Source organism: Quercus suber, unplaced genomic scaffold (genome assembly GCF_002906115.3).
Source record: "Quercus suber isolate HL8 unplaced genomic scaffold, Cork oak 2.0 scaffold_570, whole genome shotgun sequence".
In the NCBI taxonomy this organism is placed as follows: Eukaryota; Viridiplantae; Streptophyta; class Magnoliopsida; order Fagales; family Fagaceae; genus Quercus; species Quercus suber.
Window position 1 is genome coordinate 2,736 of NW_027070015.1, and position 72,089 is coordinate 74,824.

Genomic DNA, 72,089 nt, shown 5'->3' on the forward strand with positions numbered 1-72,089 from the left:
TTTGATTTATTTATTTGAAAAGTGGAAAAAAAAATCCAATTGCTGGATCATATAGAATTAAACTGAATGAGTAAATTGAAAATAAATTAAAAATAAAAAACCGCAATAGAAGCTATATCCATATATATATATATATATATATTGTATGTACAATACCGCCAACATTGTACAGCGTTAGCAAATCACGTGTACAATGTTGAAAAATGAAATCGACTTTTACTTGCACATTCTTCCTTGATCGTTGTCTGCCAGCCCCAATCGAAGCGCTGTTAAGATTGAATAATGTTTTTTTCTGTTTGGTTAGATTACTATGATAATGACACGTGGTGCACTACAACTCATGCTGATGGAGCCTACTAAAGGGACACTTGGTCCACGCTCAGCATTGTAAGTAACACGTGTTTGTTGATGAACGTGTAATAGATGCTGTGATGAGTGAGTAATTGACATATCACATATTGTACATGTACGATCCAATTCTATCAAACCAGATCATCTAATGTATTCTCAGCCTTAAAACACGAGTTATCCTCTTGCGTCTCACACTTTTTTCATTATTATCTTGTACATAGATTGTGATTCTCAAAAAAAAATTAAAAAAAAAAAAAAAAATCTTATATATAGAATGCGATGAATTATTTATTATTTTTATATTGACTTACTATTTTACATCAAAGTTGTAGTAAAGTTGTGACACAAGGTTTGTAGTTTTAGCTGATAAAAAAATTAAAAAAAAAGTTTATGGTCTTAGATGTTTTTTGAAAATACAAAATATAATTTTTGGGGTAAAATGTCTTGATACTTCTTGAACTTTAAAGTAGTTACACTTACATCTGAAACTTTTATTTTAATCAATTTAGTACATAAATGTCAGTGTATTTTTCCATAATTTTTATGTCAAAATTTTGATATGATTGGCTATAAGTCACAAGAGAAAAAAAATGCATATGAAAGTGATAGAAAATCAAATCACTCACATTAAAATTATGGCAAAAGTTATAGTATAACAAAAAAAAAAAAAAAATGATAAAAAACAACTTATTGTTGTCTATTGTCACCTAAAAATAGGAGAAATATACCTTGTATCGGGTATATACTTTTCATCTTTCACAATTAGTGGGTCCCATTTAGAAGAATCTCGATTATGGGGGAAAAAAAACATATACAAATAGACACGATTGTAATTTTGTATCGAGAGATTTATTATTATTATTTGATAAAAGACCATAACTTTATTAAGAAAAAGATAAACATAATACATAATGAGGCAAAGCTGACTCAACCATATTAGGGTTTCCCTATATCCAAGTTTTGATAACTATCTAAATATTTGGCATATTGAGCAAAAAGATGGGAAATTTCCACACATCTAAAATCTTGCAATTTTGCTCTAATCCCGCCTATAATATTGTCAATAGCAACTGGAGCTTCACAAGTTCCAATTAATGCATCAACAACTATCTTGGAGTCATTCTCAAGCACCACATCTCATATCCCTACGTCCCAAGCAAAAAGAACCCATTCCTCCAATGCTTTTGCTTCAATCTTTATAGGACCCAATGGGATTGGTAAGTTCTTGGCTAGGGCTGCCTCTACTTGCCCTTTGTAGTCCCGAATAATAACCCCAACTCTTACAGATTGTGTGTTAACAAAAGTAGCCCCATTAGTATTAATCTTATACCAAGACTGGGTTGGGGGTATCCACTACACTATATCGCTGGTTTCATGGCAAGCCAGCTTGAAGTTAATCATTTAAAACTCCTCCAATAATTTCTTGGCCTTTCATAAAATTTCAACCGCTGACTGTGGTGTTTTACCTTGTCTCACTGCATTCTTATTAAACCACATACACCATGCCACCGTGATGACTAACCCCAACAGTTCATCATCCATACGCTGTCCAAATTTTTAATACCAAAGAAGGTCTCCAAACTCATGGAAAACACCACCTTGACACTCAAACGAGATACTGGATAAAGTCTAGATTTCATGGGCCTTAGGATAGCTCCATAAACAATATCCATTGCTCTCCGCCTCCTCATCGCAAGCTTCACAAGTTGGATTATCCAAAACTTTTCTTCTGCACAAATTGGACTTTGTAGGTAGTATGTTCTTGCTCGCCCACCAAGCAAAGATTTAATCTTATTAGGTACATTAAGCCCCCAGATTGTCTTACATAAATTTTTGCTATTCCGATTGCTTGATGCCTCTCCTAAACTAGTGGTGGCTAGTGATAGTGTGACCTTGTAAGTGCTCCGAATCGTGAAATTCCCTTTTGGTGTATATGTCCACACCAACCGGTCCCTAGGTAATCGGGAACTTAAAGGAATACTCATGATAGCAAGAGCATCATCAGGTGAGAAGAACTGATGTACCATGTCTGACCTCCAAGCTCGAGTATGTGGATTAATAAGCAATTGTACTCTTGCATCAGCGGGTACAGTAGCAAGCTTGGACGTGAGTTTGAAGGTAGAAGGTTGGTGTAAACACTTGTCGTTCTAGATGTCAATTGATTGCCCGTTCCCCACTTGCTATCGATGACCATGTTTAACCACATCTTGTGCATCCAAAATACTCCTCCATGCATAGGATGGATGATGCCCTATTGGGGAATATTTAGCCTTGAATATCTTGTGGACTAGGGAAGTTGTACACGTTTGCGGTCGCCATCTTTGCTTAGCTAATAAAGCTAAGTTAAAAGTTTTAAGATCAGGAAAACCCAAACTTTCCTTTTTCTTGGGTAGACATATTTTTTTCCCAACTTAGCCAGGCTATCTTATTCATCTCATTTGTTTGGCCCCACCAAAACTTGCTATTCATATTTATCATCTCATCGCAGAGGTTGTTAGGTAATTTAAAGACACTCATGATATACATTGAGACAGCCTAAGCAACTCTCTTGACGAGGATCTCTTTATTTTGGTATTGGATGTGTACAGTACAGTCCATGTCATTTTCTTTATTAGTTTAAATCAACCAAATAAGGTGCGATCATGATTGACTGAGCTGGACATCTATTTGCCTTAGGAAGGACAGATGTTTGAATGAAAGCAGATAAAGCGCTGCTTCAACAACCCTCTTTTTGTTTTGGGTTTTGGGCTAAGCCACTGCTCCAACAAACCTTTTTTTTTTTTTTGGGAGAGAGAAGATGCTCCAACAAACTAACTATTGGAACTTGGATGCACAATAAGTAACATTTATTGGAAAAAAAAGGCATTTTGACTTTCATACCTTGTATTTATAGGGTAAAATTAAAATATTATTTTAGTTTTTAAATTTCAAAAAATTTTTTTTTTTCTAAATTTAATTTTTGTAATTTTTTTCAATAATTTTTTAAAAAATAGGGATGGTAAAATAACTTTTTTTTAAAATTATTTAGTAATGAAAAATGAAATTTTGTAAAGTTTAAAGATGGAAAATAAAACATGTTTAATAGTTTAGGAGATTAAAATTTTTTTTTTTGAACTTTTCAATAGTTTAGAGACAATTTTTTTTTTTTAAAGTTTAAGAAAATATATATATTTTTTAATAAAGCTGAAGAATTAAAATAGTATTTTATCTAAAAATTTTATTTTTAATTTCTTATGTTCTATTGCTTGGTGTAAGGTTGGGATTTGTGGTCCAAGCCCAAAACAATTAATTTGTAGAGTATGGGTGAAAAAGCTAGGTTAAGTATGGGATTAACAACAACGAATCACAACTTTCAAGCACAAGCTAACATGAAACTACACGTAAAGAGTGAATATCCGAAGAGCTATATTATTGATTATCTGATGAACAAAGATCTTAGGGTTACAGTCCAGTTCTCTCTTCTTCTATTTTCTTTTTTTTTCCTTTTCGTTAGGAGCCTCTTTCCTTTATATAACCCCCCTTCTCTTCATCTCCATCGTCCACTTGTTCCTCATCCGTGAGTTTACTTGAGTACGTGTCACGTTAAGCATCTTCTTTGGCTCTGTGTGAGTGGCGGTAGGTTAAGATGCACTGTTCAGGGGTCTTCTCCACATAAATGCGGTTAGAAAAGTTGCTGTAGAGTATTAAATAAGGTGGTAGCAGTTTTCCCTTTAGATATTTCTCCATTCTTATCGTTTCTCAGCATACTCAGAGCTTATCTTGATCAGGTGGAGTCCTCGGAAGGTCATTTTGACCTTTTACACACTCAATTGATTTATAATATTCGCGTCAGAGGATTACAACCTCTTCGGACAGGAGATATCCTTTTCGGATAGTAATCATTCTTCCTTTTGAGGGTCCCACTTCCAGATGGGCCATGCCTTACCATCTCCTTCTTCTCGGTCGCACAATAGCTCTCATATGGACTCTCAGCCCACTATGTTGGACTGGACCCTTTTCCCCCCACACTTGGTATAAAGATAGGGACTTCAAATTGAATTGAGATTTGGTGCAATATATATTTATTATTTAGGATTTGGCTCCTCTAAAATTGTAAAGATGGCTTTTTCAATGTGAATTTTTTTGTACTATCTTATTAATAAAATTGCTATTAAATTCTAATTCAATTCATAATGACGTAATTTTAACATGTTAAAACTCAAGTAGTTTATAACATGCTTGAGAAAAATGATTATTAATTTTTTTTCGTTTTATTTTTACTTTCTGTGAAAGACAATTTATTCTTTCTATATTTTTATTTGCTCTTTTCTCCCCGACTACTTTCGTTGTTCCCTTCTCAATCATGGTATCATCATGCTCACATGGACAAAAAAGAAAAAAAAAAAAGAAAAAAAAAAGGAGTTTAAAAGGTGAAATTCTGTACAAAGGCTTTTATCACTTGGAGTTGGGACCTCACTTAGGCACAAGTTCACTCCAGGGAGTTCGATCCACCATTCAAACCAAGGTTGTTCCTTAGCTACTAGTGCGGCGGTCTACTATAGCACCTATATATATATTTTTTTGAAACACCTATTTAGATAAGCCAATAAAATGACAATCATATATGCACATAAGCTGATATATGTGTGATCCCACTTCTGTGGTAGAAAAATGAAGAATGATTAAAAGAAATAAAATTGTGTGTAAGAATTTTATTTGAGCAAGATACAAGTAATGAACAAGTAAGACTTTTTTTTTTCCCTTCTAAATCTTGCTTGGGCGAGAAACAAGCAAGGGATAAGCGCACTTTCTTACAGTCTTACTTGACCTTACTTGAGCTAGAAATAAGCGAAGTGTAGGAAGACTTCTAGACTGAGGGTTTCTGAAGAGTTCTGGAGTGAGATAGTTGTAGAATGTATGTTTATGTATAATCCTATAGAAAAATGAGAGAAAAATGTATGCTTGTGTTGTGTCCTACATGACAACGTTTTTTTAGTGATTGTTCCTACATAATTGACCATTCAAAGGTAATAAAGTTCTAAAGATGTTGGTTTGTTGGTTTCTAAGGTCTCATGATATTCATGAGGTCTTGGGTTTGAAACCTCTTACCAACATCTTGGAGTTATATTGAAAGCACGCAATACACAAAACCACAAATTCAATTTTGACATAGCATTTCAAATTCAAGAACAAAAACCACAAAAGTTCAAAATCTTCCAAGCGAATAACAGTGTATAGAAAAAAATTCAAGTCCATGCAAAAAAAAATTGACCAGAAATAAGTTTTTAAAACAACAAAATCAAGAGAAATAGAAAAAATACCTAATCGGAGGGAGAATAATAGAAAATTTGAGTTGAGAATTCTGTTTGGTTGCCTAGAAAATAATAGGAAAATTGACCACCAAGACCTATGAGAGAGAGAGTTTTGAACTCCTAAAGCACCTGCAATCACATTGAAAGCACGCAACACACAAAACCACAAATTCAATTTTGACATTGCATTTCAAATTCAAGAACAAAAACCACAAATGTTCAAAATCTTCTAAGGGAATAACAGACTATGGACAAAAAATACCTAATTGGAGGGAGAATTATAGAAAATCTGAGTCGAGAATTCTATTTGGTTGCCTAGAAAATAATAGAAAAATTGACCTCCAAGACCTATGAGAGAGAGAGAGAGAGAGAGAGAGAGAGCGGGATATAGAGCAATACTTATGTAAGTTTTGTAAAGTTGTTATTTACAACTATGTATTTTGTTGGCTTTTATTTTGTGCCAAATTTGATTGTAATTACTTTCAATTGTTCATACCCTGTATTTATTGTGGAATTTGTTGTAAGAGTTGTGTGATAGAGAGAGTGTGTGAAGATTCAAGCATTTGGAGGTTGAAGGATTCTTGCGGGTATGTCGCGACTTAGCTTCCCGTGAAGTGAAACATGTGCCTTGCACATGCTGGAATGCGAAGAGTCAGGCCAGGTGGAGACAGCTGTGTCTCGCGAGTATCTCGCGGGTAAGGCCTTCCCGCGAGACACTCGCGAGACATTCTGTTCTGCCAGCCTGTACTGACTGACTCACACTTTTTGCACCTATCCTATATATACCCTCATTACCCATAAATGTTGAGGAATGCTTCAGAGAGAAAACCCTAGCCAAACACATTGGGAATTAGAGATTGTCATCCCCACCTTTCTCTATACACTTGCTTATGGTATTTCCTCAACTCTTCCCTCTCCATTTTCATACCATTGAGAGGTTGATAGCCCAAACACGTATTTCACTCTTTGAGTGTGTTGAGTGACGTTTTGGTGCTGCTGGAAAGCATTGGAAGAAGCCTGAAATGGCAGATGCAACATGGAGCCTTGTTGGAGTAGGAGCTTGGAGGGCTTAGGTGCATCGAGTAGATTAGGCTTGGAGGGTCTCTTGTTAACCCATATATCCCAACTGATTGTCTAGTGGATTGATTTCCGCTTGGAGGGCGGCGGAGAGGTTTTTCGCCGAGTTCTTTGGTTTCCTCTTCGAAAACACGTCTTGGTGTTTTCTGTGTTTGCATCTTTCTTCCCTACTCTTTTATATTCCATTATACTACTGTGTTGCTTAGTTTATGGATTAGAATAGCTTATTTGCTTATCCGCTCGCATTTACACTATTCCGCACTTTGTATTAAGTTAGTGTAAAATCTATCGAGCCGTAACTTTAATTGGGGGTCTAAATTGCTCTTGTGTTTTCAACACTTTTTTGAGTTTACAAGTTTTGTGTTTTTATTTTCAACATTTTTCAACCGTTGAAAAAAAAATATTTAATTATTTTTTCAGCATTTATCCAACTGTTGATATAGAGTATCTCTATTTAATATTTTTTTACCACTTTTTTTTATGAATTTCTCATCAGTTATTTTAATAATTATGCTAACCGTGGAAACAAATATGTGAATTTTTCAACAATTGAGTGGAAATGTAGAAACTAAAGGCTTTTATCAACATTTTTAAATGACTGTGGATAAAAATATGTTGAAAAAGCTCAAGTTTGTTGTAGTGTGTGTGGAATGGGAGGACAACAAATACCCGAGAAAATAGTCAAATATTGTATAACTCAAGTGGTTCATGGTAATGAATTATGAAACTGAGGAAGAAGTTACTTTTGTTAACTTTCACATAGATAATGAGAATTGGTGATGCATGAAATTAGTGGTCACATATAGACTTGCAAAGATAAACTCACACATAGGGTTTGGAGTGACACTGGTGTGTTATCAACTAAAAAAGTAAAACTTCTCCCAGGGATTAACTTAGTAGTCACAATGGTGGTTTATGTGTTAAACATGGTGTTTCTAGAATTTTCTCATACCTTGGTATGTGTAATTTCAGGTGTTTATATAGGACTTAAATTGTGCATCCACCATTAATGTGATATGTTAATGGCACGCAAATATTGCTTACGTGCTTTAGTCGCCTCACCTTTCTAAATGGGGCTAGGTCGTCTAAGACTCCTTTTATCTTTTTTTTTTTTTTTTTTTGAGAAAAAGACTCCTTTTATCTTCATTGCGCTTCATCTTGCTAATAAAATTTAGATAGCATCTTAGACAAGTTTGGAGGCGCAGATGATGTTAAGAGTGAGTTTGGGTTTTTACATATTTTTGTTAGCTTATTTGCATAGTATTTATAAAAAAAATATGAATTGTGGTAACTTTTATACTAAATGTATTACAAAAAATTAAGAGCAATTTATTTCCAAAAAAATAAAAGTTAGATTCTTTGGAAAAAGAAGCCTACACAAAAAACAAAAAACAAATCCCAAACTCATACAAAGTGGAGGATTGTGACAGTCATTAAACCTAGATTGGAAACTTAGTGACTCAGCATCTAGACTGGTTCAATATTTTAATTGGATTGTTTCTGCACAAGACCTAGTCAAATTCGACAAGTTTGTAGGGACTTGTGTAACCCATCAGAGTTTGTGAAATTTGTAAAATTACATCTATAAATCCATTTTATTGACTTTTTTATTGTTTCATGTGTGATAATATGGTAACTTAAAAGAGGAGAAAACTTATATATTCGAAAAAAAAAAAAAAATACACTACTCTTTACGTCTGCCTACCTTCAAAACTAACATCTCATCAAAAGACTACTATATGTTGTTATCGTATTATTGTTTATCACTTTTCAATTTTCAATCTCTGTGGTTTCTCAAAAAAAAAAAAAAAAAAAAAATATATATATATATATATATATATTTTTTTTTTCAACCTCTGTGAATTTGCATCATTTTTTTATTATTACTGACCTGATGCCTTTTCGCTTTCACTCGAAGCCTGTAGGTATGTATTACCATATCAGTTTATATTTCACAACTCCCAAGTTTTTGTAGGCTTAAAGGGGGTTAGTTTTTTTTTTTTTTTTTTTTTTTTTTTTGGGTTGTTTAATGATTTTGTTGTGTAGTATTAGTGTGTGACCCTTGTTTCTTCTTTTGAATTTTGTTGCTCTATTTGTTTATTCCTTTAGCATATCTCGTTTGACTTTACTGCTTTCTATGTATAAGATAAAACTATAAGCATTCTTGTACATTTAGCATTTTTAGGTATAAAATTAATGATTGTAGTTGTTAATTATTGCAATTTACACGAATTGTTGATGGTGTATTGCTTTATTATTTCTCATGTGTTTGTTTTAATTAAGCTTATTAAAATTTTATAATTAGTGTAATTGTATCTTTATTTCATCATAAATTTTATTAAAACATATTTTTAAAGTTGTATAAAAATTTTAAAATATTTTTATTTGCCTTGCAGTTTGATTGATGACCTACTTATTGAACTGGTGACTTGACTTATAGATTGGGTTAATATTTGGACTAGGTTTTTTATTTTTTATTTTGGTAAACCATGATTAATGTATAAAATTAGAAATTAACAAGTTTGTTACAATACAAGCTAGCTTTATCAAAAGTCAGGATAACTTTCCACCACAAGAAGTGGGTTCAAAAACACAACAAAAGTTGACAGGGAGTTTGCCCTTAATGGCCCATGCATCAATACATTAATTGGCTTCACTATTTGGATTAAGTTTAATAACTATGGATTGTGATCCTATCACATGACATCCGAAAATTTTATCCCTATAAAAGGCTAAAATGGCAAAGGTAAATAAAAAATATAAATAAAGAAGAGAGGATACATGTGAAGTTAATAAAAAATAATAGAAAGTAATTTAAAAAAAAAAAAAAAAAAACTTCCGCGTGTTTTTTTTTTTTTGATGTCAAACCTCTATTAATTAACGCAAGTTTCGCAACTACTAGCAGTCGAATGTCAACACTGTTTTAAGTTTTATAGTTTGAACTTTGAAATACAGAGTAGTATTCTACCAAACCACATGGCATACGTCAACAGTCAACCCGCCAATTGTTAAAAAAAAAAAAAAAAAAAAAAAAACCAAGCCTTTAAAGGCAACAAATTTAGTTGTATTTTGGAGTTGGCAGTTGTTCTAGCAAATTCATTACTACAGAAAATCTGACTAATTGAATGCAATCTGTTTTAATTGTTGCTTTTGGTTTCCAAAGCTACCTAGTTTTTTAATTAATTTAATTTTTTGTGTAAGTAACAGCCCCATTCTTGATAATAATAAATTGGATTTTGCTAACCGTTAGGGCCTTGTTAAGGAAATATTTTTCAAAATTTTTGGTGCAAAAGAAGAAGAAGAAAAAAAAAAAACTAATTTTTTGACAACTTTTTCAATTTTCCATAAAGTGATATCAATTTAAAAAAAAAAAATTCATTAACAAATTCTCCAAGAGCACATGTTAATTGAACCTACCCTTTATTGGATTAAACCTAAACCAAACATAGCACACTGGTTGACCATAATTTTCAAACCCTAACTCTCTATCCACGCTCGTAATCAATTTGAGGCTTTCGATTTGTTTGAATTTCTCAAGCATTTTAGGGTACTGCTTTTGAAAAGGTAAGTTTCTAACCCCTAAATTCTGTTTTGGCTTCGCTCTCTCTCTCTCTTTCTCACCATAATCTCTTATCTCTTGAGTATACTCTCTCTCAAATTCTTATTCTTCTCCTTTTTCTACTTGAGTTCATCGATATGGGTAGCTAGTTTGCAGGCTGGGTGGGTTTCAAAGGGCAATGCATGGTAGTGGATCAAGCTTTGGCTGGCATGCATGGTGGCCTTGAATGGTTGCATTTCAAACAATGATGTGGGGTGGGATTTGGGATAAATGAATATTTTGAGTTTGCTCATGGGTTTCGGTGGATTTGCTATTGTAGAGACCCCATTTTATACCCCATACAACTTAAGCTTAGTCCTATGATAGTTTAAGGAGCCTAGTGTAAGGTTTGATCACTTAGAGCACGAAGACCATCCATTTTGTTTCTCCGAAAGTTCCTAATTATGCTTATGCATGGATCAATTCTTGCATACTCAAGTCCGAGGTTGAGTATGCAAAGTTGCTCCTCGTGTATGTAGTCTGGGATTGGTGGAGTTGTTTATGGAAATATTTTCTCGAAAATCTAGTGCAAAATTGATTGCATCAAGTTTTGCACCTTAAATTTCCACCTACCAAAGGCCTTATCAACCCTCTAAGTGGTTCATCAAAAAACTCTCACAAAGTCACTAAAAAAAAAAAGAAGAAAAAAGAAGAAGAAGAGGAGATTGAAGAGTAAAAGGAGTTGTAAATACCCCATTTTGTACGCCATACAGCTTATGCCCCCCGTTTACAAATGCTAACATTTAAGGGATCTAATACTGAGGTTTTGCATACTGAGTTGTTTATGGAAGTTTTCTCTTTGAAATTCGATGCAAAACTAGTCCCACACCATTGGGTCGAGGCGACAGGCCAAGATATGAATCCATGAGACAAGTCTTGTAATGACCCGCCCCAACTGTTTAGATATTGTCCGATTTGGGACCCATACCCCTCACGGTTTTGTTTTCCCTCAAAGCACATAGTAGTGGGGGAAAATGTCTCTTACACATTAAAGGGAGGTCATTCCTTATAAACACATTCTCATGTGCTTCCCTAGGCGATGTGGGATTCCATGGAATGCAAGACCTCCCCTTTTAGGTCACTTCAAGTCTACCGTTTGTTATTGTGATCTTGTAGCGACACTATGCCATGCCACTACCATTTTCGACCTATCTCACACTCTCTCTAACTCTCTAAGTGATGATGGTGAGTTGGGAGTGAATTGGTTTTGGAATTGCAATGAGTTTTTTGGACAGGGTTTGGTGGTAATTTTTTATTGGAGGAGAAATTCAGAATTGAAGGAAAAAAAAAGGAAACGAAAAAAAAAAAGAAAAAAGAAAAGAAAAAGGAAATGGAAAGACAAAAAAGAAAAAGAAAAAGAAAAAGAAAAGAAAAAAACTCAAATGGATTTGTGTGTTGTGTGGGGTGTTATGAGAAAGCGCTATTGGGAACAGTTTTACAAAACACCTAGAAAACAAAAACTGTTTTCACCTATCAAACATGACATGGGAATAAGTTGCTTTAGAGGCTGTGAGTTTGAAAATTGTTGTGAAATATAATAATAAATGAGAATAGGGAAATGTAATACTAATAGATAGTGATATATCTTGAATTTATTATTTATTATTTTTATTATCGTGCCGTCTGTTTGATTGAAATTTTCACTTATTAAAGGGTAATATGAATTGATAATCTAAGGTAAAAAAGTAACAACACAGTAGTTAAGCATTGATGGTTGTAAAAAGAACAACAGTGGTAAAGGAATTGACATTTGAAAATGATTGGGTTATTCAAATTCAAGATTGAGATGCCACAAATCACCACTGACACTGAGTATAATTTTCCACTAGAAGGGTGCTTGCAGGCTATTTTTGCGAATATCTTATAAGCCCACGTAAAGCAAAGCCCAAGTATTTTTGGGCCTGAAATCTCTATTTGTAGAATTTTGTATTTTTACATGGTCCAAACCCAAAATTTAATGGAGATGTGGTTTGGAGGGCTCGAGAGAGGATTTTGATTCACTTTTGAGTTGAAAGGAAGAAAAAGCATGTGGGCTTGAAAATTAAGAAACACTAGTGCGTAGACTACTTTAGAATTTCATTTAAATCATATTATATATATTAAGACCTACATATAATACTTATTTCCACAATATTGTTGAATACTTTGAAACTTGATTTTTTTTAATTCAAATTTTATTTAACAAAATTGTATAACACTATAAGACTATAACATCTTATAATATCTACTGTAAAAGTATATTTAATTTCCAAAATTAATTAAACGATTTTGAAATTTACAAATAAGAATTTAAAGCATCGAATACTTCTATGTCCTAAAATTACAAAAATTTAAGTAACCTTCCAAATATTTCTTCAACCACTTTATTTTCACAACCAAATATGAAAATCTTAATTGCAAACACCCAATTCATTATCTCAATAAAATTATGGAAATCATTTGTAAGTATTCACAAAAAGAGAATGTGATTAAACAAAAAGAAATTGGCTAAAAACACATCTATTTATCAAAATTTAATTATCTTTAATTGGGCTTCCGTATCCTTTTTTAAAAAAAGTGGAAATACTTTGAAATTATCACCGATTTTATTTTTATCACTATGGCTTATACCACACAAAATAGTTGTAAAAAACCTACAAAGAAACCTACGGATTATGAGTTCTAACATAAAATAATAAAAAATAGCTAATTTCACAAATAATTAATTATTATGTTTCTTTTTCTTTTCTCTAGTTCTAAAACAAAATACATTTATGACTTTCTCAAACCAAAATCTCAAATACCTAAAGACTCAAAGCGAATAATAACCTTTACAAAATCTACAATGTTTGACTTCAACATTAAAACTGTAAGCTATTGTCACTGAATAAAAAACACAAACCACCTTCTTTGGTCATAGCCTACTCATATAGGTTAAGATCAAATGGCACTACATTGTTGGAGTTATGGTTTAATTAAAAGGTTGGAGGTAAATGATATTGTTTTTGGTCATAGTGTATTTGAGATGGGATGACATAAAGGGTTATGAACATGTACATATAAAGGAGTAAAAGTGAAAATAGTGAATGGAAATACAAAGAGTTTTTTGTGTATGTGGGAGAGAAAAAGTCTTGAAATATTGAATCAAATGAAACAAATAGTAGTTTTAAAACATTGAGTAGTAAAAAATGTAACAAAAAGTAGTCTTGAAACATTGAACCAAAGGAAATAAAGAGTTCCTACATTTAAATTTGTTCTTATCTTTGACGTGGCTTAAAAGTATTTCAAATCTCTTTATAGAATGTGCCATATGGCAGAACTTCATTCTCTCTCGCATGAGATCTCTGCTATATATATATATATATATTGATATTGATTCTTTGTTGCAAATTCCTTATTTCATGATGCATGTTTATTGCTATAATCCTCTAAAATCAATAGTGACATTAGATAGAAAATCGTCAAAGAAAGTTAGCTATGACTGATGAGATTACCCAAAATCAACCCCAAGCCAAACCAACTTCACTTATCTTTGAAACCCACGACTCAAAATCATGGTTTTGAAACCTGGACCGGACCGTACGGTCCGACCGGAAAAACCGTGACCCTCTCAGTTTTGCGGTTTTTTTAGCTTCAAGAACCGCTCTATGGGAAAAAAACAGGGACCCGTGCGAACTGTGGTCGGACTGTACGGTTCTGAGAATCGTGACTGGTTTTTGAGGTTTGGACGGTTTCTTTTTGTTTAACCTTTTCCGGTGAATTTTGGCCAATACACTGGCATGAAATTATGATCAGATTTAGAAGAAATGAAAAAGAAATGAAAGAGCATGAAGAAGAACAAAGATCGGAAGGATTTCGGCCGGTAATTAGATACCAGACTAGAACAAAAACCAAGCTTTCTTTATCTAATATAAGAAAAATGAGGATTGTTTTGCAATTTTTCTCACCCTAAACTCAGATCTAACGCTTGCAGTAACCCATCGGCCTCAGATCTGTTCATCTCGGCCTCACTTTGGCGGGGATGACAACGGTGACTAGCAGTGAACAGCAGTACCAATTTTCATTGAGTCAGCGAAACAAAGCTGAATGCCTCACCTGAGAGAGAGCCTGAGAAATATCTAAAAATAAGTGGTTACTGATGGAAGAGAGAGAGATAGAACTGATGGGAAGAGAGCTGAAAATTTAAAAAATTTGAAGTAAGAAGTTAACTCAGGTAAGGTTAACGTGTGTGGTGTAAAATAACTGACAAAAACTACTTGGAACATGTGAAAATTTTAAAAAGACACGTTACCAGTTAATTTTGATTCCTTTGGTCTTATTACCAATAACTTTCACTACTTTTTAAATATTTTTCTACCAAATACTGAACAGTGAACACTTACCCCAATGTATTATCATTTAAGACTTCTATATATTATATATATATATTCCATTTTTTCTGCAATTTATGATCTTAACAATTAAATTATTTTTAAGTTTTTTTACCAAATATAATTATTTATAATTTAAATAATTATTAAATTAATTTTGACGTCATCACGGTTTGACCCCGGTTCAACCTCGGTTCGACCTCAAAAATTTTGAACCTCTCTTTTTTACGGTTCAATGAACGGTCCGGGTTTCAAGACCTTGCTCAAAATTACCAAAACTCAAAAGAATCATTAGCGAAGAGCAATACTTTGGGACTTTAGAGATAAGCCGAAGTGGGTGGGACATGAAAAAGAGAAGAAAGAAGAAAAAGTTTTACCAACCTTAAATTTCTTCATCTACTATTTATCCCACAAAAATACAACATTCTTGTATGAAATATAGTGGAGGCCATAATGGGATTCTTAGATCCTTGATCACACGTGTAGAATCCTTTCTCTCTCCCTCGCCACATCACTCTAAATTTTCCCTCTTATATCTCTATATATTAAGAGAATTCAAAAAATTAGTTTTGGCTTTAGAAAATGTCAAAAATACCCATAGTCTAATTATATAATCTTTATTCAAAAAAAATAAAAATAGGGTTAAATTGTAATTAAAAAAAATTAAAAAACAATAGATAAATTCAAATCCTAAATTTTAGTTTAATAATGTGGGGTTAGGATTTGTGGCAAGCCCAAAATAATAAATTTGTAGAGCGTGGGTGATAGAGTAGGTTGATTATGAAATTAACAACGGTTGATTACAACTCCAATGTAAACCAGATAAAGATATACGTGAAGACAAATGAATTGAATCGAAGAGGTATGATAAATTAATAGTGATTACAGTTCTTAGAGCTACATAAAGCCTTTCCTTTTTTCTCCTTCCTTTTTATTAGAGCCTTTTCTTTATATACATCCTTCCCATATCCCCATCGTCCACTTGTTCTTTATCTGTGTACCTACTTGAGTATATGTTATGTCATGTATCTTCTTTACTTTTTGTGAGTGGCGGTAGCTGAGATTACATGTTCAGGGTCTTCTCTCATAAATGGGCCAGAAAAGTTGCTGCAGTGCATTTAAATTGGTAGTAGCAGCTTTTCCTTTAGATATTTCTTTCTCTTATGTCTCCGAACATACCAGAGCTTATCTTTATATTGGGGTTGCTAGGAAATCATTCGGACCTTCACACGTTTGACTGGTCAAGATATTGTATCCGAAGAGTAAGACCTCTTCGGACAATGGTGGCCTCTTTGGATTGTACTCCTCCTTCTTTCCAGGTATCTTTCTTCCAGATGGACTCCATCTCAACGGTTCTTTCTCTTTGGACAACAGTAATCTTCAAATAAGGGCTAGGACTACGTAAGGTTGGGCTTTTTCCCCCCACAATAGCCCCTCAAAATTTTAGTTTTTCCCTCGCATCCGAGGAGAAAAAATAGGATTTTGACCTGTCACGCAGTAAAAAGCTTGAAAAAACACACAAATATCTAAACTTGCATGTGTGTAGGCATAGATGCAAGCGCTTCATCATTGCCGCTGCTGTTTTCGTATTCCCAAAGCGCTGTATTAATTACTCCAGGCGGTGTTTTGTCTTTTGTATCAAATGGTGGGCTATCGATTTAATGGATGTGGTTCTTCCTCGGGATTTGGGCAGGATGAATTATACCCTTTCACCTGTCCCCATATATAAACCCTCAGAGGAGGTTATTTCTTCTTTACCTTACAAATCCTCAGACTATCTAGCGAACTCAAGCACTCAAATCCTCCAATCTCCTCCAATCATCTGTCTTAGTACTTCCCAGAGTCCGCAAAAAGTCCTTCTGCGAATTCAGAGATCATCCTCCAGTTTAGTTTGTGTAAGTTTTGACATCTTTAAATTCATCACTCTCTTCTTGGCCAGTGTTCTTTGCCTTCAAACCCTTATCTCCCAGTTATTGCTTTGAGTCTTTCTTAAAAATGGGTATATTTCAATACCTCGTCGATAATCCTGCCTTGATAGAAGAATTTAAGCAGACCTATGATATACCGCAAGGGGTAAATCTGAGGTATTGTCCTCCGGAACGGATATTAACTGACCGAAGAGAGGGGGAAGTCATAATCTCCATGATAACCTTCATTGAAGGGGGAATGACTCTTCCAATGGGTTCTATCACCATGAGCTACTTTCGCAATCACAGACTTTCCTCCGAGCAGTGCGCGCCTAATACCTTTAGGATCCTAGGAGCCATTGATGCCCTGAACCTTCATTTAGGACTAGGACTGACCTGGCGTGACGTGGTACATATGTACGAGTGTCATAACTAGAAGGGAGCAGGATATTACCTTAAATCCCGATCCGACACCGTTAGACTCCTCTCCTGCCTTCCCAAGTCAAATAAAGGGATGAAAGACGACTATTTGATCGTCTCGGGCGCGTGGCATGATGGTCTTCATTGCCCAACCTAGCTAGGGGAGCCAGGTGTGACTTCCTAGACTTAAGATCTCTAATAGGAGAGCCAGGTGTGTCTTCTCTTTTACAACATTATTTTCCAGTTTTCTGACTTTTTTTTTTTTTTTTGGTGATGCTAACAGATAAGGATCACGTATCTCCTCAGCTTAGCCTCACCAACACAGCCACGCTTAATTATTCATTATGCTCGGAGATTTTTGTGAGCGAAGACGGACAGCTTCAGTCCGTTCCTCTCATCCTCAGTTACATGCCAAAATCAATCGATGTTCGCTGGTCGGCAATGCCATTACATAAGGTGACTATCGGCTCTACTGAATAGACGTCGCTCGGCGTGGTTTCTTAGCGCTGTACGACCTTGAACCTATACCACACCCGAATCCATAAGGTGTGCCATTGCTTGTTCAGCTAGTCCAGTAAGTTCCCCTTGAACCAGTGGTTGTAAGCGAAAGGGTTGGCTCCTCGTCCTCTTCACTAGAGGAAAAATAGACAAATTTAAACTTGAAGGAGAAGCTTCAGGAGGGGTTCAAGTGATAATAGCCTCGGACTCCGAGGAGGAAGTTGATAGGCAATCCAGTGTCCATCCTCCCATTTTGAAACCTGCTCTTCCGGAAGACTCTTCGGAAGAGGAAGACATGTCAAACTTGAAGGCTCTAATGAAGAACAGAGGCAAGAAGGCCGAGCCGAAAGGGACTGGTACTTCCCAACCCTTAGTGAGTCTGCCTCCACCCCACCTCAAGTTCCTGATCCTAGCTTAAAACCCTAGCCGGATCTGAAGAAGAAGATGCCCCTCCTTGAAACTGAAGAAAGGGAGGTGGTGCCACCAAAAGTAACCAAGCAACAGAAGGTGGTGAAAGACCACCGGAGCAAGAGGGCCTCATCTACTGAAAGCCGAGATGACCTTCATGTTGCTGATGTGCGCCGAGGGCCACGCACATGGTCTCCCAAGTTGGAATTGGATGGTGCTCCTATTCCTTGGGATACTTCCCTTAGAAATTATGATGGGGGGAGAGCAGGAGTCGTTGCTGATGCCTTGGAGCAACCACTGCTCCTCCCCCGAGATATGGATTAATATAGGCTTCAGCCAGTATGAATTCTTCTTATCCCTAAAAAGGGAATTGGCCATGGTAAGTGAGCTAATCCAGCTCTTTAGTTTGGGATGTTGATTTTTTTTTTTTTTTTTTTTTTTTTGTTGGCTCTTTCACTCTACTATGCAGATTACCCAGCAAGTCTTTGTGGCTGAAGAGTGGAACAAAAAGACATATATCGAAGCCCAAGCAAAGGCCCACTCTCGGTCTGAGGCAGAGAAGTCTTTGGGCAGTTTGAAGGAAGAGTATTTTCAACTGTCTAAGCAGCTCAAAGAGGTGACTAATCAACGAAATAGTCTTAATGCGGGCCTGCAGAATGCTGAGAAGCAAGCCGAAGACCAACGCAAGTTGCTGAATATGACTGAGATCAATTTGGCAACTGAGAAAGCACTTGTGGAGGAACTTCGAGTTGAACTTCAAAAAGCCAAGGAGACTGCCAAGCTGGCTCAGAAGAATGTTCAGCTGGCTAAGGAGGCAATCGAGGCTGAAAGAAAAGTAGCATATTAGCTGGGGGTGGAGGAGACCCAAAAAAGCCTCACTGAGCAGTTTGCCTTGGTCGGCCGAGACTACTGTGATATAACGTGAGGAAAGGCACTGGACATTGTTGGGGTCCCTACGGACTCAAACCTGAGACTGCCTGGGAGCATATATTACGACCTTGATATCAGAGAGCTCCCAGGGTCTGATCCCCCTCCTCTAACATAATTCCAGGAGGCTTCGGAGCAATCGTTGGTCAGCTAAGTTTCTCCAATCAACCTAGAGGCCTCCAAGGAGTTTGGTTTGCCTGGTGATTAGAGCAAGCCAGCTGAGGCACCCAAGGATAAGGGCGAGGGCTTGGGAAAAAATAAAACTCCTTCAGAACCTAAGGACCAAGCCCTAGAAGCTGCTGCAACTCAGTCTAGTCAGGCTGCTGACCCTTTGGTCCCTCAAACGAAGACTTAGATATTTAGGTGTTTTCTGTTTTGTACTTGTATTAGTTTTTCTTTTATGTAAGGGATTGTAAGCTATTTTCTTTTGATCAATGAAACAGTTTCCCTTTTATTTTTGGTGTCTTCGTTGAATATCTTATGACTAATTTTTGCTGCAAATAACTGTACTTTGTAATTATGGTAATGTAGGTAAACTTAACCACCATATCATGCTGACGATGTACATAACCAAAATTGGTACGGAAAAGAACAGTTTGTATAAGAATTACTAATAAGTAATGAATGCAACGAGTGATATGAAAGCTTCACAGGTCTTTTCAAACATGCATAGAGAATGTTATTACTCCTTGGTTTTGAATAAAAAATTACTAAGAAGGCCTATCATAAGTTAGAGTTAATTTAAATACATTTGAAAATTTCATGCATGACTAATTTCAGAGTTAAACTTCAATAACAATAACTATACGGAGGTGTTGACTAACCCATATTATCTGGCCCGAGTACTACAGGCATGCAAAGGAGTGTCAACTGACCCAAATCATTTGGTCCGAGGACTACATGCATGATTGGACTTAAGTTTAAACATTTAGAGAACCGTGAAGGAGTGTTAATTAACCCAAATCTTCTGATCCGAGGACTATAGGCATGATTGGATTTAAGTTTAAACACTTATAGAACCGTGAAGGAGTGTTAACTAACCCAAATCATCTGGTCCGAAGACTGCAGGCATGATTGGATTTAAGTTTAAACACTTATAGAACCGATTAGATGACGAATTGTCATGGTGATTGAAGAGAAGATTCGATTAATAATAGTACCTTTTGGGGTTGTTTACATTCCAAGGGCGTGGTATCATATGACTATCTAGGTCTTCCAGGAAATACGCCTCAATGCTAGCCCCTGAAGTAATACGATATGACCCTTCCCAATTGGGTCCTAACTTCCCCTAAGCTGAGTTTTTTGCAGTGCCTACAACTTTCCTGAGTACCAAATCACCAGGCTCTAGAGGCCTTAACTTTACGTTGGCATTACAGCCTTGCCTGAGCTTTTGTTGGTAATATGCTAATTGAACCATTGCATTTTCTCTCATTTCCTCAATCAAATCCAAACTCCTTTCTAGCAACTCATTGTTGCCAGTCGGACTAAACGAGTTGGTTTTCAGAGTTGGGAATCCAGTCTCCAGAGGGATGACAACTTTAACCCCATACGTCATCGAGAAGGGGGTCTCTCCAGTAGATTTGCGAGGCATAGTTCTGTAAGCCCAAAGTACGTGTGGCAATTCTTCCACCTACTTGCCCTTCGTATCATCTAGTCTCTTCTTTAATCTGTTAACTATGACTTTGTTAACTGCTTCTGCTTACCCATTCCTCTAGGGATAGGCGAGGGTGGAGTATCTGTTTGTGATCCCCAGTTCGCTACAATAATTTCGGAATGCTTTGCTGTCGAACTGTAGGCCATTGTCCGAGATAAGAGTATGAAGAACTCTGAAACGAGTGATAATATTCTTCCACACAAATTTCTACACATCTACGTCTCGGATGTTGGCTAGAGGTTCAGCTTCAACCCATTTGGTGAAATAGTCTGTGCCGACCAGAAGGTACTTCTTGTTTCCTGCAGCTTTTGGGAAGGGACCCACTATATCCAAACCCCATTGAGCAAATGGCCATGGACTGGATAGTGGGTTGAGGACTCCACTTGGTTGGTGTATGTTCGGCGCAAATCGTTGACATTGATCGCATTTTTTAACATATTCATGGGTTTCTTTTTGCATGTTCGGCCACCAATAACCTTGAGTAATGAATCGATGAGCTAAAGACCTACTTCCAGTGTGGCTCCCGTAGATTCCTTCATGCAATTCCTCTAGTAGCAACTCAGCCACTTCAGGATGCATGCATAATAGGTACAGTTCTGAATAGGAGCGTTTATATAGTTTCTGGTCCTCGGATGGCCAGAATCTGGTCGCCTTCCTCCGAATTTTGTCAGCTTCCCCCTTTTCTTCTGGTAGAATATCTTCTTTCAAGAATTTAACTATAGGATCCATCCAGCAGAGCCCGGTCCTGGTTTGGTGAACTTGGACTACATCTCTTCTTGCTTTGGTAGGCTCATGCAAGTCCTCGACGAGAATAACTCTAAGCAAATTTTGTGCCGAAGAGGTAGCGATTGTGGCCAGAGAGTCAGCATGTGCATTACCACTTATGGGGATGTGCAGCAAACTAAAAAATTTGAACTTCGATTGTAGACATTTAACTCGGCTCAAGTATTCCTGTATTCTCTCATCCTTCGCCTCAAACTCACCTTGTACTTGACCGACGACTAACCTTGAGTCCGAGAACAAATCCACTGCCTTTCCTCCCATTCTTTGGACCATAGCCATTCCCATCAGTAGGGCTTTGTACTCCGCCTCGTTATTTGTTGTCGAGAAATCCAGCCTTAACGACTTTTCAATGATGATTCTTTCGAGGGACATCAGCACTAGCCCCACTCCAGAACCTTTCTGGTTTGTTATGCCATCCACATACACTTCCCAATGGGAGGGGCCTTGTTGAGAAATCATGCCAACCGATTTTTCATCTATGTCCTTCTCTGCCGTTACTTCTTTTAAACTAGGTTCTGTGAATTCGGCCACCAGATCTGCAAGGATCTGGCCCTTGACTGAAGTGCGAGGCATGTATTTGATGTTGAAAGCCACCAGGATAGTGCCCCACTTGGCTATTCTTCCCATGTAGTCAGCACTACGAAGTATGGTTTTAAGCGGGAGTTGTGTAAGCACGACGACCGTATATGCTTAGAAGTAATGAGGCAACTTTCGTGTACCGAGTACTACTGCCAAGATGGCTTTCTCCAGCGGCAAGTACCTAATCTCGGCCTCATGTAACGACTTACTCACATAGTAAACTGGCCTTTGCACGCCTCAGTCCACTCGTATCAGTACTAAACTTACGGCATAGGGAACCACAACAATGTAGGCAAACAGGACCTCATCTGATTCAGGACTAGACATAATTGGTGGTCGAGCCAAGTAGTTTTTGAGTTGTTGAAAGACCGAAGCACATTCTTCAGTCCATTCAAACCCTTTCCACTTGTTGATCAGTGAGAAGAAAGGTTTACACCTATCTGCTGACCGAGAGATGAATCGGTTTAGGGCAGCTGTCATTCCTGTCAATTTTTGAACCTCTTTCGGATTTCGAGGAGACTGTAGATTTTGGATGGCCTTTATTTGATTGGGGTTAACCTCAATTCCCTTGTGTGTCACCATGTACCCTAATAACTTGCCTGACCCTACACCGAATGAGCATTTGGAAGCGTTCAGACATAGCTTGTGCCTTCTTAGGATTTCAAAAGTGTTGTCAAGGTCCTTCACATGCTCGGAAACGACTTTGCTTTTCACCACCATGTCATCTATATAAACTTCAATACTTTTGCCCAGCTGTGACTCAAACATCCTTGTCATCATTTGTTGGTTAATAGAGCCTGCATTTTTCAGACCAAATGGCATCACTTTAGAATGGTAGTTACCAATAGGGGTAACAAAAGTAGTCTTCTCTTGGTTATCCGGGGCTAACGGTATTTGGTGGTAGCCTTAGAAGGCATCCAAGAAATTCATCCGAGGATGGCCGACAGTGGCATCTACTAGTTAATCAATTTTTGGCATAGGGAATGGGTTCTTAGGACAAGCCTTATTTAAGTCGGTGAAATCTACACAGACTCGCCATTTCTCGCTCTTATTCTTCACCACCACAGTATTTGCTAACCACTCGGGGTAAAAAACTTCTTTAATAGTTCCAACTTGTTTGAGCTTCATTACCTCTTCTTTCACTGCATCTGTATGTTCCTTAGATGGGCGCTGAGGAGGCTGCTTCTTGGGGATAATCAATGGGTTGACTTTCAGATGGTGGCAAATGAATTTCGGATCCACTCCTGGGGCTTTGTAAGCATTCCAGGCAAATACGTCAAGATTTCTTTTTAGGAACTCTATTAGCTCTTCCTTTTTTGGTAGAGGCATCTGAGATCCGACTTTAAAGAACCTTTCGGGATTGTCTCCAATTAGAACTTTTATTAAATCCTCACATTTAACGCCTTCATCTAGATCTTCGCCGAGGGATACCCAACTTTTTAATTGCTATAAATCTCTCTCGACCCTGGCCGAGGACTCAATTTCGGGCTTGTGCTGGATGGCAGCCACCAAGCATTGTTTGGCTGAGGATTGATCTCTTCGGATTTCACAAACTTGCCATTCGGATGGATATTTAACTTTTTGATGCAAAGTAGAGGAAACCGCTCCAAGCGTATGTAGCCAAGGTCTGGCTATAATTACCGTATAAGGGGAATACACATCTACAACAATGAAGTCTACCTCCACTACTTCCGAGCCAGTTTGTACAGGCAACCGTATTTGACCCTTCGGGGTGACGATTCTTCCCTCGAAGCTAACTAGGGGAGAACTGTATGGTGTTAAGTCATCAGGTTTTAGGTTCAGCCCCTTGTAGAGGTCAGGGTACATTATCTCCACCACGCTACCCTGGTCCACCATTACCCTCTTCACATCATGTCCTCACATTCTGAGGGTGACTACCAGAGTGTCATCATGAGGTTGGATGGTTCTAATCTTGTCTTCGTCCGAAAAGCCTAATACCGGTTGGATATCCGGTCTAGCTCTCTTCGGATCTTGGCCAAAGTCCCCTGTCGGTAACCGAGCTACTGACATAACCTTAGATGACCAGGATCCTGTTCTTCCAGGTACGGCGAAGATGACGTTGATAGTTCCCAATGGAGGCTTCGAAGAATGATTCCTCTGGGGCTCAGAATTCATTTGACCCCCTCGGCCGCTGGAGTGATGCAAGAGGTGTCTCAACTTACCTTCACGAACTAACTAGTCCAAGTGATCCTGCAAGCTTCTGCAATCCTTAGTGGTATGCCCATGGTCTTGGTGGTATTGGCAATAGAGATTGTGATTACGCCTCTCAGGGTTCCCCACCATCTTACTCGGCCACTTAAAGAATGGTTCATTCTTGATCTTTTCCAAAACTTGGTGGATTGACTCCTTGAATACAGTATTGACTGCTTGAGAATTTGCTGATCTTGGTTGCCTAGAAAAATCCCTTCGCGGCTTATTATTATTATAACGGTCCGACCTGAAATCCCTCCTTTCCTGGGAGATAACCTTATCCTTACCCTTCTCTTGCTGTTGATCTTCTTCAACTCTTTTATATTTTTCAACACAGTCCATGAGCTGACGCATGTTAGTAATGAGTTTACCAGACAAAGACGTCCTTAAACCGTGATTAGTAGGGAGGCCGAGCTTGAACGTGTCGAGGGCCATTGCATCAAAGTTGCCTTCCATATCATTAAACATCTCCCAGCACCTATTCGAATATGCCTTCAGGGTCTCACCCTCCTATATGCTCAAGGATAGCAGAGAAGACAAGGGCCTGACCACTCTTCGGCATGTGACAAAACGTGAACCAAATGCTTTAGTGAGCTCTTTGTAGGAATTGATGGAGTCTGCTTTCAGGCTGTCGAACCACCTCATTGCAACCGGTCCAAGACTAGAGGGGAAGACCTTACACATCAGAGCTTCATCTCTAGAGTAGACAGCCATCTTTTGATTAAAGTGGCTCACATGCTCTACAGGGTCTGTTTTACCATTATAAATGGTAAAAGTTGGCTGGTTAAAACGCCGAGGAAGTCTCGCTCCTTTGATCCTGTGCGTGAAGGGTGACCTAGAGATTTGATTTAAGGCTTTGCTCATAGCATCGTTTCCTACACCTCCATGTGATGGGCTTCGAGGTTGCCTCTTGCGATGGTGCTCCTCTTCATAGGAAAAGGATTCACTGATTGGTGTCCGAGATCTCTACTTGTAAGTGACATCTTGCTCGTCACCCCAATCCTCATCAGAATGCGAAGAAATCCGTTTTCTCTTTGCCTGGCGCAACTCGCTCTTTAGCCTTTCAATCTCCAGTTATATGTTGTTGTTCTTCTCTGCATGAGACACGCGACTTCCTCCACGCAGTTGACTTCGCTCAGGGTGCGTAGTATGCACATTGCCTTCACGATCTTGTCTCTGCTCTAAATTGAGAAAATGGTCTATGTGTTGGGACGCCCCAAATTCTGCTGGTTATTGCCTTGGTTTAGCCATTATCAACTGTTGCTTCCACTTTTGCTTAAGCTCTTCCCACAGACTGTGCCAATTGTGGGGTTAGGATTTGTGGCCCAAGCCTAAAATAATAAATTTGTAGAGCGTGGGTGATAGAGCTAGGTTGATTATGAAATTAACAACGGTTGATTACAACCTCCAAATGTAAACCAGTATTAAGATATACGTGAAGACGAAATGAATTGAATTTCGAAGAGGTTTATGATAAATTGAATAGTGATTACAGTTCTTAGAGCTACAGTAAAGCCTTTCTTTTTCTCTCTCGTTTTTTTTCTCCCTTCTTTTTATCACGAGCCCTTTTTCTTTATATACCATCCTTCTCCATTATCCCCATCGTCTACTTGTTCTTCATCTGTGTACCTACTTGAGTATATGTCATGTCATGTATCTTCTTTAACTTTTTGTGAGTGGCGGTAGCTAAGGTTACACTGTTCAGGGGTCTTCTCTGCATAAATGCGGCCAGAAAAGTTGCTGCAGTGCATTTAATATGGTAGTAGCAGCTTTTCCTTTAGATATTTCTTCTTTCTTATTGTCTCCGAACATACCCAGAGCTTATCTTTATTATTGGGGTAGCTAGGAAAATCATTCGGACCTTCCACACGTTTGACTGATCAAGATTATTTGTATCCGAGGAGTAAGACCTCTTCGGACCAATGATGACCTCTTCGGATTGTACTCCTCTTTCATTTCCAGGTATCTTTCTTCCAGATGGACTCTATCTCAAACGGTTCTTTCTCTTCGGACATACAGTAATCTTCAAATAAGGCCCTAGGTATACTATGTAAGGTTGGACTTTTTCCCCCCACAAATAAACTCACTAATGATAGATAAATTCAAATTGAAAAATTATATTAAACTCAAAATGAAAAAAAGAGTCTCATTGCATGTGCAGAACGCGTGTAATGAGGCTAGTTATGTTTTAAGGCTCATCCTCTTTGCCTGCTTGTTATTTTATTCAAACTCTTATTTGCAAGTAAATGCTTATGTGTGCATCTTTTGTGTCAACACCGCTAGCCTTAATCACAATATGTGTTGACGAGAGTAGCAGACTCAACCCCTATCTCGAACCTGGGTCCAAAAGCGAAGCCAATGCAAGCGTGAAGCGTGGCAAGGCAAAGAAGAAGACCCCAACAAAGGGCAAGAGAGAATAAAATGTTCAGCATTGTAGGTACTTATTTCAACTAATGTTATCAGCACAAGGAACCAAAATTATCCTTAACTTGCTGTGGTTTTCATAGATTCTATTCTCTATTTTCTAGCTGATACTTACTCTTCCAAGAATCTAAACTTGAGAATTTTGTTGATATATATAGAATAAGTTATGCTTAATTTGGTTTCCATTATAAACTTGATACAAGGATTTCAGTACCATATTCCATAACTAAGCATGGACACAGGAATTTATCCGACAGCTTGTGCTCCTTTTTACCTTTTTGGTGCAAGCAACTTACACTCCACAAGTGCGATTTTCCCCACTCTCATACAGCAATAATGATAGTGTTTCTCCCACAACAAAAACTCCTTTCAAAGATGATTTTCCCCAAAAAAAAAAAAAAAAAAAAAAAACTAGTAACAACTTCTAACATATTCTAATCATGACATGTCATGATTGTATTCAAAATCTACATTGTTAGATCTATTAAGCATATACTTGCAAGTCAAGTATCCTAGTCTAAGTTAGATTAGAGTTACGCTAGCTACTCCTATAAACACCCAACGATGTACATTTTTTTTTTTTTTTTGGTTGTGAATAGATTCGGTCAGCTCTTTCCTTTCATACTATCAAAGTTGTATGTCTGTAACCCTTGTAAGTTGTAAAGTAAACAATCATTGTGTTAGCTTTTTAACTGGTTTCCTATAGCTAAAGACAGGTTTTAAATAGAAAATTTCTAAGACCACAAAAAATGGCACAATTTATACATAATTGTCCATGTGACAGACTGTGAATGATAAAGAAAAACTACTTCTTCAAATATGTCTTCAATTCTTCATTGGTCTTGGTCTTGTCTATCTCCTCAATCAAAGACTTAGAGTCGTCCCGCCTGTTGTTCTCTGTCAAGTCACAAGCCAAGGTTTTGTGCTCACAAACTACCATGCCTTTTGTTCTCACTTCTCAGTTAATCGCTACAAAAATCTCACAAACTTTCATGCACATTATTCCCTGTTAACCACTAGTACAAATTTGTAATCACAAAACTACCAATCTCTAGCCATCTTTTCTTGGAATTTTCCAACAAGAGGACTACACGACCTCCTGGACAACATACCCCCTTTTTCGGTATTTTCTCACCACCCCAAGCGCTCCCACACGCCACCGAAAGAAACTCACCTGCCTCCTTGTGCTTGTGTCTTCTCATACCAACAATAGATTTGAATCGTGTGCCCACACACTATTGTTACCCTGATCTGCCTATGTCATTAGTGATGTCATCCTTGCCACATCAACAACCACATCACAATTGATGTTAATAGTGATATCATCTCTATCACGTCAATCATCACATCATCACTAATGTCTGCAATTACTCCATCCTTGCCACATAATCGCTAACATTTTCAATGGTGTCATTAAATTTGACCTTATGTTGACTAGCTCTCTAATTCCTAATTTTTATGAAATCAAACCTCTTTCCCCCTTGATTTTTCAAATTAAATTCGGTTTGCGGTTCGTTTTTACATTGGAGTACTCTAAACCCCTTAATTGTTTTATTGCTTCACTATACATTGATTGATATGGTAATTGAGATTAGATTGCTACGTGTGCTTGAATTACATCTGAATTTGTTGAATTTTCATTAGTAAATTGGTATTGGGGTCAAAATGGAAATTTCAAATTCTTCCTTTTTGCTGAAATAAATTTGTGTCTTTTTTCTCCCAAAGGGGGGGAAAAAAAAAACCAAAACTTTCTGAAAGCATTTCAAGTTTTTAATATTGAAACTCTATTTATAAAGAAAAACCTTCTTCCCTAGAGTAAACAATATAAATTCTTTAAATTTTACCTTTTTTAAATTTCTCCTACCTTTACACTAAATTGACCTTAAATGCACTTAAATGATTAGGTTTTATTTTCAATTTTGCTAGGTCAGGCTTGTCCATGTACTTCTATGCTTTGGTGTTGACAATAAGGAAGAGTAATGCTACATATACGGGAATGCTTGATGCCTCAAATTCGGACTCAACTGAAAAACCAAATGACATGCCATGTGATATGTCAAATCTCAAAAAAATCAATCACATGATCTAGTATGACATGTCTCAACAATTTCATGAAATTATTTGGTGCACCTAGGTGGACCACCCTATTTTCACATTAAGGTGGACCCCGCATGTGAATCCCACACATAAGACCAACATTTATGTGAGAGAAGGGTGTAGTCCACCAGGTGTATTGAATAATTTTTCATTTCCAATATCTTAGTAGAGACAGTACTTTAGTAGTACAACGAACTCTTTCCTCTAACATAAATGGTGGATCTTGAATTTAATTAGTAGGATTTACTATTACTTGAGATGAGAGAGTAGCATGTTGCCCTACTCCTAAATAACGACTCTTTTTTTTTGGTAAGTAAATTTCAGTATTGGATTAGGACAACTTCGATATTTTCAGGGAAGTTTTTCTGGGGTTTTGAAAAAACTTTCGGTGGAATGAAGCTATATTTTGGGAAATATTTCCCAGTGAGTCTGACCATGATGAAGTTCTAAAACAATGGCATCACTGCCAGGTTATCCTGTTTTAGTTAGTTGCTCCCTGGGTGAGGTTCTAATAATCAAATTTCTCTTTTATTGGAAAATGGCCTTAATGGTAGGAAAATGCTTCTGCTATTATATATAGTATTAGATTTTGTTGAATACCATGTTTTCATATGTATCATTTTATATTGAGGTTAAACTCAGTTGAATATACAAACACACAATGTAGTCATGCCGATGAGATTTTCTATGTTAAACTGGGGCTATTTCTCAGTGACCAGCACATATTATTGAATAGATATAATCTTCTGCAGTGATGAATTCTTCAGCTAAGTATTCATCTTTACAATGATGTGATACAGCAAACAACAGCAGTAAATCTTCTCTTCACCAGCACATGTTATTGCATACACATTATATCATCTCAAAAATCAAAGCTGGTTATCTAGAGAGCAAAAGTGGTAGACAGGGAATTCCAAGGTGGATTCCCTGGAATAGTTTGTGAAAGGTTTTTGTTTGCAAAAATGTTCTCATTCACGGAAGATTTTTAATTTATTATTATTATTTTTATCTTTTCTATAATCTACTGATTTCAATGTAAAATAGTCTTATATGTCTTCCTGAGCTAAAGCTCTGGAAAACTTTCCTGTATCTACATGAAATAAGCTGGCAATGCAATCAGGTTTCAACAGTATAACTAGCCCCTTGGCTAATTCAAATCTCAGATATATCCATTTCCCGCACCAGTAGGGTCTAGTCACTGCAAAGAAACAAGTTATATGTTTTGTTCCATTATCGACTTATATTGTCTGGAAAAAAAAAAGGTAAAACATATGATATGCCCAATCCCACAGGATGAAGTAGTTAGTGCCTTCCATTTGCCAAATGCCCGAAATGAGTCCAGCGTTTCGAATATGGTTTTTTACGGCAAAGCCTTTGTTTAGGAAGTTCATGCAAATCCACAAATTTTGTTTTCCGTTGCATTTTCACTGGAGCAGAGCAAAGAAAAAGAAAAATTCAAAGCCCATGTAAGAGTGAAAAGCTATAGTTCACAAACTGAAAAAACCAAAAGACAGTGGTACTATACAAACCATTCTCAGCTTGTTGGTAACAAGCTTGAAGTTTCCTCTTTGTAGCTTTCAGTTTTGCTTGGACTGCAGCCTCATCTAAAAGCCTAGATTTCTGGAAGAACATCATGGATGAGATGTAGATGGAGGCTTGAAGTTGAAAACTGCAAAAAGTTCATAGTGATGATACTTACATCTTGTTCACTGGTTGATGGGCTATTATGGATTTTCTTCTTGTTCTGGAACTTTATTTTGTTATTGACCTTCTGTTCCAAATTCAAATTATGAGTTCTTCCTTTCTTAGATATAGTATTTGATGTTTCAGTATTACTGGTTAATTTAATGACAGATTGTTGCTGTGTCAGCTGGTGCTTCTTGTCACGGATAGGTGTAGTGGCCTCCATGGGAAGCTGTGAGTTATGCTTGGTACTATTTTGGTTTCCTGACAGGGGTTTTGTTCCACTTTCAAGATTCTTGTCATACTCCATGCTGAGTTCAAAATCTGCAAAAAACATAACATACCTAAAATTTAAGTTCCAAACAAGAAGCTATACTGAATAAAACTAAGGTTTTATAACTCACTTCCATCGTCATCGATGCCATCAAAGAACTTTGCATCAGGCCGGTTAAAAAGCACAAAGAATCAGCTTTCAATCAGTAAATCACCATAAAATCCAAAACTATAATCGAACCTCAAAAGCTAACAAAAAACTGTGACACAGCCTCAAAAGCTAACAGAGCCTATACCTGTGAGAGCTTTATTGGAGTTTTTGATGCAAAGAGAGCCCCTTCATCCAATGGAGGAGAAGGGAGCCCTTCCTCATCAAAAACAGTGGAAGGGTTAGAGTCTACAGGACCTTCTGCACAGGAAACCTTAAGAAAATAGTTATAAAAGTGTAAATTAAAGGATGTATAATTAAAGAGGAAGACATTCTATATATAAACTCTTAGTTTCATTACCGGCAATAATTGCTGCAGCATCAAGCCACTCATTTGTCATTATCTTCCAACCACTGGAATAAACGACGACAATTAGATTCTAAGAGATGTTTCACCAATGTAGACAATGGTTAAAGCTGCTAATAAACTTGAGATATCACACATTTCTAGGGCTTAAGATAAATTTTAAACCTCAAAAAAATTTCTTCTTTCTGAGCTAAATTTCATCATGTTGATTTGAGATAGAAAGCATCAAACACACTCATGTAAATGCTACACATGGCAGCATGTAAAGGAATTTTTTTTTTCCCATAAGACCCTTTCATCAATCACCATTGTAAAGTTATGCCATCTTTTGAACTATTCATTTTATAGCCCCTATTAGCAGCTTATTATAGCTTTCTATAGGCAAAACATTACCATTAGTGAAAATCCATACAAACAGTAAGAAAAAACTGTTAGTTTAAAAGTTTATTCTATGTTTTATACTTGTATTACTCTTTTACAAGGTAGTTTCAAATTTCTTTCCTAAAAATTCCAATAATGGACATAAATCATCCAACTCTTCTGAAGCATACTAGCACCCAACCTCCAGCCTACCCCAATACACAGGTCATAGGATGAGATGATATAATTAAAAGGTTAAAAAGCTTCTGGAACATTTATATTTCCCAAAAGTGTAATTGTCAGGTACATTGTATGTGTAGAAATTAGACCTGAAATCTTAGAACAGAATAACATTATTGTGTCTGTTCTTATTTCTTCATATCTTCAGTAAAAAAGAATATTCGAAATATTACAATGGGGCTTGAAACTCGGCCATCCCTCTAAGATGCACGTATCAAACTAAAATCTTAGCAAATGAAGAATTCGTTAATTTTGATTTCAATATATGTTTAACAGCATGACGTGTCAGAGCTCAAATGTCCATGTCGTTCCATGCATGAGATGAGCACTCAACATTTTTAGAGCGACATTGTAATATTTTCCTATATTGGTGTTTGTGTATATAATATCAATAATTAATTGAATAACATGGAAATGCAATTCCAAATGCTGCAGTATCCAATTACCGTCAAATTAGGCAAATGAGTTTCTTTCCATTATCTTTTATCATGTAACATTGAAAGGCAGTCAGGATTATTTTGGGCATTTGAAAAATATTGCCATCAGGTTTGAAAAATTATCTAAATCAGTGTCACCTGATTAAAGTAGCTGAAGTTCATATTATCCGAAGCATATGTCTCAGTATGCCTTACACCAAATAGTATATGCTTCATAATACCTTGGAATATATAGCATAGCCAAGTACATTCCCTGGAAGCTTGCAGAGCTATTCTGCTATGCCTCAAAAAAGCTGACCTGTTATTTTTTTGCTATAAAGCAGAACTTGAGGCATATGCTACAGATCACATTTCAAGTACTAATGTAACTAATGCAACTCAAGTATATCATATTTGTCGTATCTGTCAAAGGAAATGAATGTACTGTACTAATAAAAAATAACTCAGCAGACGTGGCAAGAAGATTTGTAGGTCAATAAAAGTTCAATAATAAGTAGAATACAAAACTGAATTGCAATGTTTATAAAATTTTCGCTATAATTATGTAAAGAATTATTAATAACCTGTGTAGGTACTTGAGGCTCTCATGAATTTGTCCCCCGACCGAGTGCAGGTACTCCACATTTAATGTGGGTACTTGACTCCACACAAAGGATTTTGTTCGCTTTGGGAAGTCAGGCCCTCATGTGTAGTATATTCTAGTGGGTAGTGGTACACTAGTGCAAGTTCCAGAAGCATATAAAGTGCTAGTGGGAGGGTTCTCCTTCCGATGTGGGACTAAATTGCCTCAAGGAGTGAACGCCTGCACTCTGTCGGAGGACAAATTCGTGAGGGCCTGACTCCCCAAAGCGAACAAAATCCTTTGTGTGGAGTCAAGTACCCACAACCTGAATTGACAAATAACATTAAAGATTCCACTTTAAGGTTCAACAAGATGGAAACAGAATCTTCATTATCAATATATTCTAAAAGAGATAGTATAGCAGCATTAAAATCAAAACAGTTTCAAGTCACTTGTTTACGGATAACCATCATTGTAAACAGGCAGTAGCTAGAGGCAACAGATCGTACTTAATAAGTGTCTGTATAAACTTTCTAATCTGTTTTGACCTGTGCCTTCGGAGAGCATTAACCGTTCTTCCTATATTTGTGGCCTGAAAGGAAGGAACTTGATCATAAACCCACAAGCTCAAACGTATAATGTCATAGAAAACTTAATTAACCTAATTAGTTGAATATACAATTGTACGAATGAAATATAATTTTGACACACAAGCATTTCCAAGTGATTGGAACCAATATAACATGAAAGATAACGTTGAGTGATTCTCAAGAATGGCCTTATAAAGCTGAGAAGACATAATTTCACGAAACTCTTAAATGGGCACGCACGTGAATCACTAAGTAATTTAAGTGGTATAAGAAGCAAAAAGATGATTAGAAAAGAATGCAAAATACGCTGAATGTATCACTGCCAAGGGATGAAGATGCAACTACCTTGTCATAGATTTAAACTGCTTCTGAAAGACAATGTTAGTAACAAAAGATCTTAACAGTTCAAGCATCTATACATAGAAAAACAATAATAAAAAGAAGTCAATAAATTCAGTTGATTGAGGAAGAAATAACTCGATGAGGAATCCAAACGGTTCTCTAGTGCAAGTTGAACTTGATTTGAGCTAGCTATGTTTCATATCAGTGTTTCTGGACACAGGATCATTCACGAATAATAAATCTTTTTAGAGGAGAGTAAGACATTTGAGACACTGATTTTCCATGAAACTCAAAAGCAAATATTACAGCATGGCGTTTACTATTAAAGAATTGTACAGTGAGATTTTATATTTGACTCATTTTGTGCTATAGAAGGAATGATAGATAGAAACAAACAGAACTTTATATAATAGGTATATAGAGTGCAATAGTGTTTGGATCATTTCTATAGGAAGAATAAGCGCGCCATTAGAGATTTAAATTTTTGCAAGAATTGCAAGCTAACTTAATAATGTATTATCTAAATGATGATTGGTATTCCTTGTTTGTAGAGGAAAACCATCATTAATAACTGAAAATGGACTCAATTTTTACCTGCAGAACCTCAACAGAATAAACCATCAATTGCAGCTTCCTCAAGGACTCGAATATTACTGTTTCAGACTGTAGATGAAAACAAAGCGCAACTTATTAAAAAACAAAAAGTAAAATCCTAAAAGTGATCCGGGCACATTCCCAATGTGTGATCTAACAAAATTATCTCATTCAATTATACTCTAAAACTGAATTACACCTTCGAAGCAATAATTTATACAAACCTCATCTTGACTATTTTCAAGAATCTCCTTGGTCCTTAAAACCTCTAAAAAAATCTCACTCTCTTCATCAATCTCATCTGTCAATGCCTCCGTTTCGTTGTAACTGTATTTGCTCTCTTTGGTCGTATTCATCTCTGTCTGATCACTACTGCTATCAACCTTACTCTGCTCACTGCCACCAACTTCCAGATCAGCAGCATTACTAGTTAATCTAGTATTAGCCATCACAATTGCATGCTCATCATTGAAATTGCCATCTCATTGAGCATTGCTAACTCATTGTGATTTTGCCCACAACATTGAGTCCCTGCTTGGCAAGAGTAAAGTTTTTCAACAATCTGACCCCTTTGTAACTTGAACTCATTTGGGTGATCTGTAGCTGCCACTATGATTGCATTTTCAATAATCTCAAAGATACTACAATTCACTCCCTGAAAATAGTCTCTCCAGTAACTAAAGCTTTTGTCTTTCATGGTGATAACCTGAAACAAAACATATCATCAAATGGGGATTTCTAGCAGGGCGTTTTAAAAGCTAAACTTAAATACTTCCTGTTACTCTAAAGAATTTCTTTGTAACAATTATGAAATGGAAATGGGTGTTCAGAAGTACTCTTAAATTTTTTGAAAAACTAGATGACTAAGTAGTGCTTTTCTGATCAAAATCACATGATTATCTACAAAAATTCAAATGGGTGTGCAATTTTTCATACAAAATCGTTGATATGACAATCAAGAATTGCCAAACAATGATTTCAAAAATCAATACTTGAAGTCACTATATGACACGATATATATGAAGCTCACTATTTTATTCTTTATCTTTTGCATGCAGTTGAAGCATAGAAGACGTGGCATTCAGATCAAAATGAGAAACTGGACGTGACCAAAAAAAGGTACTACTTTTGAGAGAGAGAATGGGAAAAGAAAGGGAGAGAAAAGGAAAAATATTTTTTTTTTGTTTTGAGGAGTGATTCAGGAAAAAGACATGAGTTGGTGCCAATAAAAGAAAACTGCCAAAGAAGTTAGAGAAAAATTCACAGAAATTTCAGAGCTTTAAGCGGTTTCGTACAAACCTCTTATCAGCAGTGGTGGTTTTCTTTTACTCGCTGTTATGTGCTTTGACATATAATGACTTTACTTTCCTAGTTTTTGAAAAATATAGTAAGGAAGTGAAGATGGTAAGAAGGATGTTGGAGGAAGTGTCTCGTATTGGAGCTTACTTCTTCCACTGGTGAATGTCTTTCCATTAAATGCTACAACCATCATAGTCTTACCATATTCAGCATTTGCTTTGAAGATGATACAGCTGAAACTGAAAACTTTTTGCTGAAAATACTATAAATAAATGTAAAAGTTAGCTAAATAGTATAGTAAGAATCATTAATAGTATCAAAAAGTGTAATAAGACTTATAAATAGTAGCAAAAATAAGTTGAAGTTGTAAATAAGCTAAAATTTTCAGCTTGTCTTAAACGGACACTACATGCACAAAAGTTTTGACAAATAGTTTTAATTGTTAAATTTTTATTAGTTCTCATTTGGGTCTATTACTGATATTACCATTTTACTTACTATTAACTTGTCACTTGAGGCATTTTAGTAAAGTTTATAGTGTGACTTTGTGTTAAAATTTCATTCTCTCTCACTTGTATGTGTTTGTTTGTTTGTGTCAAAAAAAAAAAAAAAAATTAAAAAATTAATAAAAAATTTTCACCTTGGTAGTTGTGCAATTTTTTTGATCATCTAAAATGACAAGAAACGGAAAGTTAAGGGCCCGTTTTAGTATGTGTGTTTAAACAATAGTTTTTAGTTTTTTTGAAAATATATGTAGGTAAAAAAGTGTATGAAAATATGTGTAATATTGTTTAAAAACTAAAAACATGTATTAAAAATTATGTACCAAACAGGGCCTAAAACTCAAAAGAACCAAGGGATGTCAAAATCGACTTGAGAAGGTATTTATTATGCCAAGCTTATGCGCCCTATATGAGATTGACATGTGGGTTTCACCTAAGGAACTCGCATGTCAGACTCATAGAGGGAGCATAAGTTGAGGCATATGAAAATTTTGCCACCTAAAGAGTGACTATACTGTACTAATTTGTGTAAAACAGATACTACTAGAATTTAGAAGTTTTTTGTTCACTTAATCTTTTGTGAGTGAAAGCTAGTTAAATTTTCTGTAATTAGTATAAATATAACTGAGGCAAAATTTTGAGCCAATCACAAAATGCCATATCAAAATTTAGTGACAAAATTTAAATTAATATGTTATTAAATTAGATAAATCAAATGTTGTCATGTGTCATTTAAGATGATATTTATCTTAATTAAATCGAGATAAATATCTTGATGATAATTATTCTAATTAAATAAGAGATAAATATCTCAATTAAATTAGAATAATAATAGTTAATCATTATCTCTATTAAATAAATAAATAATAATAGAGATAATTATCTATAAGGAAGTCAATCCCAAGTGTGACTTATCCTTTGAAACCACTATAAATAGAGGGCATACTTCCTCTCATTTAGAGACAATTTTTCTAAGACATCAAAGCTCTAGAGAAATTCTACCTCATCAAGAACACACGAAGAACAGTCAAATAAGTTCTTTGAAGTTCTATTGGAATTAAGCTGAAAAAGCCTCCATAAACTTCAACAAACCTCAAATCCTTGAAACTCAACGGATCAAGCCTCTAAAGCCTTGAAGAACTTCAACCTAAAAGCCTTCATATTCTAAGACTTGAAGAACAATAAATCTCTAATAAGCTCGAAGCTAGAGATTTGTTGTGGAGACTGCTTAATCTATGCTCAATCTATCTTTCAACTAAAGTCAAGAAGATTCCTTGTTCGAGTCAAGTTCAATGAAGATAGAATCAGAGGGTATTCTTTTGTAAAAGAATTGAAATAGAGATTGTACTCATTATTCATCAATACAAATTATTATTTGCAAACCATATTTCTTTTCAATTGTTTAATTTTCTACAATTGAGAAAAATTTGTGTTTACAATAACTATATATAAATGGAGCTAATTTCAGGAAAAGAAATACTTCCTATGCTCAATATTAGTATAAGACAACTTATTTAATATTAGTTAATAATCACAAAGTTGGATCAAATCCTATAATAATTTCACCATAAAGTTTTTAAAATTTGGCCATTGATTATTAAATGAGTGATTTAGATGATGTAACACAATTTGCATTTAAACAATTGAATTACTGATATCATGACAAAATGTAAACCATCTTTTTTTTTTTTTTTTTTTTTTTTTTTGAGAATCATGTAAACCATCTATGTAATATATGTATAATTTAGAATTTGAAGAAATATGTAATAGAACTATATATTCTGTGTAAACCATCTATGTAATATATGTATAATTTAGAATTTGAAAATATGTAATAGAACTATATATTCTGTGTTTCTCAAAAAAAAAAAAAAACTATATATTCTGTAATTGTTTTTTTTTTTTTTTTAGAGAACAATATATATATATATATATATATTTTGGAGAGATTTTCAACATATAGCATCTGCTCCTAATGATAGCTCTTTATCATCAGGCCAAGACACTAATTAGTTTTTGGTGGAGGCAGAAATTGAACCCTAGATCTCTTATTCAACTATCAGAGACTTTACTAGCGAGCTAACTAGAATCCACTGAGAAACAATATAATCTGTAATTGTAAATGATCTAAATCCTAACAAAGTTTACACGATATATATAGTGAGGCACCAAGCGCCTCAATTGATAGAAGTCCACACCATTTAGAGTATAAAACGTTTTGTAAGAATTTTAAATAATTTCATTAATTCAAATTAAGAAGGTAACTTCAAAAGGGGTAATGGACTTATTCACATACCAAAAATGACTTCTCACATTGGTAAGCTGATTTCTTGAAAATGATTTTGCAAAATTGTCCCTTAATAGAAGGGTACAAAATCAACATTTAATATATCTAAAATTGAGAAAGATTGACCAATAATAATTCAATCTTATTCTTCCCACCCTCGGAATTCTTAGACTGAGTTAGGATTTAGATTGGAATATCCATTGACATTGTACTTTTAAAAATGGTGTGAAAATAATAGATATGACTTATAGGTGTAGTCTCAAACCCTTTTTAAAATGATATAATTATTTTCTAACAAAATATAGTTGATATAATATATTAAATTTTGTAAATTAAGTTATCTACATTTGTTATTTGAATGTGTTTTAAATTTTATAAGTATTTTTTAAGGAAAAATATTGCATTTTACATTCAATTATTATATAAGACAGTATATCTTTTAAATAATGTAATGTGTGGTTGAAAATTATTTTTAGAGCTCCTTACATATGATTCATCTTCTATATGTCTTAGATAACTTAAAGAGGTAGCAGATATAAGTAAATCATTCATTTATATAAGAAAAAAAAGAGATTTTAATAACATAAGCAAAATGTAATTTTATCAGAAACTTACAAATATTACACTAAGAATGTGATATAATTAGGTCGAATGAACCAAAGTGGATAATGGATTGAAATGGATCGCAATAGACAAAAATGAACCAAAAGGATCAAAGTGAATCAAAATGGACCGAATAAACCGAAGTGGACCAAATGGATTGAATTGGACCGCAAAGACCATTATACTACACTTCTGTGACTCAACATGAGCGTATGCGTAGCAAGAATAAATGCTACGTTTCTCCTTTTAGATATTATATAAATTTCCAAGGATGAATTGTACTGTTTTGTTTAACTTACCTATAGATACTTGTGAAGCTCTACTTTTTGACAAAAGAAGGCTGTTATATATAGGCCTGTCCAACAAAACTGCAAACCTGACCTACCCGGCCAAACCGACTGGACCTGAACCGTCCGCCACCCAATCTGACCACCTGGCGGTCGACGGCGAGCCCCTTCCATCCCAATTCGATTTCGGCGGGTTGAGTGATGGGTCTTCCCTTCCAAAACCTGGTCAACCCGACCCGACCGTGATTTTATATCACACACTAGTTTACAATCTACAGACTCCAGTTCAGACGAATTAGACCCACCTTCAGTTTCTCTCTGTTCCCTCGTTCTCTCTCAATCTCTAGATCTCTCACACTTCCTCGATCAATCGATCTCTCTACAGCCGACACCTTTGCTTCAGAATCTTCCGATCTGCGAACATCCACCATCGCCGATTTGCGAACATCCTCCATCGTCAAACTCCAATCATCTTTCTTAGGTTTGATTTTCGGTCATTTTCTCTCTTTATTTCTTTGTTTTAGTCTCTTGCATGTGGGCTACTGGTATTTGGGTTTCAATCTCTTTAGATCTGTTATCATCTCTCTCTATTTCTGTTTGTGTTATTCAGATTTGTGGGCTACTGGTGTTTGGGTTTGTTGATTTGTTTTTCAGTGTAGATTTGTTCCTTCAAATTTGTGAAATTTGTAACAAGTTTGGTCTTTGATCTGTGTCTTTCGGTTGAAGTCGGATCTGACTGCCGTCCACCCGAGCCCGATCCGACTCGACCTGTGGTTTTTTGCGGTCGGCGGCGGGTCTGCCGTCCTACCACTCGACAGGATCAGATCGGTTCCAGGTTGAGCCCAAACCCGAACCGATCCGATCCTTGGACACCCCTCATACCTTTGAGCACCATTAAGAGCCTTCCTTTGTTTTAAAGCCTTTTTTCTTTTTTCTAGTTCTAGGTCTTTATTTTGCACTCACATGGTATACCTTTAACCAAGAGCTTCAAAACCCATGATTATTGAAACCACATCGTTCTTTGCCTTGCATTACAGCATGCACTGAGATCCTAGAACTCTAGCTTCAAGCAAACATATTGTTGAAGCATTTTAATATTATTTAATAAAAATTGATTAATATTACAACATAATTATAAATATATGAAAACAAGAGTTAATATGGAACACAATGAATTAGTAAAATATTTAATTCCAATTTGAAAGGAAGATAATATTTTATTTTTTTTAATTGTGGTAATTAATGGACTGATATATATTAATTTAGATATTGGAGTAGATTGGATCCTTCTACTTGAAAGCTCATTCATAATAATTATGAGTAACTACATAAGGACTCCCTTTTTGGCTTGAACTCATTTGGGTGATCTGTAGCTGCCACTATGATTGCTTTTTCAAAAATCTCAAAAATACTACAATTCACTCTTTGTCTTTCATAGTGATAACTTGAAAGAAAATATATAATCAAATGGAATTTCTTGCAGAACGTTTTAAAAGAAAAAAGTTATACACTTTCTGCTACTATATAAAATTTCTTTCTAACATTCATGAAATGTAAATGGGTATTGAGAAGTAGTCTAAACAATCTTGAAACACTAGAATACTAGATGACTAAGTAATGTTTTTCTGATCAAAATCACATGGTTGTAAACAAAAGTTCAAATGGGCGTGCAAGTTTTCAGACAAAATCGTTGATATGACAATAAAGAATGGTCAAACAATGATTTCAAAGATCAAAACTTAAAGTGAAAAAAAAAAAAAAAAAAGATCAAACTTGAAGTCACTATATGACATGATTCATGTAGTTGGAGCATAGAAGGCGTGGGAGACTAGACGTGACTAAAAAAATGTACTACTTTTGAGAGAGAAAATGGGAAAGAGTGGGAGAAAGAAATGGAAAAATATTTTCAGTTTTGAGGACAGGTTCAGGAAAAAGAGATGAGCCAATAAAGAAAACTGCCAAAGAAGTTAGAGAAAAATCCACAGAAAATGTCAGAGCTTTTAGCGGTTTCTTAAAAATCCTCTTGTCAGCAATGGTGCTTTTTATTTTTATTTTTATTTTTTCCATATAACAGTGATAACTATAAGACGTTTACTTACCTAGTGACAGTGTATGAAAAAAAGAAAAAAGAAAAAGAAGAAGAAGAAGTCAGGGGCGGAGTCAGGGGGGTCGAGGGGGGCACTTGCCCCCTCTGACTCCACCCAAAATAAGTTCATAGTAACATCCTGCAGAAGTGAGCAAACACTCTATTAAATGCTTAACCTGTTTGCCCCCTCTGATATAAAGAAAAAAACATAATGCAGTCCCTAAAATAGCTCTGTTACCGAAAAAGAAAGCTAAAAACACTGTTAAAACATACTACATCATTTTGGTTTTAAAAAGAAACTTTTATCAAGTCCCAGATTCAAGCATGTCACTACCATTCTTGGAACGTTTATCCCAACTTTCTTTTCTTTTTTATTTCATAAATTTTCAATTGATGGTAGGTCTTATATTTTAATATTTTATACAAAATAATTATTAAAAAAAAAAAAAAACTAACTAATGTCTTGTACTTTAGTTTCAGACCCTAACCTCCACTATCTTCTCTCTCCTCCCTCTCTCAGACATTTCAATTTTAAACTCTAGGTCTAGGTTTCTACTACAAACCCAAATTTAAATACTTTGAAGAATAAAGAACAAAAAAAATTGAATTGTAGATATTATTTAAAAGCAATCAAAGCAATAGACGTGTATACAACATTAGGTATCTAAATTTTTAGGAATCAAATTAGATATCTAAATTTTATGTAATTAGATTAATCTCTTACTTTAATTGTTTGTAACTATAAATTGGTTATTTTTGTTTGATATGAAATATATATTTGTACTTAATTGAAATTATGGAAAATCCTGAGTATAATAATGAGTCCAAATCAAGTTCTAAACGAATTCTCATACAATTGTTTTTGTTTTTGCCTTTGTAAAAATAGTCTTTAAATATTGCCCCCTCTGAATTGAAATCCTGACTCCGCCACTGGAAGAAGTAGGTGTTGAAGATGGGAAGAAGAATGGTGGAGGAAACGTTTCGTATTAATTGGAGCCAAATTTTTTCCCGCGATATATATATATATATATGTATATTCGATTCGTGAGGCACCATTTATAGTATGAAACGTTTTGTAATAATTTTAAATCATTTCCTTAACTCAAATTAAGAAGGTAACTTCGAAAGGGGTAATGGAATTCACTTATTCACATACTAAAAATGACTTCTCACCACTAGGGCCAACTCAAGCACTTCAGAGGCCTAAGGCGAAATTTTCAAATGGGGCATTTATATTATCACTTGAATAATATTTAACTAGCATTTTATATAATAATTTTTTTAAAATCCATTCTTTTTACTTTTTAATATGATTTTTTTTTTTGTTGAGAAAATGCTAAAGTTATAACAAATTTTACTACAAACCGATGTTATAATGAATGTGATCAATGACATGAGCCTTAAAAAAATACTAGAAATATTATAAAATTTACAACATGGGAATTACAAAGATATATCACCAATCACAAATATTCATTCAAAAATGCATTCAATAGTTTGTTGAAATCCACCTATCATATTCATTGCCACATCAAATTATAAAAGTTATGGAGACCACCACGCACAGTGATCACTCCACAAGTATAAGTTCTTGTGAGGTGTGGAAGGCCAATGACTGAGATTTAAGTCTCTAGAAGAGAGTTTCGCACACATATATATTTAGATTAGGTTAGAGTATAATTTTATTTTGTATAAAAATAATTAAATAAATAAAACTTATGTAGTAAAATTTATAGTATTTTTAACATGTTCCTATTTGAATTACTTGTGATTAGTAACATGTCTATTTGTAAGACCTATTTATTTAAATTTGTCTTATCTCTATCTCTAGCATTACTTAATTCTTTGAGCCCTCTTAGTAGTGAAAAAAGATGTAAACTAAAATGTTTTAATAACTCTCAAAAATATTTATATATAAATTAAAAAAAAAAAAATTTACCCCCAAATTTGGGGCCTTCTCTAGTAAGGGGGCTCTAGGCAATGGCATAATTGGCCTAAGCCTAGGGTCGGCTCTACTCACTACCGCGCACTCTTGGTGTAGTGGTCACTTCACAAGTATAAGTATTTGTGGAGTGTGGGGGGTAAGGATCAGGGTTCAAGTCTCTAAAGGAGACTTCACACATATATATATTTAAATTAGGCTATAATAGAATTTTTATCTTGTATTAAAAAAAAATGACTTCTTACTCTGGTAAGCTAATTTTTTGTAAATGATTTTGCAAAATTGTCCTTTAATAGTAGGGTACAAAATCACCCTTTAATAAATTCTAAAATCAAGAAAGATTGACCAATAATAATGCAATCTTGTTAGAATTATGATTAAATGATTAAATTTATAATTTCCTAATAACTTAAACTTTTAAGAGAATTGATAATTTAACAAATCTTGCCATTTCCAATTATTAAATTTATCATTTCTTAACAGTTTAAGTTTTTGGGAGAATCAATAGTTTAACAAATATTACCATTTTTAGGATTTGATTCCTTAGACTGGGTTAGGATTTAGATTGGTAATATGCATTAACATTGTACTTTCAAAAATGTTTTGTAATACTATGGCATATGTGAAGAAAAAATAGGTCCTGAAGTTGCTTGAAGAAGTGCAATCGGGGAAATCTTGCCCAAAAAAATTTCTTCTCATTGGGGGAAATGGATAATTGAATCAGAAAGTTCGCCTGTCCACTCTCTCAAGGCTTGATTGAGCAAGATTATTAGTTTTTTTTTTTTTCAAGGACTAATTGTACTATTTTGTTTAACCTACCTATAATTTATAAACACTTGTGAAGATCGACATTTTGAACAATGGTTTGAGCATCTTAAAATCCTTCCACTGTTTCAAAACCTTTTTTCTTCTTCTTCTTGTAGTTCTTGGTTTTGCATTCACATGGTACACCTTTAACCAAGAACTTTAAAACCCATAATTATTGAAAGAGATTAAATTCAATTTGGTCATGGTGTAAAAGGTCTTGTTTGCACCCTTCAATAGGAATGTGACACATCATATTTTTACACATAAAAAAATAATGCATGACACACACAATCACACTCACATAAATAGATATGGACAAAAATGACAAGGTGGTGGAAGAAAGAAGCCAATAATAGGCATAAATTAGTAGTACTGGATTTGTTGGTTGTTTCTGTATCATCAGTGAGAGCTTTCACGGTACCTCTTCTAGTTAATGCTATTACTCTCCACCGGCAGTGGTGATGTGATGTGTAACGAATGAATCTTTTTTCGTTGAAGCAAACAACTATGGTGGCGGTGGAGGTGGCAACCCACTTGTTGACGGAGGCGGCAGGATGGGGTAGTGTCTCATTTGGCTTGAAGGTGGAAAAAGAGATTTTCTTTTTTTTTTGGAGGAACAGTGGAAAAGGAGATTTGGTATCTAAATCAACGGGAGAAATAATAAAGTACTATTGATTATGAGGCATGATTGTGTGTGGCATGGTTATTCTTTAATTTGCAATAAGTTGACATGGACATAGTATGATTGGGGGTCTGAAATTGGGGTTTTACATAACTGGATAGAATATGCACTCATATAGAATAGATGGATTTGGACGAAATGCAATAAATTAGTAATTGACTTAATTAATAATTTTTCCACCCCATTAGGTTGGTTTTTGAAAAATGCTGTGTACAATATTTTTACAACAAATTTTTAACACGTTCCTATTAATTGTTACCGGTGGTAAAAAAAAAATAATTTTAGTGATAGATTCAAATTAGAACTAAAATAACTTGTCATCTAAAATTTGTTGTAAAAATGTTTTGGATGTAACATTTCTTTTAATTTCTAGAATTTTAGATTTCATAATATTCAGGACAAATTGATGATCTTTTTAAAGTTGAATTAATTGGCGAAATACTATTCCTGTAATCTATTCCTTCTTAAACTAGCTAACCTCAAAAGAAACTTAAGCCTAACTTGTGGCAGAGCCACATAGCCCCCAAAATTTGAAATTGTTTCCTTATCTTAATATAGTTATATTTACAAGTAATGTTTAGGAAATATAGCTAGCAATTAACCCCTTAAAATCTTTTAAATGCATATATTCTTGTTGTTGTAAGTATATCTATAAATATATTGAAATAAATTTAGTCATAATCCTTGCCAAATAATTTTCCAGTGATAACTTTTTATTTGAGTCAAAAAGGTCTATGTTGTCAACCGGTGAATGGAAAATTTTGAGTTGACAAACAGAAATTTACAATAATACAGTGACGTTAACGTGGATGCAAAGTGACATTAATTTTAAAAGAAAAGAGAATTTGATTGTGTTTAGGGTGTTTTACACTTCTTGTACCTTAGATGCGTGTTTTGATGTTATTAGACAATGTTTAATCTAGGCTTTTTCTAAGAAGGAAGTTAGGCTTGACGTTCTCGCAAAATGGGATCCAAGGTCCCATTCTGCCATTGCTAGTTTGTGCACAAACATTGAGTCCAAAGTCTAGAGGACGATGCTACAAATTGGGTTTATTCTTTGTTTCTACCGCAGAATGAACATTTCTCCAGTTTCTGCTGTGGAACAAACTTTTCTTAACTTTCTGTTGTGCAATAAAGTTTTTTGCACTTTTTTGCAACATGAATGACCTTTCTCCACTTTCTACTACAGAAATATTTCTCCACTTTCTGCACATAAAGAACTCTAAAACCCAAAAAAATACCCATCAAGTAAATGTTAGTTTACAAGGGTTAGTATATTGTCAAATACTTACATACATATATTCGTATATATACTTATACATATTCATAAATATATATATATATATGTGTGTGTGTGTGTGTGTGTGGGGTAGAATAATGATTAGTTCTTATTAAAAGTAATGTGCATAGTAACTAAAGAAATAATGAAAGCTTTAGCAGAAATAATCATGGGTAAAGGGTATTCATAGTAGGATGTTGACTAAAAAGATCTCAATCCCAACTCCCACAACCTTATTATCAAATAAGGCTATAAGGTTATGTGGTTTGAAATGTGAGTCAGAGTAGTCATCCTTTGGAGATTGCAAAGAGTGCTTTAGTGTTTTGTTTTGTTTTGTTTTATTTTGTTTTGTTTTTGTTTTTGTTTTTTTTTTTTTGAGGGAGGGAAAGGATTCCTATAGATACATGCTAATTTTGCCATGTATTTTCTACTTTCTCTCTTCTCTCCAATATCTCATTCTTTCTCTTTTATCTCTTCTTTTACTTTCAACTCACTATTTAGATTTCCTTCAAATGTTTTTCCTTGGTTTTTGTGCTATTCCTCCTACCATTGTTATTGTTCCCATATTCATGGGTACTATTCCTTTTATACTCAAGATCAAGCCTTTGTTTTCACAAACCATTTTGTCTGCTGCTAGTATTCAGCCAACACCTACAATGTACTGGCCATTATCTTCTAACCGTGAACCAGTGGGTTCAATCCCACTAGGGAGTTTCAGCCTCTTACAACAAATGGTCTCCCTATTTTAGGTAAAGGCCAATCTACCATGGTGCCACCTTACCTTTCTTTTCCTAAGACTGAAAAGTCATCCATTAATTCTCTTTGTCTTCACTCTCTAGCATGCATCTGATGGTTCCCGCTTACCTTCTTCCTATTTTTTGTAAAGATGCTTTCCCAGCAAGCATATTCCCAAAAGTGGTCTTGACAAGATACCAAATCTAGGTCATTTCCCCCCCTCCACCAAACCACACCCTCTATACCTCATTGTTCGTGAGCCTTACTCCTTTGCATGGCTGGGATATAGAAGGGCAAAGCACAGACCTTACCTTACTCACCTGCCTTGCCACTTTTGTCTTTGTTGGGTTAATATAGCTTGACCCTAGTTAATTAATTCAATTACCCAAGTTGGTTAATTAATTCAATTACCTAAGTTGATTAATTAGGTTCAATTGCATGTAAATCATAGAGGCATCAACAAATCACCAAATAAATTATTATGCAGCGGAAAATAAATTAACATGGTGATTTGTTGACAAATGGGGAAAATCTTGCAAGGCAAAAACCCCACCAGGTGATTTTAAGGTCATCACTCCCAAGAATCCACTAATCAATAATCAAGCAGTTACAAGTATAAGGAATCTTACCAATTACCCTAAGCCTATCTCGAAATACCAACCTACAGTTGAACCTTCGCTCCAATACCCAATTGGACTTAATCTTGTAGTAGCCTTCTTTCCCTTGATGCACAAACCTCCAATTTGTGACTAATCCTTTGCACGGATCCCAAGTATGTAACTAACTCCAGCAACTTGAACAGATGTTATTAGTTGCAAAGTTCTTCACTTCATCAACAATGAAGATTTGGAAGTTCTTGGTTACAAAACCCTATAGCGTACAAACGCAGTAGCTTTACATAGAGAATATAAGTATCTTGGTCTTTGTATGCATATTTGATGACTTTTAGAATAAGCCTTATATATGTCTAGGGTTGTGAAAAAAAAAAAAAAAAACCCCAAACAAATATTCAAGACTGAGCCGAATTTCAGATCTGGAAATTCTGAAATCTTAATTCTCGATAGATCGAGCTACTGTTAAGTTATCTATCGAGCTTCACATTAAGTCTTGATAGCAGACATCTGTCGAGCTATCTGTCGAGATTTAATGAACAGCTTTTCTTCACTTGTTTCTGTAAAGTTGTTATTTACAACTATACGTTTTGTTGGCTTTTATTCCGTGCCAAATTTGATTGTAATTATTTTCAATTTGTTGTACCCTATATTTATTGTGGGATTTCATTGTAAGAGTTGTGTGATAGAGAGAGTGGTGTGAAGACTCAAGCATTTGAAGATTGAAGAAGGTTTCGCGGGTATCTCATGACTTAGCATCCCGCGAAGTATATCATGTGCCCTGCACATGCTGGAATGTGAAGAGTTAGGCCAGGTGGAGACAGCTGTGTCTCACGAGTAAGGCTTTCCCGTGAGACACTCGCGAGGCATTCTGTTCTGCCAGTTTATCCAGTCTGATTCACACTTTTTGTGCCTACACTATATATACCCACATTACCCACATATGTAAAGGAGAGCTTCTGAGAGAAAACCCTAGCCAAACACCTTGAGAGTTAGAGATTGTTATACCCACAATCCTCTACACATTTGTTTTGGGAATTTCCTCATCTCCTACCTTTCCATTTCTATACCATTGAGAGGTTGATAGCTTAAACACTTACCACACCTTTTGAGAGTGTAAAGTGAAGTTTTGGTGCTGCTGGGAAGGATTGAAAGAAGCCTAGAATGACAGATACAATATGGAGCTTGTTGCGGGATTCAGAGAACTAGACAAGACACAGTTCCGAGAAGCCTTATTGGAGTAGGAGCTTGGAGGGCTTAGGTACAGAGGGTAGATTAGGCTTGGAGGGTCTCTTGCTCACCCTTATATCCTAACTGATAACCAAAAAAAAAAAAAAAAAAAAAAAAAATCAAAAACAAAAAGCTTTGTTGGTTTTTAAAATATTTTTTTAAAGAGATATAATAGAATTTCAAATTATAACATAGAATAAATATTGTTAAACATCTTAATAGTTAGAAATTATATGTAAAACCAAGTTAAAAGTTTAGATGATTAACATCTCAGATAAGGGTTGTTAGGCTCCCTTTTCTTTTAAAGCCTTTTAATACTATATGTAAAGTTGTTATTTACAACTATATGTTTTGTTGGCTTATATTCTGTGCCAAATTTGATTGTAATTATATTCAATTTGTTGTACCCTGTATTTATTGCGAGATTTCATTGTAAGAGTTGTGTGATAGAGAGAGTGGTGTGAAGATTCAAGCATTTGAAGACTGAAGAAGGTTTTGCGAGTATCTCGCGACTTAGCATCCCGCGAAGTATATCATGTGCCCTGCACATGCTGAAATGCGAAGAGTCAGGCTAGATGGAGACAGCTGTGTCTAGTCTGATTCACACTTTTTTTTATATGCGAAGAGTCAGGCCTTACTGCGAGACACTCGCGAGGCATTCTGTTCTGCCAGCTTGTCCAGTCTGATTCACACTTTTTATGCCTACACTATTTATACCCACATTACCCACAAATGTAAAGGAGAGTTTCTGAGAGAAAACCCTAGCCAAACACTTTGAGAATTAGAGATTGTTATACTTACAATCCTCTACTCATTTGTTTTGGGAATTTTCTCATCTTCTACCTCTTCATTTCCATACTATTGAGAGGTTGATAGCCCAAACACTTATCACACCCTTTGAGAGTGTCAAGTGAAGTTTTGGTGCTGATAGGAAGCATTGGAAGAAGTTTAGAATGACAAATGCAACATGGAGCTTATTGCGAGATCCAGAGAATTAGACAAGACACGGTTCCGAGAAGTCTTATTGGAGTAGGAGCTTGGAGGGCTTAGGTACAGGGGGTAAATTAGGCTTGGAGGGTCTCTTGCTCACCCTTATATCCCAACTGATTGTCTAGTGGATATATTTTCGCTTGGAGGGCGGCAGAGAGGTTTTTCGTCGAGTTCTTTGGTTTCCTTTTCGATAATATATCTCGGTGTTATCTGTGTTTGCATCTCTCTTCTCTACTCTTGTTTATTTCATTTTTACTGATGTGTTGCTTTAAATATGGATTAGAGTAGTTGTCTTGCTTATACGCTTGTGTTTACACTATTCCGTACTTAGTATTAAGTTAGTGTAAAATCAACCAAGCTGTAACTTTAATTTGGGGGTCTAAACAGCTTGTGTGTTTTCGATACTTTTCTGAGCTTTCAATTGGTATCAGAGCGGGTACACTCGTTATGGTTTAAATACCTGAGTGTATTCCTTGACCCCGTTTGAGATGGACCGATCTTAATCTTTGAATGTGCCACTATATTTTGATGGTAATAATTATGCTTTTTGGAAAGTCCGAATGAGGGCATTCTTGTGTTCCATTGATGATACTATTTAGGATGCGGTTGAAATAGGTTGGACTAGACCGGAGGCCGCTAAATCCATTTGGGATAAAGCAGCTCTTGCGGCAGCTAACGCTAACAGTAAAGCTTTGAATGCTATATTTTGTGGTGTGTCTTCAGACGAGTTTCACAAGATCTCACATATGACAGTGGCCAAGGAAGCTTGGGAGATATTGGAGACTACGTATGAAGGAACAAAGAAAGTGAAGGACACAAAGCTTTAGATGCTTACCACCAAATTCGAAAAGCTTAAGATGGGAGAAGATGAGTCCTTTGATTCATTTTATAGAAAGCTCATATAAATTGTAATTGCTAAGCTCAATCTTGGTGAGAAGATTGAAGATGCTAAGGTGGTGAGAAAAATTTTGAGGTCCTTACCGGAGAGCTTCCGAGCGAAAGTCACAGCCATAGAGGAAAGCAAAGATTTGGATGAAATTAAGATCCAAGAGTTCATTGGGTCTCTTTAAATGTATGAGCTTGGACTGCCTTCTCATAAGACAAGTAAATCTCTTACTCTTAAAACCATTACCGAAAGAATGGATGATTCTTCCGAAGAAGATGGAGAGGAAAAGGATGTAGCATTCCTTGCAAAGAACTTCTGAAAATTTCTGAAGATGAAGAATAGTGGGAAACAGTTCAGCAGATGGAAGTTCTCATCATCTAAAGGTGATAGGAAAGAGTTTAAGAAGAAAGATGGAAAGGATTCTCAGTCTCCTCAAGGCATTGTTTGTTATGAATGCAATGACCGTGGACATCTCAAGAAGAAGTGTCCATCTAAGAGGAAAGAGGAAAGGGTAAGGTGTATGCCACAACATTGAGTGATTCAGATTCTTCAAATTCAGATTCTGAAGAGAGCTGTGATGGAGAAGGAAATTACTCCGCCTTTATGACTATTACCCATAAAGAGTCGTCGAAAGACTTGAACTTGCTGGTACAAGAACTTGGGGATCATAGTGATGAAGAATCAATAGGAGGTGTTGAAGAAACTGATGCTGAGGAAGATGAAAACACAACAAGTCTTCAAGAAAACTACAATTCCCTTCTTGAGAAGTCTGGAGAGTACACAAGGGTGGCCAAGGCGGCTGTAAAGAAGATGAAAAAAAGCAGAGGAGGACTATAAAAGTCTTCTAGTGCGCTATAAAGAGGCCAAGTGTGAACTAGAGACGATGAATGGTGAGCTGACTGAAGCTTATTCAAAAATCAGATTTCTTGAGCTAGAAGTAGTGTAAGCAAATGCCAAAATAGAGAGGGTACCCACGAAGAAGTTGGTGATGTTATTTCATCTCAGAAACATTTTTCAGACAAGTCTGGGTTGGGATATACCGGAGGGAGTAGCTCATCAGACAATGTCCCTAGAGATGTGAGATTTGTGAAAGCCAAAGAGCCAGTTGTAGTTGCCCTTATCCCTGAAAAAAGAAAGAATGAAAAGAAGAAGAATGGAGCTGATCAACGAGTGTTGAATAAGCCTCGTACTCAAATTGTGGTTAAGCCTAAAGCTCAAGGGAAATCACCTCCAAACTTGCAAAGAGGTTCAAGAATTCAACATTTCTGTCACTTCTGTGGACTTCAAGGACACACAAGACCAAATTGCTATAAGCTGAAGGCATCAAAGAATGTAAGTGTTCAGAGGTCAAACAGCCCTAAAAAGGACAAAAGGAGTTGGGCTGGTGAGCAATCAAGAAGTCAAAATGGTGATTCTGGAATGATGGACGTGATGAGAATGATCGATGCTTTCACCACTTGCTTGGAGAGCTTTACTAGATGGTTTGACATTCCTAACTCTCGTACCCAATCCTTTAAGGATATCACCCCAAATGCACGTGTCGTGTGGGTGAAACGGGGTACACATGCATAAGCTTTTTAACATGTCCATGCATTAATTCTTTCGATATTTAGGGACTTTTGCCCATGCATCTTTACATGCTTGCTTTGTATTGTATCATTTGCTTCGGGTTTTAGCATGTTTCTGTTTCAAGCTTTTGCTTTGTTTTTGTGTTTGTTCTGTTTTTTAGTGTGTTCAAAATATTCAAAAGCCCATAAAAAGTTGAAAAAATCTTCAAAAAGTTTGATCGCTTGTTTTGTGTATATCACATGTGAGTTTGGCCTAGTACTTTCGTACTAATGGCGTAATGCATTTACGAGCTTAGCTTGTATTTATATGCACATTTATCTGGGTGGAAGATATCTTGAAAATTATGTGTGATTGTTGTAAATAGATCTTCAAGCTTGTCATAAATGATTGGTCAATAGTCTTAATAGTCTTAATGCTTGCATAGACTTGTGCCTATATATCTTCCCACTTTTATTTTATGTTTTTGCAAAAGAGTTCACTAAATGTAAATCTCCAAATGAAAAGAGATATCGAGCTGTAAAAGCCTGTCGCACATACTAGTATTTGACTAGGAAAAAGAGAAAGCGACTTTTGTTTTGATATGTATAGTGCTAAAAAAAGCCAAAGGCTAATCCTCTATGTTGAAATATCAAAAATTTCAAGCACCAATCTCAAAATGAGATGTATTATCCAAAAAAGATCAAATGTCATGATTTATGCAAAAGCCAAATGAAAAGCTTCTAAGTTGTGTAATCATTTTGTGGGAGGTCATATATGTTCATTTCTATAATTGAGATAGACCACTTGACCCAGTATCAGTTGTGTATAACTTGATTGAATTGATCATTGAAGTTTCACTCTGGTCTAAGGACTTTTTCACACTTGATACTCACCCACAACACACAAGACTTTGATTCAATGAATGATTATCTCATTTGTGTGATTGTACATGTTCAAATGTGATGTGTATGCTCAAATTCTTGTTGATCAAACCCAAAAAGATTTTTGAGTGTTTTATTTGTTTTTGAAAGTGATTTTATACTTTCATGCTGTTATGTTTTTGTCCAAAATGAATTTTTGTGTTTGTTTTCAAAAACTGGTTCAGAGGTTGTCTCTCAAGAAGCTCGCGACTTAGAGCTTCCCATGAAAAAGGCTTAAGGGAAATGAACTTTTTCATCAAGTCACACAGAGACTCTCGCGACTATATCGCGACTACCTCACGACCAACAGCTTCTTGTGAATTGCTGTTTGACTAAAAATGACCTTTTCCAAAATCAGACAAAAACTACCGCTACTGTCTCGCGACTGTTTCGCGACTTAAAGCTTCTCTCGAAAGTTGATGTGCTTTAGTGGCTATTCTTGCGACTGTCTCACAATTGTTTCGCTACTCTTTAACCAGCGAAAAACGCGTGTTTTCAGTTTTTAATGTAGCAGATGTGACAGTTTTTCAAAATCTCTCTTTTCCCTTGCTAAGCTTCTCTTGAACCATTTTCAACCCAAATCACTATTTCATTCAAACCCCATCATTTTCAAGCAAAATTTCTGCACAATCCTTTCAAGGTATGTACTTCTTGCACTTTTCTCATCTTTTATTTTCAGATTATGCAGATTTTATTCTTAGGGTTTGAAAATTGGGGATTTTCGAAAAATTGGGTTGGGTTTCTTTTTTAAGTGAAAAATTTTCAAAATCTTTGATTGGGGCTGAGTCCCATTTGCTCTTTGTGCATCTATGTTGGTCCCTTGTGGCAATTTTATTATGTATTGAGGCATTTTTCCATATGTTCTTGCATTTTTCATAACTGTTTTGCACTGTTGCATGTCATGTGTTTGATAAATTGTCTAAGTGACAGTTCTGTGTTGTTTCGGACTCAACTGAGTTCCAATATATGGTTTTGGTCTTGTTTGGCCATATGAATCATATTTTGTTCATCTTGTGTGTGTTTTACACACTTTGTTCAGTTTGTGCCTCAATGCCATGCCATGCACACCCTAGGCACCCTCTAAGCACACCCTCATGCATCAACATATGCACTATCATGCATCAGCACACGCACACACATGCACACCTACTTAACCTCATACATTGAGTTTAAGCTCTTGGTTTGAATGTTTATGCATGTTGGTTTGTTTTTATTTGTACTCTGTTTTCAGTTAATTTTACCTTGTTTTGAACTAATTTGAATCTAATCAAGTTTTTGTGTTTTTGCACATGCTTTTCTGTGCTCAATTGTGCAGATGTCTCCCACCAAACATGCAGCCACCAAGAAATCATCCAAACGTGCATGCACTGATTCTGATTATTTCAAGTTTGCTGAAACTGATATGAAGTATAATGACTGCTATAAGGATAAGGCGATCATCATGGAAAGGGTGGTTCAGCTAGAAACCCCTGAGGACACATTCATCCCTGAGGTGTTCAAAGAAAGGACTTAGACCAAGCTGTTGAACCCGGTTGAGGTTGTGTACTTAGAAATCATTCGAGAATTTTTCTCAAATGCTACTGTGGAAGATGACAACACAGTTTGTTGGGTGAGGCATAAGGAGTTCATGATCATAAGAGATAGTATTCAAGAATTTTTGGAGATTCGTCCTCCCTTTCAGCCAATGTCAATCCAATATGAAGAGAGATTAGGGTCTACTGACGAAATGATAAAGACTCTTGGTGGTTCACCAAAGAAATCATCAATGGATACAATTCGATTTTCACCAGAGATGAGGACATTAGCATATGTGATGATCCACAAATTGTATTCGATCACCAATCTCACTACACTATCAGCTCCAAGGACGAGGTTTCTCTACGACCTTTTTACTCACAAGGAGATTGATATATGTAGTCACATCTGTCACATTCTGAAAAAGAGCACTATGAAGCAGAATTCAAGGACTGTATTGCCTTTTCCCACACTGATTATGGGACTCATTGTGAAGAAAAAGTTGAAACTTTCGAGTGGTCTCACTGTGGTTCAGAGGGACTACCCCATTGGTGCTCATACACTGACTAGGAGCATAACACACATCAAGGGATCCAAGACTGGTGTGCATACCATACTACAACCACGAGTTGAGCAGGAGGAAGGAGATATAGAAGAGGAGATTGATTGGTTCACTTCTAATCCTGAGCCTTCAGCACATCCATCATCTTCTACGCCAGCACAAGGCATAGACAGACTTGATCAACTACTAGCTAAGATGGACCAGATGTCGTCAGTTCTTGACTACCATGTGCAGCACACCACGACCCAATTTGCATACATCTAGGGACAGATCATTGTGTTATCTTCCCAGATCAGTGACTTGTCCTCGACGCATGGTTCAGATTCAGAATCTGATAAGTTCTAACCTCTTTGGCCATTCCGGTCGAAAAGGGGGAGACAATTTTGAGGGGGAGCATAGTTTTAGACTTATAAGCATTGGTTATTGGTTCATAGTTGGTTCATTTTTTTGTTGTTGTTTTTATAATTGCTGTGTTATGTTTTTACTGTTTTTCTTTAAAGCTTTGACACCCTGGTTTTAAGTTCAGTTTATTATCAATATTTTGTTTATCTCTATGCTTTGTAGCATTTTTTATGTACTTTTAAGATATTGCTATTATGTCTTAAGTACCTCAATCTTGTGCCCTATTAGGATATTTTATCCTAGATGCAAGTACTTCGTGTATTTTGCATTGGTTGAGTGTTGAACATGCAATTGATCCTATGGATTGTTCTTAATTGCATTGTGTGTCCGGATGAGCATTTACTTGATAAATGTTCATTGTAGTCATTCTTTAATGACTGTTTTTGTTTGACCAAGATATGCTTACATGTTATGATGTGCTTACAAACTTGATCGCACTTTACTTGTTCATGTATATACCTTGTGTTTAACTTGTCATAAGGTTAATGAAGGTTTTGTTTGTGTGCAAGTGTTTCAGATAACAGGTATATACTTACAAGTGCTTCACAGCTTCTAGATTAGGTGTGAGTGAGTTTTGCCATTGTTCCTAAACTCATGTTTAAGTCTAGAGTCTGTTTTAGAGCTTTTGTCACGGAATAGCCAAATGAGGAGATTGTAAAATTATTATTTACAACTATATGTTTTGTTGGCTTATATTCCGTGCTAAATTTAATTGTAGTTATATTCAATCTGTTATACCCTGTATTTATTGTGGGATTTCATTGTAAGGGTTGTGTGATAGAGAGAGTGGTGTGAAGACTCAAGTATTTGAAGACTGAAGAAGGTTTCGCGGGTATCTCACAACTTAGCATCTTGCGAAATATATCATGTGCCTTGCACATGCTGGAATGCGAAGAGTTAGGCCAAATGAAGACAGCTATGTCTCGCGAGTATCTCACGGGTAAGGCCTTTCCGCAAAACACATGTGAGGCATTCTGTTCTGCCAGCTTGTCCAGTTTGATTCACATTTTTTGTGCCTACACTATTTATACCCACATTACCCACAAATGTAAAGGAGAGCTTCTGAGAGAAAACCCTAGCCAAACACCTTGAGAGTTAGAGATTGTTATACCCACAATACTCTACACATTTGATTTGGGAATTTTCTCATTTCTTACCTCTCAATTTCCATACCATTGAGAGGTTGATAGCCCAAATACTTACCACACCCTTTGAGAGTGTCAAGTGAAGTTTTGGTGCTGCTGGGAGGCATTGGAAGAAGCCTAGAATGACAGATGCAACATGGAGCTTGTTGTGAGATTCAGAGAGCTAGACAAGACACGATTCTGAGAAGCCTTATTGGAGTAGGAGTTTGGAGGGCTTAGGTACAAAGGGTAGATTAGGCTTGGAGGGTCTCTTACTCACCATTGTATCCCAACTAATTGTCTAGTGAATCGATTTTCGCTTGGAGGGTGGCGGAGAGGTTTTTCACCGAGTTCTTCGGTTTACTCTTTGATAATATGTCTCGATGTTATCTGTGTTTGCATCTCTCTTCCCTACTCTTGTTCATTTCATTTTTACTGTTGTGTTGCTTTAAATATGGATTAGAGTAGTTGTCTTGCTTATACGCTTGTGTTTACACTATTCCGCACTTAGTATTAAGTTAGTGTAAAATCAACCAAGTCATAACTTTAATTTGGGGATCTAAACAACTCGTGTGTTTTCGACACTTTTCTGAGATTTCACTATATAATTTTTAGACACATGTGAGACATGAGGCATTTATAATATATTCCAATGGTTTTAAATATAAAACATATAAGCCATTCAAAATCAAATAAATGATTTGTATCTCACACCTAATTAAAAATTAAAGAGAAATTTTCTTTATAAAATAAATGGTGAGAATTAAAGGATTTAAATGAGAGGGGATTTTCTCTATAAGAAAACAATGAAGATAAAAAAGGACCCTTCCTAGAGACAATTTTTTGTTAGGATTTTATTAGTGTTGGCAAAATTCTTCTGTCAAAAGTTTCAATTGTAATCATATCAATTTCCACGTGTCTTGTTATTTTGAGAGGTTCTTGTAAGGTTGAATTTAATCAACCATCTTATTGGCTTTATTCCGTGCCAATTTGCTTGTATTTTAGCACTTAGAAACCTTGTATTTAGGTGAGATTCATGTAAGGGTATTGAGTGAGAGAGTATGAAGAAATGCTCAAGAAAGTGCAAGAATGCAGGGCTTCTCGGCTAGGACTCGCGAGTGACTTGTGACTGGCAAGCCGCCAAATTCAGCACACGAGTGAAGCGTGCGAGAAGATGAACAGTCGTGCCAGCTGAAGTATTACAAGACAAAAAGTCTAGCCTGGCCGTTGTGTTAACTCGCAGCTTGAACTCGCGACTCAGCCAAGTCGCGAGGCCAAGCCACCAACCAGCTCTATTTTGAAAAACCTGACTTTTCGCATTCCTATCTCACCCTAGTATAAATATCCTTTATACCCACAAAATGTTGAGAGCTTCTAGAGAGAATTTTGAGAGAGAAAATCTCGAGAAAAACAAGATTGATTCATTCACAATCTTCATATAGAGACTCTTCAAATTCCTCTACTCTCATCCTCTCCATTGTTACATCCTTGAGAGGTTCTTACCCAAATCCTTTTCTCACTATACCCACATCTGTGAGAAGGCTATTTGGTGCTTTGGAAAGCAGTTAGGAAGGGACTAATGGTTATTAGTTGATGCTATGAGTTATAATGGAATTCGGTAAGCTACAAAAGTCAAAGGTTTGGTATAACTTTGTTGGAGCAAGAAGCTTGGACGGCTTAGGTACCTGGGTAGATTAGGTTTGGAGGGTTTATTGCTGTTCATGTATCCAAACTTCATTTTCTAGTGGATTATTGATCGCTTGGAGGACGGCGGAGAGGTTTTACGCCGTGAGCTTCGGTTTCCTCTTCGATAACACATCGTTGTGTTAACTTTGTGTTTGAGTCTCTCTTCCCTTAATCTTTACCATTTAATTTCTGTTGTGGATGTGATTTTAATTGGTTTAGATTGTTTATCAATTCTAGTATAAGCTTGTTATCATTTTCCGCACATACATTGTTTGATATAAAGCTTAAATTGGTATTTTGTTCTTTGGGGGTCTAAACGTTCATAGTGTTTTATACACTATTTGAACTTTCAATTCTGATCGTTATCACACACATGATTTGCGGGATGAATTCATGAATGAAGAGTCTAGAAGGTTTGAAATTGGTATGGGGTCACATTAGTTAGTTAACTACCAAGTAGTATCTAGTGTCAAGAGTTTAAACTAGAGAGGTTTTGCAATGTTTTGTTGTATTCCTTACATTTTTATGTTTGTGTCAAAAAGGTTGTCTCTGGCTCTTGCCTTGATTTTTCTATATCTCCACTAGGCATAAAAGAAACAATCAAAGTATTTGAATAACCAATTTCTTCCCTTTTTTTGTTGGTATCAATTATCCATGAAATTTCACTAAATAATCTCAACTCAAAATCAAAAGAAAAATTAATGGTAGGGACCCTTTTGACACAACTTAAAAGAATAAGGACTAAAATAAAACATTTAAAAGGATATTGATCATTTTCAAATATGGGGTAAAGATGAATTAAAAGTGAAATTAAGCTAAGTGCATGTTGAACATTTGGACACTGTTAGGTTTTAAAAGTTTAGAACAATTGGCAAATTGTGAACATAAACTTGTCTAGATATAGATCCTAGAGTCTATAGGTATTATTAAACAATGCTCAAGGTGATTCAAGTCAAGATTCAAGAACAAGAAAGTTATAGAAAGAAGAATTCGAAATCTGCCTGGTTCGATCGATCGAAGAATAGGCTTGACCGATCAAAACATGTATTTGCAGAATTCTATTTCAGCCTAAACTCTACTTAAACGTATTGGGTTTTAAGTAAAACACTGCTAGCATATAAAGGAAACCCTAAGCACATTTTTATAAGGCTTTTCAGAGAGATTAGAGTGCGTTTTGTGCTTCTTTTGTATCTTGGGTTTTGTACCCAAAAACTCTCTAAAATCTTCTACTGGTGTTATTTCTTGAAGAATCTCAAGATTCGGTATTGTAGAAATTGCTGCATACAAGAACAACGTTTAAGGAGATCCAAAACCTTTGAGTGGAGTCTCGAAGTCACAAACAGGTGAACTTGTGTTGTTGCAAAGGCCTAGGAAAGAAGTAGTCCGTGGACTTGGATCTATCATGGGATCATAGTAGTAAATTTTCTACTCGAGGTAACAATAGAATGTTAGTGGTCTAAGTTCTATTGTACAAACTTCAATTCTTTCACAATGGATTTGCTTTTTACCTTGAGGATAGTTAGGTTAAATCTTCTCTAGGTTTTTTTTATTGGTTTGGTTTTCCTGTTTTGCATTATATGAATGTTTTGTTTTAACCTATATCTGAATAAGGATCCTAGGTATTTACTTGGTTAATTAATTAGGTTAAACAACTTGTGGTAAGGAGTCTAAAAAACTAACAAGTGGTATCAGAGTGGGTTAGCTCTTGATTTAGGTTACTATGCCTAGAGTTGATCCTTGATCCCTGATCCTTGTTATCATGGATAAATTTAAGTATCTTACTGTTTTTGATTGTGATGTTTTGAATAAAAAGAACACTATTGTTTTAGTTGATCTTTTTGAGGCTTGTGAAAGGAATTTGTAGAATTTTAGTCTTCCTCAAAAGATTGGTGTAATCCCTCAAATACATTCTGCTTCTCATGGATTTTTACCTACAAAGCTGAAGACTCGTGCTATATGAGTGAAAAAAGATTCTCTAAGGTGAGTGTTGCTGACTTGTCCCTGATTTAATTCTTTCAATTATTTGTGGACATGTTTTGTTTCTGTTTTTGGTTGTTTTGTTTTTTAGGTTTTTTTTTTTATTAAAAAAAAATCCAAAAACATTCAAAATTTTTCAAAAAAACAAAAATATTTTATTTTGTGTGTGTGTGTGTGTTTTTATTTTTTTTATTTTTTTATTTTTTTATTATTATTATTTTTTTTAAAAATTGTTTTGATGTGTGTGTGTGTGTGTTTTTATTTTTTTTATTTTTTTATTTTTTTATTATTATTATTTTTTTTAAAAATTGTTTTGAGGATTACATGAGTTATAATATCTCTCTTGATTTAGAACATGCTTGACATTGTGGAGACTCTTGAATAGTATGTATTATATAAGTGTGCGCACCCAGAACGGGCTTGAAGAACTAACCCGCTCTTGGGCTCACAATATATTTGTAATGTAGGTTTTGGATTTCCTACTTTGGGGGATTCGAGCCTAGGGACCCAACGATGTCTGTCAAGCTTTAGTATTTCTCCTCTCTCACTCTTATGACCCTATTGTTCTTAATTATAAGCTGTTTTCAGAACCTCTTCACCAACCCCTTTTCCTTCCTTAGCTTCCCATATTTATAGCCAAGCATGAGTGGAGAGATTATGATTGCTTTCAAAATTAGTGCAATAGGAGGTCTAATGTCGTTAATCATAGGTGGGTGTTTAGGTGGGAGTAGCTTTGGAACTAGTTCCCATTCCAATGAATATGCTTGGCAGCGATATTCCCCAGGGCACTGCCGTACATACCAGGGATAGTGTATCCGAACACCTTTCTTCTTGCTCGGGGTGGTTCACTAAACAAGGACCAGATGGTGAAGTACGGTGTGTGCTAATGTAGATTGCCTACTTAGGCCTTTGAGCAATATGAGGCCTGGGTTCGTGGCGATTGTGGGTTCGGGTTAGAATCCTGGGTGGAGAAAGGTTGGGCCCATGGGCCACACTGTTGAGTTAAAATCCAAGGCCCAAATGGGTTGGGCACCATAGTGCCGTACAATAAGTATTAAGCTATTTCTGATTTTGTGTGAGTATGTACTAGTTTGTACATGTACTTAAGAGTTAATTAAGAAATTGATATTTCTTGTTTGTGTATCCTCTACAGCTTAGTTAAGCACTGTCATATATTGCATTTGCATTTTTAATCATTTAGCATAATGTGTGCTTTTAGTTTGGTCATAAAATTTTTTTCGAAACAAAAAAGATTTTTATTTATTTTGTATTGCACATCATGAATATGTAGTTGAGGTTGGCCGTATTAATTTTGAGATAACATGCCTGTGTACCTTGTTTAGCTTGGATGAACTTATTTTTTTGCACTTTTACTAGTTTTAACAATTTAGTGCATATAATTGTATGAGAGTTATTTATAGTTTTTGATCACATGATCTTGATTTTGAAGTCACATGCTTTTGATTGTAAAGACTAAAAAATTCTAAGAGAAAGACATAAATAACCATCTCACCACTATTTACTAGCCAATCATGAATACCTTAGTGCATATTGTAAGATTTTGTGCTCAAGAAAGTGCAGCGCATGCACAAAAAGAAAATAAGGTGTAGTCTTGGAATATAAAAAAAAAAATAAAAAATGGTGTGTACATTATAAGGCCAAAAAAAAAAAAAAAAAAAATAACGCTTCAGGAGCTTGGGTAGTGGTACACTACCCAAGCTCCTGAAGCGTTATAAAGGGTAGTGGGGCGCTCTCTCTAACCGATGTGGGACAACAGGCTTGGGGCTGAGACTATGAAACCCTCCTTGCCTGCCTGCACTCGGGGACGAGGGGCAAAAACCGCACCGCGCCAGGCACCGCGGAGGACAACAATTAGATGTGGGGAGGAACAAATTCTTCACCTACAAAAACATATAAGCCATTCAAAATCAAATAAATGATTTGTATCTCACACCTAATTAAAAATTAAAGAGAAATTTTCTTTATAAAATAAATGGTGAGAATTAAAGGATTTAAATGAGAGGGGATTTTCTCTATAAGAGGACAATGAAGATAAAAAAGGACCCTTCCTAGAGACAATTTTTTGTTAGGATTTTATTAGTGTTGGCAAAATTCTTGTGTCAAAAGTTTCAATTGTAATCATATCAATTTCCACGTGTCTTGTTATTTTGATTAGAGTCTTTAAGAAAGAAAAAGCTGAAAATTGAAGTTGTTACCAAGAAGATATCAGTCATGCAAAGTCTTAGTGTTTCAAGCAAGATGTCTTGCGAAATCAGATTGAGTTGTTGTAGAACGAAAATCTACAAGGTAGTCTTTGGATTGGTTAGAGAGGTTCTTGTAAGGTTGAATTTAATCAACCATCTTGTTGACTTTATTCCGTGCCAATTTGCTTGTATTTTAGCACTTAGAAACCTTGTATTTATGTGAGATTCATGTAAGGGTAGTGAGTGAGAGAGTGTGAAGAAATGCTCAAGAAAGTGCAAGAATGCAGGGCTTCGAGCTAGGACTCGCGGGTGACTTGTGACTGGCAAGCCGCCAAATTCAGCACACGAGTGAAGCGTGCGAGAAGATGAACAGTCGCGCCAGCTGGAGTACTATAGGACAAAAAGTCTAGCCTAGCCGTTCTGTTAACTCGCAGCTTGAACTCGCGACTCAGCCAAGTTGCGAGGCCAAGCCACCAACCAGCTCTGTTTTGAAAAACCTGACTCTTCGCATTCCTATCTCACCCTAGTATAAATACCCCTTATACCCACGAAATGTTGAGAGCTTCCAAAGAGAATTTTGAGAGAGAAACCCTAGAGAAAAACAAGATTGATTCATCCACAATCTTCATATAGAGACTCTTCAAATTCCTCTACTCTCATCTTCTCCATTGTTACATCCTTGAGAGGTTCTTACCCAAATCTTTTTCTCACTATACCCACATCTGTGAGAAGGCTATTTAGTGCTTTGGAAAGAAATTAGGAAGGGACTAATGGTTATTGGTTGATGCTATGAGTTATAGCGGAATTCGATAAGCTAGAAAAGTCAAAGGTTTGGTATAACTTCGTTGGAGCAAGAAGCTTGGAAGGTTTAGGTACCTGGGTAGATTAGGCTTGGAGGGTCTATTACTATTCATGTATCCCAACTTCATTTTCTAGTGGATTATTGACCGCTTGGAGGACGGCGGAGAGGTTTTACACCATGAGCTTCAGTTTCCTCTTCGATAACACATCGTTGTGTTATCTTTGTGTTTGCGTCTTTCTTCCCTTAATCTTTACCATTTAATTTCTGTTGTGGATGTGATTTTAATTGGTTTAGATTGTTTATCAATTCTAGTATAAGCTTATTATCATTTTCTGCACATACATTGTTTGATATAAAGCTTAAATTGGTATTTTGTTGTTCGGGGGTTTAAACGTTCATAGTGTTTTATACACTATTTGAACTTTCAATTCTGATCGTTATCACACACATGATTTGTGGGATGAATTCATGAATGAAGAGTCTAGAAGGTTTGAAATTGATATGGGGTCACATTAGTTAGTTAACTACTGAGTAGTATCTAGTGTCAAGAGTTTAAACTAGAGAGGTTTTGCAATGTTTTGTTGTATTCCTTACATTTTTATGTTTGTGTCAAAAAGGTTGTCTCTGGCTCTTACCTTGATTTTTCTATATCTCCACTAGGCATAAAAGAAACAATCAAAGTATTTGAAAAACCAATTTCTTCCCTTTTTTTGTTGGTATCAATTATCCATGAAATTTCACTAAATAATCTCAACTCAAAATCAAAAGAAAAATTAATGGTAGGGACCCATTTGACACAACTTAAAAGAATAAGGACTAAAATAAAACATTTAAAAGGATATTGATCATTTTCAAATATGGGGTAAAGATGAATTAAAAGTGAAATTAAGCTAAGTGCATGTTGAACATTTGGACACTATTAGGTTTCAAAAGTTTAGAACAATTGGCAAATTGTGAACATAAACTTGTCTAGATATAGATCCTAGAGTCTATAGGTATTATTAAACAATGTTCAAGGTGATTCAAGTCAAGATTCAAGAACAAGAAAGTTGTAGAAAGAAGAATTCGAAATCTGCCTGGTTCGATCGATCGAAGAATAGGCTCGATCGATCAAAACATGTATTTACAGAATTCTATTTTAGCCTAAACTCTACTTAAACGTATTGGGTCTTAAGTAAAATACTGATAGCATATAAAGGAAACCCTAAGCACGTTTTTATAAGGCTTTTCAGAGAGATTAGAGTACGTTTTGTGCTTCTTTTGTATCTTGGGTTTTGTACCCAAAAACTCTCTAAAATCTTCTACTGGTGTTATTTCTTGAAGAATCTCAAGATTCAGTATTGTAGAAGTTGCTGCATACAAGAACAACGTTTAAGGAGATCCAAAACCTTTGAGTGGAGTCTCGAAGTCACAAACAGGTGAGCTTGTGTTGTTGCAAAGGCCTAGGAAAGAAGTAGTCTGTGGACTTGGATCTATCATGGGGTCATGGTAGTAAGTTTTCTACTCGAGGTAACAATAGAATGTTAGTGGTCTAAGTTCTATAGTACAAACTTCAATTCTTTCACAATAGATTTTCTTTTTACCTTGAGGATAGCTAGGTTAAATTTTCTTTAGGTTTTTTTATTGGTTTGGTTTTCCTGGGTGATTATATCATGGTGTTCTTTATATTTCTGCTGTTTTGCATTATATGAATGTTTTGTTTTAACCTAGATTTGAATAAGAAACCTAAGTATTTACTTGGTTAATTAATTAGGTTAAACAATTTGTGTTAAGGTCTCTAAAAAACTAACAAGTGGCAGAGTGGGTTAGCTCTTGATTTAGGTTACTATACCTAGAGTTAATCTTTGATCCCGGATCCTTGTTATCATGGATAAATTTAAGTATCTTACTGTTTTTGATTGTGATGTTTTGAATAAAAAGGTCACTATTGTTTCAGTTGATCTTTTTGAGGCTTGTGAAAGGAATTTGTAGAATTTTAGTCTTCCTCAAAAGATTGGTGTAATCCCTCAAATACATTCTGCTTCTCATGGATTTTCACCTACAAAGTTGAAGACTCGTGCTATATGGGTGAAAAAAGATTCTCTAAGGTGAGTGTTGCTGACTTGTCCCTGATTTAATTCTTTCAATTATTTGTGGACATGTTTTGTTTCTGTTTTTGGTTGTTTTGTTTTTTAGGTTGTTTTTTTTTATTAAAAAAAAATCCAAAAACATTCAAAATTTTTCAAAAAAACAAAAATATTTTATTTTGTGTGAGAGTGTGTGTGTGTGTGTGTTTTTATTTTTATTTTTTATTTTTAAATTTGTTTTGAGGATTACACGAGTTATAATATCTTTCTTAATTTAGAACATGCTTGACATTGTGGAGACTCTTGAATAGTATGTATTATATAAGTGTGCGCACCCAGAACGGGCTTGAAGAACTAACTCGCTCTTGGGCTCACAATATATTTGTAATGCAGGTTTTGGATTTCCTACTTTGGGGGATTCGAGCCTAGGGACCCAACGATGTCTCTCAAGCTTCAGTATTTCTCCTCTCTCACTCTTATGACCCTATTATTCTTAATTATAAGCTGTTTTCAGAACCTCTTCACCAACCCCTTTTCCTTCCTTGGCTTCCCATATTTATAGCCAAGCATGAGTGGAGAGATTATGATTGCTTTCAAAATTAGTGCAATAGGTCTAATGTCATTAATTGTAGGTGGGTGTTTAGGTGGGAGTAACTTTGGAACTAGTTCCCACTCTAATGAATATGCTCGGCAGCAATATTCCCTAGGGCACTGCAGTACATACCAGGGATAGTGTATCCGAACACATTTCTTCTTGCTCGGGGTGGTTCACTAAACAAGGACCAGATGGTGAAGTACGGTGTGTGCTAATGTAGATTGCCTACTCAGGCCTTTGAGCAATACGAGGCCAGGGTTCGTGGCAATTGTGGGTTCGGGTTGGAATCCTAGGTGGAGAGAGGTTAGGCCCATAGGCCACATTGTTGGGCCTATGTAGTTGAGGTTGGCCGTATTAATTTTGAGATAACATGCCTGTGTACCTTGTTTAGCTTGGATGAACTTATTTTTTTGCACTTTACTAGTTTTAACAATTTAGTGCATATTGTATGAGAGTTATTTATAGTTTTTGATCACATGATCTTGATTTTGAAGTCACATGCTTTTGATTGTAAGGACTAAAAAATTTTAAGAGAAAGGCATAAATAACCATCTCACCACTATTTACTAGCCAATCATGAATACCTTAGTGCATATTGTAAGATTTTGTGCTCAAGAAAGTGTAGCGCATGCACAAAAAGAAAATAAGGTGTAGTCTTGAAATATAAAAAAAAAAAAAAATAATAATAATAATAAAAAATGGTGTGTACATTATAAGGCCAAAAAAAAAAAAAATTACATGATTGCAAGCTTGTTTTCTAGAAGATGTGGGAGTTATAGGATGTACCTCTTTAGGTGATAATCGCTTTCAAACTTATGTGATGAATAATGTAGAAATTGTGATTGATTTCTATCTACATATCATCTCACATGTATCTCATGTTGTTATTTTGCACACACCACACAAGTTATTTTTGCTAAACTTAGTACATAAAATTGTGTGTGAATTTGGTTTAACCATCCAAGATTATGTTTTCTATGGTGTTTGATGCAAAATATGTTTAAGGGTTGGCAAAAATTGTGTTTTTGAAGATCAAAAACCTTGTTTTGAAGTTCTGGTTGAAAACTCATGTTTTTGAAAAACATTTAAACTCATTTTCACGCATTTCATTCATGAAATTACTTGGTTTGAGTAGTTCTGCATAATCTTCTGCAATTTCTCAAAAAATTCAGTTTTCCAGAATTTGATCAATTGAGTGTGATTTTTGATTTATCGAAAATTTCCAGATTTTCAAGTCTAGCTTCTACCTGACTTGATTGGTTTCAATTGATGCTCGACCGATCAAGTTGAAAAATTTTCAGTTTCTAAGTTTTTAATCAAATTTTTTCATGCATCATTTGTGTTTAGGATTCATATGCATTGCATTGTTTATTTTTTATTTTTTATTTTTTTTATATATATTTAATTTTTTTAAAATTTTTTATCCATCTTGCAGTTTTGCAATCATATTTCTCATTGCACATAACATGCATACACTTTGCTAAATTGGGTACTTAACTTGATCTAAAAATTGATTGATTAATTTTTGAATTCTATACATTTTAGTATATGCTATTTTTAATGTGTGAACTGAGGAAAATATTTTTTTAAGATATGATGGATAATAATTGTTCTAATATTTTCTCTACTTGATTTTAGTTCAAAAGACCATCTGTTTATGGGTCACATAGTGTCAAGCTTGCATATATGGAAAGAGAGAATATTTTTCTTCATGTGTATCATCAACTTAGTTTTTAAGTTTGGTTTGTGTGTTTTTACTTTTCCCCCCTCCTAAAATTTTCTCAAAATTGTTTTTCCTAACACGCGGGTTGTTTTTTCCTATTTTTATAGGGGGAGAAACTTGTTTTTAACCTTTATTGTTCTTTGGGGGAGTTGTTGCTCTTCATAGGAGAAGTTGCCTCTATTCTCTATAGAGCTGAATTCATTTGTTTCCTTGATTTTTTTTTTCTTTCTCTCTTTCTTGACTTTTGTTGCGTATGTTTTCTGTTTACTTTTTGTTTAAGTTGTCTTTGTCAATACGTGACAAAAAGGGGGAGAAATAGATGAAATGTGGGAATCTTGTTTAAAAAGGTTTTTAAAAGGTTATTAAAATGTTTTGTTTAGGGGGAGATAAAATTGTTTTTGAAAGGGGGAGAATATAAAAACTTTTTGATGTATCTAACTTAGGGGGAGAGTCAGAATTTACTTTTGTTTTTATATTGTGTTTCATATTATTGTCTATATGTCTTTCTTTCCACACGTGCGGTGATGCGTTTTTTGGAGTGTTTTGAAGAAAGACAGGTACATTCTGATCAAGACCTTCTACATTTTCTTGCAACTTCTAGGTTAAAAGTCTTAGATTGGGATTTGTGATGTATTTGGACATTTTATTGTATTGGGTTGTTCTTGTATTTGAGCATTTCATATTGTATGTAAGTTTTGTCACAAATTTCCAAAGGGGAGATTGTTAGGTTCTAAAAGTTTAGAACAATTGGCAAATCGTGAATACAAACTTGTCTAGATATAGATCCTAGAGTCTATAGGTATTATTAGATATTGCTCAAGGTGATTCACGTTAAGATTCAGGAACAAGCAAGCTGCAGAAAGAAGCATTTGAAATTTACTTGGTTTGATCGATCGAAGAATAGGCTCGATCGATCGAAACACGTATTTGCAGAATTCTATTTCAGTCCAAATTCTACCTAAACGTATTGTGTTTTAAGCAAAACACTTCTAGTATATAAAAGAAACACTAAGCATGTTTTTATAAGGTTTTTCAGAGAGATTAGAGTGCATCTTGTGCCTTTTTTGTATATAGGGTTTTGTACCCAAAAGCTCTCTAAAATCTTCTACCGGCGTTATTCATTGAAGAATCTCAAGATCTGGTGTTGTAGAAGTTACTGCATACAAGATCAATGTCTAAGGAGATCCAAAACCTTTGAATGGAGTCTCAAAGTCACAAGTAGGTGAGCTTGTATTGTTGCAAAGGCCTAGAAAAGAAGTAGTTCGTAGACTTTAAGGTATCATGGGGTCATGGTAGTACGTTTTTTACTCGAGGTAGCAATAGAATGTTAGTGGTCTAAGTTCTCTTGTACAAACTTCAATTCTTTCATAGTGGATTTACTTTTTATCTTGAGGATAGCTAGGTTAAAACTGCCCTGAGTTTTTTATTGGTTTGGTTTTCCTAGGTGATCATATCGTGGTATTCTTTATATTTCCGCTGCTTTGCATAATATGATTGTTTTGTTTTAACCTAGATCTAAGTAATAAGGCTAAGTATTCACTTGGTTAATTAATTAGGTTAAACAACTTATGTTAAGGGGTCTAAAAAACTAACAGACACCATGGCAAAAAGTAACCAAATGTTGTTGAAAGGTAATTATATTGTCCATAAATGGAATGAAAATAATAATAATAACAAAAAAGAAAAAAGAAAAAGAAAAACATTGTAAATTTTGTAAATTTATTGCACTTTGAAGACTGCATTCGTGCAAATCCACAGTAATTCCTAAAATCACCGGATATTATATTTTTCCCCGAGTACCTTTTGCTAAAAAAAAGTTCCTTGCACCCCAACCTAAATAAACCGGCACCTACTTAAGTCAATATTCGAAATGACCTAATCCTATCGTATATAAACATTTTGTGGCTACTAGGACTAGCTGCAGAAATTTTAAAAATGATTTATTCTAAGTAAAAAAGAGAAAATGAAAGAAAAATTTGAACTTATTATTTTGGAAGGTGAGGAAAATTTAAATTTTGAGGTTGTCCTTTTGATTATAGTATAAAATTAAAAATAAAATTTAGCATTTTTTTATTTTTTTGATGGGAAAATTTAACAAGTTGATAGTTGATACATCCACCATTACTAAATGTATGTGTCTCATTTTCATTTGTCCTACTTCACGTGATTATGCTGGTCTCACCACATTGGATGATGACCGATTTGAACTTGAAGAATATTCCAAGTTTGTTTCCTTTCACTACAAATGGAAATGACAATTTGGTAATTTCAAACATGCATGTATAGGAATCAAATGTTATATTACTCTCACACATCAAAATCTAAGAGAGAGAAATGAGATCCAAACAAGACGATCTCTTAAGATAAGCCTATTTCTCTGTAAATATATCTATCTTCTTCTTCTTCTTCTTTCCTCTCTCTCCTTATTTTTGATTACGTCATTATCTTATGTGGGAGAAAAAGTTTCTCATCTTTCATGTTGTGAAAAGCAAGAGGTTAGTGTTACTGTCAAATAGCTTTGAGTTTAATGACATGCAAAAGGAAATAACTTAATCTGATATGATTTGTTATCTTAATTTGAATGCACTTTGGATGGTTTTGTTTTTATGACTTGCAGTGTTTAAGTTTAAAAAGTTGTAAATTTACTGTGACTGGAAAGCAAAAGAAGTTTACAATCATCAAAATATTTCTTCAGGCAAATGATTATAATATAAAGTTCTTAATTTTTTTTAAAAAAAATTCCCTCATGTATTTTTAGTTATTTTTGGATGAATTTTTTCACTAGGAATAAAAACGAGTGGTAAATAAAATTAAATAATAAGTCCGTTTAGCTAAATTAATCATGATATATTATAATACAAATTAAAAAAAAAAAACAAAGAAAAAAAAATTGTCAAGAAACTCATATTCATGAGGTTCAATGTGACTAATCATAGGCAAGTTCTTCCATAGACTAGGGTCACAACAAGTTAAGTATCATGAGTTGCACACTCGAACAGGGGCAGAGGGAGGGGAGGGGCCCTTGACATTTCAAAAATTCCTCCTCCCCTCTTATATTTTTGGTGAAAAAAATGTAACTTTAGACATAAATTTAAATAATGCCCCCCTAAATTTTTACTAAAAGCATGTAGGAGGGGCCCATGACATTTCAAAAATTCCTCCTCCCCTCTTTATATATATATATATATTTGGATGTAATCCCCTCTTATATTTTTGGTAACAAAATGTAACTTTAGACATAAATTTAAATAATGCCCCCTTAATTTTTACTAAAAGCATGTAACATATTTATTTTAGATGATTAATGCATCATTTTTGTTTCCTCTAATTACTTTTATACCATAAATAACTCATTAATTCTAAGTAGAAACATTTATATATTATTAATACATTGTTTCTTTCCTCTAATTACTATTATACCATAACAGCATATCATAGAGATATCATAAGTAAACATTTTTTTTTTTAAATATTCTTCTTTAAAAAAAATCCATTTAGAAACTTAGAGATGTAGACATTATGTTTTTTCCTTTTAGAAAAAATAATAAATACTGATTTCATGGTTTTTTTTTTCTTTTTTGTTTGAAACAGCTGATTTCATGGTTAGGAGTTAAAATCTTTTAATTTTTATCAATGCTATATATATAGACACACACACTCTTTGTTATATGTAAGAAAATAGCACTTCTTAAATCATTTTACAAACATATTTTGTGCATGTGTGTAGGTCATTCTTTTTATATTTAGAGTTCCGCGCTGCTGAAGAAATTTTTTGCTATCACTGCACTCAAGAAACACGAAATTAAATCCATAACATTCAGAGTCATGAATATTTTATCAAGGATATTGTAGTCCATGTTGTTCCAGTTACAAGCACTTGAGCGTTTGTTTCTCATTTTCCCTTCAGCAAAAAGAAATAAAAACATATTCCACTTGCTTGGTTTTCCATTTTCCAGGAATAACATGCTAATTTATTGGTTTCCCCAAGTGATTGAAATTGAATGTAAAAAGCGTCTAGCCACAATATTAATTGCTATTTACTATGTTTTTATTTCTTTTAATTTGTTGAAGGAAAATTTTTGTTTTGAACAAATGAGAAACAAACACTTAAGTGCTTGTCGCTAGAACAACATGGAATACGATATCCTTGTTAAGATATTCATGACTCTCAAAGTTATGGATTTGATTTCTAGTGTTTCTCGAGTATGCAAATCAGGACGCTTAGCTTGTTGTGACCCTGTACTATGGAAGAAGCTTGACTTAAGTAAGTTGAAGTCTAACTCTTTTGATATTCCCTTTGAACCACAAGCTATGTCTAATGTCCAATCAAGTAAGAAGCTAAAGAAAATCCATAAGACTTCTTTAAATCTTAGTTACAGTAATGTGACTTGCTTGTTTTTTAATTTCTATGTATTCATAAACAATGAGTGCTTAGTCTGTGGAGCTGAAAGGTATAATGTTTCAGTCCCGACTTTACAAGCATAATTAAATCATAAAGAAACCATGTGATGTGTAAATTGAGCACATAGATTGAGGCACGATTCTTCCTAATATATATATATATATAT

The 72,089-nt window shown here is 35.3% G+C and overlaps 2 protein-coding genes across 2 annotated transcripts; both read right to left on the reverse strand.

The window, feature by feature from the left end:
- Positions 1–24,038: 24,038 nt before the first annotated feature.
- LOC136063749 (uncharacterized) lies at positions 24,039–24,509 on the reverse strand. Its single transcript, XM_065764575.1, has one exon. It carries the CDS (start codon positions 24,507–24,509, stop codon positions 24,039–24,041), a length of 471 nt encoding a protein of 156 aa, XP_065620647.1.
- A 5,111-nt stretch (positions 24,510–29,620) lies between these two features.
- Positions 29,621–34,619, reverse strand: LOC112037184 (probable mediator of RNA polymerase II transcription subunit 26b). Its single transcript, XM_065764576.1, has 10 exons — positions 34,395–34,619; positions 34,171–34,239; positions 33,580–33,647; positions 32,891–32,969; positions 31,040–31,118; positions 30,827–30,939; positions 30,662–30,689; positions 30,274–30,581; positions 30,104–30,194; positions 29,621–29,772 (listed from the first exon to the last, which is right to left on the reverse strand). The coding sequence occupies exons 1-10, from the start codon at positions 34,617–34,619 to the stop codon at positions 29,621–29,623; spliced, it is 1,212 nt and encodes a 403-aa protein (XP_065620648.1).
- Between the last annotated feature and the right edge of the window lie 37,470 nt (positions 34,620–72,089).

What these genes read in the sequence shown, in the direction of transcription:
- LOC112037184 (XM_065764576.1), bottom strand. Translation starts at nt 34,619, where the DNA reads ATGGCTAATACTAGATTAACTAGTAATGCTGCTGATCTGGAAGTTGGT. An exon ending in CTCCAATAAAGCTCTCACAG is followed by an intron (nt 30,690 to 30,826) that starts GTATAGGCTCTG and finishes CCTGATGCAAAG; the next exon opens with TTCTTTGATGGCATCGATGA. An exon ending in TTACCAACAAGCTGAGAATG is followed by an intron (nt 29,773 to 30,103) that starts GTTTGTATAGTA and finishes GTTTCTTTGCAG; the next exon opens with TGACTAGACCCTACTGGTGC.
- LOC136063749 (XM_065764575.1), bottom strand. Translation starts at nt 24,509, where the DNA reads ATGGAAGGCAACTTTGATGCAATGGCCCTCGACACGTTCAAGCTCGGC.